Genomic DNA, 72,089 nt, shown 5'->3' with positions numbered 1-72,089 from the left:
GCCCGTGCTACTACGGATCAAATTTTTACTCTTCGCAAGTTCATCCAGATGTGTCGGGAGTACAACCCATCATATTTTTGTGGATTCCGGGGTAGCATGCAATTCAGTCGGGCGCGAACAGCTGTGGCAGGTGGTGCACGAGTGTGGTTTTCCGAACAAAGTGACGTGACTGAAATAGAACTGCACTGGAGTGAGTGATGTGTCGCGTGCATGTTTTGGTGGCATACTCTTTGCTCAACATGTTTTTATTGATTAATTTTTACAAATCCCTTCTCTTGTGTAGCATTTCTTAATCCCAGAATGCCGCCTTAAAAAGTATCGATAAATCTGATATCGATGCTTCACGAACGATATATCGACGGTATCGATAAATCGGCGGACTTGATATCGATATTCAATTATCGATACTTTTGATAATTTTGCCCAATCCTAATTTGTATACGTTCTGTCCTGAAGATGAGGGGATATCCCTCGAAACGTCGACTGTAAACGGAAAATAAATATTTTCGCACGTAACCCGTGACCGAAAGCCAACAAAAAATTTGAAATTGTTGAGCAAAGTACATATCTGATGATGGCCGCATAAAACGCAAACAGTAAGCCGAAACGTAATCAACAAAGTTTAATATTTTACCGAGGGAAATCAATTTGAACCCATGCACATAAAAGCGTGGTGACTAAAACCAAAACATTGTGGAATAAAGTATTTGGTTCGGCACGACCATAGATAAGTCAAATGATTCGGTACGACCATTGTTGAATGAAAGAATATGGATCGGTAACCCTTGATACTCGAGAGTAAATAAAGTGGTTTGGACGATCATTGTTCAAAAAAACGCTTTATTCTGTACTTCTGTAGTACTGTTACTGGTTTAAGCTATAAATGTATTTGTTTATTTTTTTGGCAGATAAAATGGTAGATTCATTTTACACAGATTTTTAAGGCTGCAGTGGATTCTTAAAAAACTGCCAATGTATTTAAGTGCCTTTTAATGACAAGCATGGAATTATTTTTTCCCTATGACCGCATTCAGTATGCCAACATGCAAATATATACGGGCCATCACTGATGTCAACGGAAACTGTGATATTGAAAAGAGAGGCTTTGCGCCCAATATGTTAAGTGAAAATTAACTAGAATTAGACGAACCTCGGCTGGAAAATTTAATAACATCGCCTCGGCAATTCCTCTTAAGCTTACCCAGCGAGTCGAATTATCCTCAATGCCGAAGGACCCGGAAACTTGTCTTTGTCAGTAAATTGTGTTCTTAATGGTATCGATTTAAACGAATTTCGAAATTGCTAAGGATTTAAGCGATGCAAGTGCTGGTAATTGCTCTAAACCATCTGGGCGATCAGTTACAAGGATTAGCAAGGATTAACCTTCATCACAAGCTCTGTCCCAGTTTCGTCAGGAAGACTTCAGGACTTCAGGACTTCGTTCGCTTGGGAAATTCCAGTTAAATGTATGACAAGCTCGGCTTTTATCCCCAAATAAATATAATAACTAGCAATTGTTAACAAACTGTTTTAAAGTTGTACATTATCTTTATGCTTTTGTATTTTTTAATCATTTTTATCTTGTGAGAAGAGGAAAGGTGTTGCGGTTGAATACTCCTGAAACAGAATATCGGTTATCCCATTGTATGTTCTGATATATCTAGCGCAATACATCATCTCGCCGGCGTTACATTGCGCTACCATCGCGATAAACAGTATGAACAGTTCGGTGCACCATCGTATCGGCAATCATCGGTATCGTCTAGATTCCGACCGCGTTCAACAACTTAACTGCTGAGCACAGTCAGTCGTTTGCAGTTGGTTAACAAGTAGACTTGGACGATTCTTTGGGACTGTAAAATTGACTTCGACACTATCGGTAACAACCGGCGTGACAGGATCTGGGAGTGCACACACTCCTCACACATCTTGGAAATAACGGAAAAGATTTCCTACAGAGCTACAATATCGAGTTTACGGGGTTCAGACTGAAAACAGACATTCAAGGCTAACAACTTGTCAGTGACAAGGCTTTGTCTTGTTGTTGCACTCAGCATCCGTACGAGTGCTTCTTTCCCTGTCGGTATACGACCTTAGTTTTATCCGGGGTTGGTTACCCGATCTCCGCTAAGGTTACTCGTATTCCGGCTGGTACAATGAGGAGGTAGGAACAGGAGTTGCTGGATAAGCAGCTAAGGACCACTGTGGGGTCTATTTGATACTTACGCGAGCATTTAAAATAAGTGAAATTAAATATATTTCCCAAAGCATGTATAGGAATTAGTGGTTGAAACTGAATTTCAATAATATGAATCATTTTCATCGTTTGAAAGTCACGCCCGAACCACAGCCACGGAAGTGACACAACACTGACCTTCCGGAGTGGCGCCCCGTTCCGAAGTTCTTAATGCGCTCAGCTAAACAAATAGCGAAACATTGTTTGACTTGTGCGACGTTTCGTTTCCCAGCCTCAGCCTGTGCCGTCGGTTTAACTTTCCCTATCGTACCCTACTGGTTTGGTTTGACTCCGGTAGTATGGCGAACCTACCAGCGAACCATCTCGACACTATATCCGTCTGGAGCAAATGCTACCCAGGAGGAAAACTTCGCTTTTCTTCTATCGTTCCAACCCTGTAACCATACACATGTATTTATTTGATCGGAAAATTGCATCGCTCGGCAAACATGCCATCAGGAGAAATTGCTTGTGACAGCAGAAGCCGCCAATTCAAATCTTCGTTTATTTTTTTCCTGCTGTTCGCAGCCGCACACGCTGCTGAAAGCACCACAAATTGACTCTATTTGTAAAGAAGAATATTCATTTGGTTGATATTTTTCCGTCAGGATTCCCTCCGAGTCATAAGTAAAAATCAATTACTTGCCACAAATCAGTTGAATAAACCCTGGGAACCTCTTCCAACCACAGCCAGAAACAACTTGTTTTTGTTTTATTTCTTCAGCAAAATAGCGGGATGCTCCGGTACTTCACGATGATGCCAGCGGCAGCTCAGAAACAATATATAAAATTATTTTGCACTGCTTATACAATGTTTTCATTCACTCCCGGCCGATGCTGACACTGGACATGTTTGCTACCAAGCAGGACCCCATCGAGAAAGAAATTGAATAAATTTCAATTAAAGTGGATTAATTTTCAGCGATTTTCCAACCGTTGCTCATCCGTTCGCTGTGGTAGCATCCCGGGGAGTTCGAGTGGAGTTTTCCCCCTTTTTTTTCGTTGAACGATACAGTTGTTTGCAGCGGGAGCCACAAAAAAGAGGACATTGATAAAGTTACTTGATGCAGTTGGCAAGTTTAAAACGGACCATGTCGCTTAGGGTTTTTGCTGTGTTTGAATAATTTGAAGCAGGTTTTGAGGCAAGTTGGTAGTTGGAATTTAGTTTATTCGCTTACCTGTTTGCATTTTTCGATCAAAAGTTCTAATCTATTTTATCCTATTAGCGGGATAATACTGCAGCCCAACATAGTTGAGAACTGAAATTGATTTCAATACTACCCTGCCCGCTGTAATCCTATCCTAGGGACGGCTGAACTAAATCCGCTGATCGCCATTGAATGATAATGGATATGTATTGGATGGGGGACCGTAACATTATCCCCTCCATTATACAGCACACTATTGTGCGCAAAACCTTCCGCTGTTTAACGTTTGTAAATAACCCTCCGTCTGAATGGATGTTAATCCTTAAGAGCGGCCACTTCATTTTCTCCTGCTACCGGTCATTTATCCGCAGTACGTTGTGACACGCGGCGCTTACACAGCAGGAAAGCCCCGAACCGACCGAGCAAAAGTTTAAGCAAAGGATATAAAAATAAATTAAAAAGAGATTTCACCCAAACTTTTTTTTCCGTTCAATTTAATTTTATAGCTCTGTTCACTTCGGCTCAGCGTGCGCCACTCACTGCAACCCGGTGGCAGTCGTCGAGCCGGTGTACCCGAGCGTAGTTTTATGGCGAGAGAAAAGCGATGATTTCCTCCTGCCTGGCATGTTCCGCAAACCCAGGGCGAGTTGCCGGTCGGAATCAACCGTAACTGTCGAGCGAAAGTGTTGTTTAATAAACATCAACAGGAAATAAATACAGAAAATCACATCGTCGCGTTGGACGAGAGTTGATATTCTCCAGCGATAAGTGAGAAATATATGTACCACCCCTTCCTTAGGTCGAAGTGAAAAGCTCCACCGGAACTGCTCCCCCTCACCAGAGTGGTCCGGATCCCGCTCGCAACCTGACCCCTGTTTGGTACGGTGCCCATACAATGTTGCCTTTACTTGATCTTGAAATGGATGCCTTTACTATGCTAATATGGCGTAGGTACAAGGATGAATGAGTTTCTCTGTTGGAACGTTTCGCTCCGAATTGTTTCGTCGAGGGCGAGTTAAGTATTTTGAAATTAAATTGTTGTTACAGATTAGATAAATAGCGACCTGATTCCAACAGCAGATTTACTGTTTGAGCGGGTTATTTAGGGTTGTGCTTAGAGGAAGGGTTTGTTGTGCTGCTGCCTGGGTTCTTTTGAGTGTTGATGTGTTTTAACAGCTATTTCGGCAATGATTTTATATTATGTGATTGCATTTGTAATTAACGTTGCCGTACTGTGAGATTTGAGTGCTTCCATATAAAATGATTTAGTTGTTTGTCTTTTATTTTGGACCTTCATACGCCATATACGAAATTAGCTTTGAATTGACAATATAAAATATGTGTTCATAATAGATTTCTTGACATTTTGATATTAATGTCACAACATTCTGACCAAGCGTTCAAGAGTTATCATCATCATATTTCGCCCTTGTAATAATATTTATTCTCATTGAACTACACCGAGCCAGACTTTTAAGAAAGAAAACTTAAAAACGTTATTATATTGTTAAAAGAAGTCCGTGGAATCGAATAGAGTTCATCCCATCAAATTCTCATTCTGTCACTTTTATTTATGTTTTCAGTGTCCCTTATACTCTGTTTTTCCTAACTCATTCCATTCATTCAATTGGGGAAACGCAAAGCTGCTCAAAAACGTGAGAAAGTCTTCTCATTTGACTGCGTGGGAGTCGATGTACATCTGTACGGAGGACCGTCCCCTGATGAATGAGGATGACGCTCTCATCACCTCACCGCTCTTTCAACTGACGAAGTTGAAACTGTAGTAAACAGCAGATTACTACTTTGTATCCAGTCGACCACCGCTCTGATGATGGGTAGCATCATACCCGAAACCGGTTAGCGGATAAGGTATTTATGTTTTTTGTAAGAACCATAAGTGTTGTGTCTAGTAATCGCGTCATTCCTTGTTCCTTGAGTCTCTATTCTTATAATCTCGCATTCCCAAGTAACAATGAAGGTTTTATTACATTCTTATAGTAGTATGAATGACTAATTTTGGTAAACAAAAACCATCATAAGCGCGTAATAAAACTTTCATTATTACTTGGGATTATCTCTTTTTTTAAATTCATTCTTTCATTCTATTTGAAGACAACTATCCCTGATTTTGCATTCATTCTCTATCTTTTTGTCATTATTTCTGTCATTCTATTAATCAGTTTGGTCATTTTATCTCTCTTGTTCCTATCTTTTCTTATTTTCTTACTTTCAACTTTTTTGTCCCTAAAAGTTATAAACTACAAACAAAATTTCCTAAAATTTCTTGTGACCGAGAAGCTACATCTTTCAGTTCTATTTCTCATTCAATGAACCTCTCTCTTTCCTTCACTGTCTACCATGCTGTCATTTTATGTGTCATTTTATTATGCAGTTTGCCATTCTCTCACTAGTGTCTTCTATTTTTATATTTTCAATTTATTCAATTCCTTTCACATCTTTTTATATAAGGTACCCCGGGGCAAGTGGAACCTAAAAAAATGCATAGTTAGTGTTTATTAGACTGTGTAATCTGTACCTATGATTATTTCGCAATTCCTTTAAGCACAGAAACCTTTCAGCGGTATCACTTCGAAGGTTTAATTACGAAAAAGCCCTACAAATTAACATGAAATGAAACTGGAGGACTGTTTTCAAAATCATTACGATAGGTCCCGCTTGCCTCATTTACCGGGGATCAACATTCAAATTTGATAAAAAAGCATAAAATAACAGGAAATTGTGTAAGTTAATATACAGCAACGATAAAGCATTGCAAGAATCAATCAAGGACAATGTTTTTACATATGGTTAATCCAAAAATGCCGTATGAAATGCAGACCACAACGGGAAGATACCTATAAAATGGATTTCTGTCTGTATGTCCGTATGGTCCTTATAGAATCAAAAACTACTGAACCGATCGGTGTGAAAATTTACATGTAGGGGTTTTTAGGGCCTGGGAAGCTTCTTATGATGGTGAGAGACCCCTCCTCCACTAATAGAGGGATCCCATACAAAAATCTATACATCAAAAAATGAATTTCTGTCTGTCTGTCCGTATGTTACTTATAGAATCGAAAACTACCGAACCGATCGGTGTGAAAATTTGCATATAGGGGTTTTCAGGGCCAGGGAAGGTTCTTATGATGGTTAGAGACTCCTTCCCCCACTAAGAGGGGGGGGGGGGTTCCCATACAAATCTATTCCTAAAAAAATGGATTTCTGTCTGTCTGTCCGTATGTTCCCTATAGAATCGAAAACTACTGAATCAGGCGGGGAATACTGGCGTAAAAATTTGCATGTAGAGATTTTTGGGGCCGAGAAAGGTTCTTATGATGGTTAGAGACCCCTCACCCCACTAAGAGGGGGGCTGCCATACAAGTGAAACACAAATTTCTGTCAGTCTGCCCGTATGTTCCTTATAGAATCTAAAACTACTGAACCGACCGGCGTGAAAATTTGCATAGAGGGATTTTTGGGGCCGGGGAAGGTAAGAGACCCCTCCCCAACTAAGACGGGGGCTACCATACAAATGAAACACAAATTTCTGCATAACTAGAAATCGAGCAAATGGAAACAAATGTGGCATGTGGGTATTTTTTTTATAGTGAATTGAAACCCTTAACCTCTCTAGGAAGGGAATTATGACCCCTCCCTCTTTCAAGAGGGGGGCTTCCATACAAATGAATTACAAATTTCCTGATAACTCGAGAACTAATCAATCAAATAGAACCAATTTTGGCATGTGGGGGTTTTTGAAGACAAGAAGCTTTTCTATGATGAATTAGGACCCCTTCCCTTTTTAAGGGGGGGGGGCTCCCATACAATTGAAACACAAATTTCCTCATAACTCTAGAACTAATCAAGCAAATGGAATCATATTTTGGCATATGGGTGTTTTTAGAGGCATTTTTTTTCTATGGTTAGTTGAGACTCCACCCCTCTTTAGGAGGGTAATTATGACCCCTCCCACCTGTAAGAGCGGGGGCTCCCATAACAATGAAATACAAATTTCTGCATAACTCGTGAACTAATCAAGCAAATGGAACCAAATTTGGCATGTTTTACCGAGGATTACAGAGGCATGAATTTATTTTATGATGGTTTGAGACCCCTCACCCCTGTGGTAGTGAGGGCGGACTCTCATACAAATGAAACAGAAATTTTTGCAAAACTTAAAAACTAATCGAATTCGAGAAATTTTAGACACTTCCATAAAGCATTAGTCAATAACAAGACCACCAGAAACTATCTATAGTAACTGTAGATGATTCATGGCAAGACGGCCGCGGGGCAAGACGGCCGCAGGCCGCGAGTGTTGTCAGCAACCTGCCGTCGGAATAGCCGGCCACTGCGGGGGGTAGCCCCCAGGATTTATGTACAGCACAGTTTCATTTTTGGCAATACGAAGTTTGTCGGGTCAGCTAGTAATTAATATAAAACTGATCGTGAAAAAGAAACACTTATCGTCACGAGGTATTCTTTGCCGATCCAGAGATACAGCGTTTTGAAACAAGCAACTTCTAATTTCTGATCCAAAGCCAAGTGCAAATATACTTTTTCATGAAGGTCTCTATGCAATGTAAAAATACTTTGCACTATTGCGGTAGCAAGTACACAGTATATGGTAAAAATTTTCTTAACAGTGTTGCCAAATTCCAAAATTTAAACTGAACTTTACTATATACTATATGCATGCTTTCACACTAGGGTAAAATATTTGTACATTGCATGGAGACTTGCTGCTTCATGAAAAAGTAATTTTGCACTTGGCTTTGGATCAGAAATTAGGAGTTGCTTGTTTCAAAACGCTGTATCTCTGGATCGGCAAGGAATACCTTGTGACGATAAATGATTTTTATGTAAAAAAATCTGGGGAATATGATAGGGTTGGAATTTTTATGAACAAATTGTCTTCATTTAGTTGAAATTTAGTTTTCAAATCGGTTTAAAAAATAGTTGGCAACACTGGTGCTAAAAATTACTATTTTTTCGAATTCCTTGGACTATTTTCTATGAAAATGTGAATGGAGTCTTTCTAGACTTAATATTTGCGGAGATATAAGCAAAAAAATAAGCGGATTTCAGCGCTTTCGCCGAATGCAACGGCACCTAGCTCTCTCTCTCTCTCTCTCTCTCTCTCTCTCTCTCTCTCTCTCTCTCTCTCTCTCTCTCTCTCTCTATCTATCTATCTATCTATCTATCTATCTATCTATCTATCTATCTATCTATCTATCTATCTATCTATCTATCTATCTATCTATCTATCTATCTATCTATCTATCTATCTATCTATCTATCTATCTATCTATCTATCTATCTATCTATCTATCTATCTATCTATCTATCTATCTATCTATCTATCTATCTATCTATCTATCTATCTATCTATCTATCTATCTATCTATCTATCTATCTATCTATCTATCTATCTATCTATCTATCTATCTATCTATCTATCTATCTATCTATCTATCTATCTATCTATCTATCTATCTATCTATCTATCTATCTATCTATCTATCTATCTATCTATCTATCTATCTATCTATCTATCTATCTATCTATCTATCTATCTATCTATCTATCTATCTATCTATCTATCTATCTATCTATCTATCTATCTATCTATCTATCTATCTATCTATCTATCTATCTATCTATCTATCTATCTATCTATCTATCTATCTATCTATCTATCTATCTATCTATCTATCTATCTATCTATCTATCTATCTATCTATCTATCTATCTATCTATCTATCTATCTATCTATCTATCTATCTATCTATCTATCTATCTATCTATCTATCTATCTATCTATCTATCTATCTATCTATCTATCTATCTATCTCTCCATCTATCTCTCCATCTATCTCTCCATCTATCTCTCCATCTATCTCTCCATCTATCTCTCCATCTATCTCTCCATCTATCTCTCCATCTATCTCTCCATCTATCTCTCCATCTATCTCTCCATCTATCTCTCCATCTATCTCTCCATCTATCTCTCCATCTATCTCTCCATCTATCTCTCCATCTATCTCTCCATCTATCTCTCCATCTATCTCTCCATCTATCTCTCCATCTATCTCTCCATCTATCTCTCCATCTATCTCTCCATCTATCTCTCCATCTATCTCTCCATCTATCTCTCCATCTATCTCTCCATCTATCTCTCCATCTATCTCTCCATCTATCTCTCCATCTATCTCTCCATCTATCTCTCCATCTATCTCTCCATCTATCTCTCCATCTATCTCTCCATCTATCTCTCCATCTATCTCTCCATCTATCTCTCCATCTATCTCTCCATCTATCTCTCCATCTATCTCTCCATCTATCTCTCCATCTATCTCTCCATCTATCTCTCCATCTATCTCTCCATCTATCTCTCCATCTATCTATCTATCCCAAGTAACAATCTGGGTTTTATTACACTCTTATGATGGCATTTAAGACTAAAATTAGTCTTGAAGACCACCATAAGAGCGCAATAAAACTCACATTGTTACTTGGGATCTCTCCATCTATCTATCTATCTCTCCCTCTTTCCCTCTTATTCTATCTCATGCTATCTTATTCTATTTCTCAATCTCTCTTATTCTATTTCTCAATCTCTCTTATTCTATTTCTATTTCTCATTGTACCGCTCATTCTTTTTTATTCTATCTCACATTCATTCTTATTCTATCTCTCATTCTTAGTTATTCTTTCTCTCAATTTCTTTTATTTTTTCTTATTTTTTGTCCCACAATGTCCTGCTTAAGCTGCAATTCATCGACGTGATTCTTCGTGTGCCGGTGCTCTCGCGTACTCTACAAGTCAGTATCTTATTCAACCGTTCGATCATAGAGAGTTACTTCACATCCACTTGAAAATCTGTCGCAATTACACTGATTCACAAATCTGGTTCCCTCAACGAGGCGAAGAATTATCGTGAGATTTCCATTCCTAACTGTCTGTCTGTCTGTCTGTTTGAAAGTATGGTGCACAATGACCACCAACACTGTAGGTCGGTGGTGTTGGTGTTGGTTATGTCGACATTCTAGCGGTCAAAAAGTTCAAAAGAATAGGGTTACCGGAATGGATAACACAATGGACGCTGTGTTATCTTATGGGATGCAGCTCATCATCAGTGAAGGTTTGCAGTGCCTGCTCTATCCCATTTTAGATTCAGTCCGGTGTACCTCGGGGCAGCGTCCTGGGGCCATTTCTATTCGTTTTATGCATTAACCATCTATGTTGAAAATTGAAGTCGACAAAATTACATCTTGGCGATTACATCTTGGCAGCAACCAGCATGAACGTTAGACAACTGTGAAGGATTTGGGAATTCTGATCGACAGCAAGCTAAGATTCGTAGAACACCATCTCTGCTGTAACGGGTCCTGAAAAGAAATGCGAAGTTTTTTGCAGATATCTACAGTTTGAAAACCCTGTTTCTAGACGCTGCGCGTGCGCAGTATTCTAGGGTACGGAGAGCAAGTGTGGGCACCATATCATATTAATTAATATAAATGACTAGCTGACCCGACAAACTTCGTATTGCCACAAATTAAACTGTGTTGTACATAAATCGTGAATCTCGGATGACCTATGTCACAACCTTGAGTTTTGCAAGTTTCTGGGGAGTTCATGGGTGTTTTAATATACAAATTTTCCTTACAGTAAAGTAGAAAACAACTCCCCGCATTGCTTAGCCTGATAAAATAAAGCGGATAGCATTTAAATATTCGCCATCATTACAAACCATTTCGCCGAATACCATTTTGCAGAACACCAATTCTCGGTTGACCATAACGCGGAAGTTTCGCAGACTACCATTTCGCGAAAAACCTTATGCGAGATGTACCATTTCATGGAAAATCTTTTCGTAAAAAGTACCATTTCGCAGGGGTGACACAACTGAAGGAAAGTAGTAGCGGTCAGTAGATCTAGGAAAATAAATAGACCTAGATAGAGGTGAACTCTACGGAGGGCTGCCCCCCACAGTGGCCGGCGCTTCCGACGGCAGGTCGCCGGCAACACTCACGGCCTCTGGCCGTCTCGCGCTGAATTATGTAATGCTACTATTTATAGTTTTTGGTGGTCTTGTTATTGATTAATGTTTTATGAAAGAGTCTACAATTTCTCGAGCTCGATTAGTTTTTGAGTTACGCAAAAATTTCTATTTTGTTTGTATGAGAGTTCTTATCCCTCTATCACAGTTGTGAAGGGTCTCAAACCATCATTAAAAAAATTACTGCCTCCAAAACCCCCCACATGCCAAATTTGGTTCCATTTGCTTGATTAGTTCTCGAGTTATGATGAAATTTGTATATCATTTGTATGGAAGCCCCCCCTCTTAAAAGGGAGAGGGGTCATTATTCCTCTCCTAAAGAGGGGAGGGGCTTCAATTCATTCATTTTTCAGAAAAAAAATTGCCTGCAAAAGCACCCACATGCTAAATTTGGTTCCATTTGCTTGATTAGTTCTCGAGTTATGAGGAAATTTGTATTTCATTTGTATAGGAGCCCCCCTCCTAAAAAGCTAAGGGGTCCTAATTCATCATAGAAAAAATTCATGCCTCCAAAAACACCCACATGCCAAATATGGTTCCATTTGATTAATTAGTTTTCGATTATTGAGGAAATTTGTATTTCATTTGTATAGGAGCCCCACTCCCAGAGTGGGGAGGGGTGTGAATTCACTATATAAAAAATTCTTGTCTCCATAAACACCAACATGTAAAATTTTGTTCCATTTGCTTGATTAGTTCTCGAGTTATGCAGAAATTTGTGTTTTATTTGTATGGAAGTCCCCCCCTCTTAGTGGGGGGAGGGGTCTCTAGCCATCATAAGAACCTTCCCTGGCCCCAATAACCCCCATATGCAAATTTTCACTCCGATCGGTTCAGTAGTTTTCGATCCTAAAAGGAACATAGGGACAGACAGACAGAAATCCATTTTTATAGGTATAGATAAATTAAAATCAAAAAAATTATTTCTCTCTAGTTCTCTTCTATTCTCACATTCTCTTCTCTCTCTCTTTCGCTCTCTCATTCTCTCTTCCTCATTCTCTTTTGCTATCTTTCTCATTCTCTCTTATTCTCTCTCTCATCCTCTCTTTCATTACGTCCCATTCTTTCTGTCAGTCACTCTGTATTTTTCACATTCACCCTCTTTCTCTCTCATGCACTCTCTTTTGTTCTCATCCACTCTCATTCTCTCTGTGTGTTTCATTCTCTCATTATCTCTATTTCTCCAGCAAAGTGCTTGCCCAACAAAAAATAACTTTATCGGTTTATTTACATTTTGGATCTCGACCATTTTCAATTGTTCGTAAAAATTTACGTACTGAGTACTGACCACGATAGAGTCATACAAAGAAAGGAATGAACAAATGAAATTTTTCACGTTGGTACACAACAACGGATAAAAACATAGCTTCATTGCTACGCCAACGTCAAAGAGAGCACAACAGTCAACAAGGCAAGGTCAGAACCTCGTTATTTTAGGACTTACTCATTAGGTTCTAGGCACAACTGAAGCCTTCATTCACGAAAAAGGTATGGAAAGTTCAGAAAAGCTTTGAAATCAACCCGAGAAAGGGTTTATTATGGTTCACTAAGGCATAAATGCGTCTTCACAAACAGAATTGTTATTATGATCATGAAAACGGCTTTTGAATTCCGAAAGCTCAATGACGATTGCAATTAGTTTATGAAATTCGTATGAAAATAATTACTCAAAATTGATGATGTGCTGTCAACATTATTATTCAGCAGTTTGCTTATCAAACCACTTGTTGTTTCCAATTGTCACACCTAATGATAACAAATCTCTCGTCCGTTGACGACAGCATACTTACCACACGAAAAATACTCCATTAAAAACCGAAACAAATGTACTTTCGGATTAGTGAATGACACTATCAAATGCATTTAATTTTTCAATTTATTATTAGTCCTATTTTATGTACAAAAATAATACAAAGATTGCATCTTCTATTCTATTTACAAAGTGTACAGCGTAAACAACTGGCGCAGAGTGTATTAAAAATGGTATAAAATCCGAGCGCATCAACCATCGCTTGCATCTCTATTACTAGTGTTTCTTTTTTCATATTTTCTTTTTCTTAAAATATTCTCCTCCATTATCTGGTCGTTCGTCTCGCAGTTAAATACTATGCAACATAATCTGCTCAAATGACTAGTGATTTCCTAAAATTGAACAAATCTACCTGCTTCGCTCTCTCTCTCTATCTATACACAAAACTTGTACAATCCTACATAATATGTTCATTTCTTTGCTTCGCTGGTTTTTCCCGCCCAATTGTTCCCTACCCTATGCACAGTCTTGTATTTCTATGGTCTCTCCCACTGTGGACACTGTTGTCGTTCGACCGGTCACCCGATCCGCACCGTTTTTCCTGTTTTTAATTTATTTATTAACAAATTTGTAACCTGCTATCATCGGCGGGCGTGTCCCTACAGCATCATCCCCGCTAACCTGACCGTGTTGATGAAGATCACAAACAGTGCCACCTTGGAGATGACCAGCCCGGAGCTGAGCATCAGCGCCCCGGATGAGCTGCGGATCGATTTGCTTCGGGCCGCTCCCTCGATCACATTGTTATTGTCGTCCTCCAGCAGGGTCCAGCTGGGTGCGTTCGTTTCCCGCTCCGTCACGAAACGGTTCACGCTGTTGAACCCACTGCCGCCGGTGCTGGCGGCCGATGCGCCACACGTCGGTGTTGGACGCCAAATACGCGTCAGATTCGGTGCGTACGCGTCCATGTTGTCCGTGCCCTGTGCGTTGAGAAAGATAGTAGAGTAAACACACGAAAAGGGATTAGTTTACTGGGTAACTGTTGAAAGTTGTCAGATGCTGGGTAGAGAATTGTCGCCCGCTTCGATGGGTAAAACCGAACGGAAATTTACTGCGGAAAGAGCTTGCCAAATGGGTTTGAAGCAAAACCTCAATATTTGCATGAAATTGATTTATAAAGTACTTTGGTAAACTATTCTACAATAAATAATCCGCTTTGAAAGACTTTCCACCGAGTGGGGAAGTAGTTAAAGGAACAAAAGCCAGCTGGAGAAGGAAAAGTTTTCCTTCCGAACGGAGGAACCCTTTGAAGAGGTGCGGGTTTAGTTTTCTGATTTTTGACGAGTTGAGAGAATTCGTTCCTTTTGTGCGCTGGCCGCTCTCCGACTTTTGCAAGGCGAGGGTAATTTGGGTCAAGATGTTCCCCGAACGAGCAAAGTTTGGCAATCTCTACCGCTATTAATTTATGCATGAAAATGTTAGTGAAACAGGATGAAAACTTACCGGAATGGGAGTGTTTCGTGCACTCCAGCACAGTGGTTTGAAGGCACCCTTCCGTATCACATACTGGAACGCGTTGAAGTTAACTCTCCAATCGTAGGAAAGCAACCGTTCCTCAAGGGTCATGCCGGCGATTTCCGGCGGTGAAGCTATCCGGATAGGGTTGGCTCCCGATGCCAGCTCGTTGATGCCGACGGCATGCAGAACCGTCGGTAGACTAGGAATCGAGTGGCAGGATGTGAGCTCCTTCTGACGCGGATAGTACAAGCTGAGAACCAGGCAGGTTTCATCACGGGATGTGTAACCTCCGAGTGCTATCGTTTTTCGAGAGGTACTATCGTAAGAACATTCCGCTATCAGACGGTCTCCGGGCAGTGCTTTGACTGCACTATGCAGTCGACGGAATTCCTGATAGTTGGAGTCAACGTTGAGATCGTGCGCAATCGGTGGCAGCTCCTCGCGGTACCGAACCTGACGCAGACGGATCTGTTTGCCCATGTGGCTGGTTTGCATCATCACAGCGAAAATGTTGATTCCCGGCCGGGGGAACGCTCGCTGGGTGCACTCCTCGATGCAGTGACCCTCGGATACGACCCGTTCCTGACCGGGCGGAATAATGTGGCGCCAGTTCGGTTGGATTCCCACCGAAAGGACTCCGGCGTCGTGCTTTCGTAGGATCGTCGTGTAGTACAGTCGCAGACCGGAATTGTCCATCCGGGGGCGCATGTCGATCGAGTTACTCTGGAAGCCCATGTAGTGCGTTTCCATCATGTAGAAACGAGCCTGATACGAGTCCAGTGGGTAACCGGCCTCCAGCGGGAAGGTGAAACCCTGCGTGTGGAAAAAAGAAAACGGTGTGTTATTCTGGGAGTTAACCAATTCAGTTTGTTCAAGTTGTTAAGTTGTCAGAATGTCAAGCTACAAAATTCGTTCGAAATAAAATATATTCTAATAATTTCCGTCGCTAAATTAAAGCAATTAAAGTTTGCTCGGGAAACGACATTCGTTCTGTGCTGCACGGGGCGAGCTACCCAAACGATTTCTTCTTGGAGCAGTACAGCAGAACGTGAAACTCATCATCCCGTGGAATCATATCAAATTAATCCAGTAGAATTTCTCATTCACCGCACACAAACGTCAACAAATGAATGTCTGCCCGGCCTGGGACAATAAAACTTGTCGAAACGTAACCACCCATACAATGCATAATGGGCATAAAGCAGTAAAATTATTATTCCAAAACAGTTCGGCACGGCCAAACACAAAACGGCGAGGCGAGGCGCGGTGAGCTCATCTTCTTCACCTCGCACCGACGCGGACGCCCATCCTCGAGAAGTGATTACCTTCCGTCGCTTCATCCTCCCCCGCGACCACGGACAGAATCCCTCGGTGCGTTGACGTGAAGCGACAAATGACAGATTGATGCCCGTTCCGCGAGCGACATGGCGAGCGCGCAGGGGAAAAAATCAGATTAAATAAAAGCATAATAATAAACAATTCATAACTGTGAAAAAGCGCTACCACTGAAAACAATGATAAAGCTTCGGAACGGCGTGCACATTTGCGCGCGCTGTTTGGAATGCTGAATAGGCAGGCAGCCGAACCGACAAACGAACAGAAAAAAATGGGACATTGTTCCTCGCACAAACCCGCACCAAGCGCGGAACATGAATCAGGTGACACGTGATTTGTCTTCCCCTACCATCCGTCCGTCCGTCCGTTTGTTCGTCCATCCGGTCGTCCGTTCAAACGTCTATTGCATAATGAGCTCAGTCGAGGTCGGTCCCGGTAGCAATAGAAGCAGCGGTAAACAAAACTTACCTCCGAGCCACGAGACCAGGCGGCCACAATCGAATTGCAGGTCAGCAGCTCCTTCTCGGACTTGATGCACGAGCGGCCATTCTCGCGGGACATGATCTCCAGCTCCGGCGTCGAGCCCTGGCATTCGTACAGTACGATGTGCTTCATGAATGGCAGATTCGAGCGAGATTCGATCACCGGTTCATACTGCGGGATGAAAAGGAGAAGAAAAGGAAATAAATGATCAGTCAGTGTGGTTCGTTGAAGTTCGTCGGAGATATTTGACCGTTGGTTGAGCGGTTGAGCGGTTGAATGAAAAGATGCAAAAACGGTGTTTTCGATGTTTTCTTTTTTGTTTTCGATAATACCGATGGACGGGGGAGAGAAAGGGACAGAGAGAGAGCCAGGGCAACACGATACTTTTTTAATTGTTGCGAGATTCGTGAGAATCGACTTAATTAATGGCGAAGCAGGGTGGTAAGGTTAACTGCGAAGATGGTTGTGAAGGGAAAAGGGGAAGTTTACCTGCTGAACCGAAAAACGTAATAACTGCGATTAACGTTTGTTTGTTTTCCGGGGTCAATATCAAAGTTTGTTGGGCAACGATGATTGCTTTTATTTAGGCTTTTATTTAGCTTTTATTTTTATTTTATTTAGGAGAAAACTTGGAGAAGTGATTGCATAAAAATAATCAATAAACATTTGGCTAATAACTATTGGCTTTTTACCTTGAAAAAGGTACTATTAAAGAATCGAAACGTTGGGAGAATTTCACATCTTTATTATGATTATTCTCCGAAGATTGCTCAGGAGAATATTAACAACTACAAATGAAATGCAGTCGTTGAAAAACACTCTTTCTAGTATAGCGTAATTTAATTTAATAGTTTAAATTATCCCCATCGTTTTAATCCTCGCAAATGACTATTCTCCAGGAGTGGGGTAAAGGAATAAATGATCCATATTGCTGTATCAGAGTGCTCGAGAAGATATTCACTGCAGCCCTAATATCAGTTCCACCCTTTAGTAGACTATTTTAGTCAATAATTGAAAGGGAGTCGAAGCCCAGAGAAATCAGACGTAAAAGCGTTGATAATAGCAAGTGGTTCAATAACCACGCTTCAAAATAAATGCATTGCAGGATACAGCGACGAAAAGCTTATCGATCATTGTACATAAACCGTTGACGTTCTGGTAGTATACAAACCAAAATGTCTGCTGGCTTCCGATGCCCTTGAAAGTGGCACAGTCATCGGAACTGGTCGAAACGATGCCTGTGATAACGATCAATTGGCTTCAAATGATGGTCACAATCGTCCTGTACACTAATAACCGGCAGCGAAGTCAAATCTTAAAGACGTTTATAGCTCAATGCTTTACTTTTTTTTGCTTGATCTTGCTTAAGCAAAATTCAAATAATTCCACTCTAATTTTTTCATCTTGATTATAGTGACTTTAACAGCTTTGGTGGTCATTCGTGATTTCTGCGAGGTGGCAATTTGAGCTCGGGTCCTCGGCGTGAATGCTAACCACTACACCAGAATTGACCCTAGTTCTAAATTAAGCGCACGGCATTAGTTCGCATATAGGAAAAGCTATTATCATTCAAAATCATTCATTCTTCTATGACGCTTGTCTGAAGCTACAAACGTAGTCCTACGTCAAAGATCCAATTGAAGGACTTTTTTATTCGTAATTTGTTACGAAACGTCTCACATCTTTCATTTACCGGTTAGTTTCACATCTTTGCCTTATCAATGCTCAATAGATGCTAATTAAGTGCCTTAAGGGGGCATATTTAGTACCTTTTATACTATATATCACTTCAAATACGTTTTTCTCCAAAACACAAAAGTCGAATGAATTTCCATTTTTTGCATTCTACACATTGCATTTTAGACAAATATTAACTGATTGCCCAATCTTACTTCCCAAGCAACAATGAGAATTTTATTGTACTCTTATGGCGGTCTTCATATCCAATTTTGGTCTTGAATACCGTCATAAGAGTGTAATAAAACCCAAATTGTTACTTGGGTTGTATATCTGTTATTGTAACGAAATGTGTCATAATGCAAGAAACAAAACGCTTTTTCTTCAATTGAAAGGGTCTACCATTTGTTAATTCCCTCTCCTGTTATCCCCCAGCCACTTGTAAATCTATGTCTTTTCGATAATCCCTAAAAATCGACACGAAGCCTTTTTTACCGCGCCTCCCATATAATGCCATAAAGCATGTGTACCAAGTTGGCTGTTGGCTTTTTGCCAGTCAACTCCCCCTCCTGTCACCTAGCTAATAATGGGAGCGAAACGAAGTTTTTTCATGTATCCCACCCCCTCTTTTCCTCCAATCACTTACACAACTGCAATCGTTCTGAATGCAAGAGAAACGCAACCCGTTTCACTTTTTGGGACCTCCCTACTTGTTATGGACCACTTTTCTTTTATCAACTACCTTTCTCCCGCTGCGCTGATTCTTTCACGTCAAAAAGCATGTGCACCAAGTTTGATGAAGAACCGCTTGGTCATTTTGGAGTTAAGGCGGAACAACATACATTCACACTCACGTTCCTTACCCCCCCCCCCCCCCTTTATGTCCCTCTCGGTCAGCTCCCCCGTCTATCAAGTAGGCAATTATGCATCTATTTGCTCTCTGAAAATCCATATAATAGGTAGAAAAACAAAGGCTTTTGTCATATACTCCTCTTCGGGAAACTATTTTTGGTGCATTTCACGGTGGCTTTTCTCAGCCTTATTCATTAAGACACTTCTGTCGGATGAATTTTATCAATAAATAACAATAACAATCGACGTTGTCAGGCAAAACTTGCCAGACATTTCTTAAAAAAGTCCCCCCCCCCCCAATCGGTCAAATTGATCACTAGATTTTTGCTAGATTTTCGACAAAATCTATTGGTAACCCTGGTTGTTGTACAGATTAGCCGGCTGCAAATGAAGGTCACAAGGAGGGCACGCAATGTTTGACGTAGCTTCGGAAGGACTTAACCTTTCCAAGATAGATTAGTGCTTCCATATTGGTTACCGTAATGGGCGTTGCTTGCTAAGACGACTGCTCGATCTAACGCTTTGACTTTTGCATCCGTTTCTTTCTCTAACGCTTTGACTTTTGCATTTCAGTTGCTTTACTAAAAAAATATTACGAAACTTTGAAGCAATTTTTATCTTTAATCTTTATTTACAACAACAACTATTTCCTTGTAACTGGATGGAGTCTCACATATTCCAGACGTTCAAAAAAGGTGATAAACGTAATGTGGAGTGGGAATTTGCTTCTTGTACACCTTCTCGAAAGTTCTAGAGGCTATCGTCTACAATCGTCTAATGTTCAGTACAAGAAACTACTACTTCTTTCAACCGCACAGCATTGATTTTGCCTTGAAAGGTCCATAACTATCAATTTATTAGAATTCACCTCTTTTTACTAGCACAACATTGACCGGAGTCTCCAGTTTGACGTTGTATATGAAGCTAGGAACGTCACTATCTAGCAGGTTAAGTAACAATTCTGGAGTCCACCAGGGCAGTATCTTGGGACCTCTACTATTTTCGTTGTATACCAATGATATCACAAAGTTATTACCTCTTGGCACACGATTGTTGGATGCCGATGTTGGAGGTATATATCCTACCAGCTTATTCCGACTAGCCTAGCGATTATTGCTTTATACTCCAAGCATTAATTGAATTATTCGTTGATTGTTAATGTCGCAAATATATAAGATATTAAGCATTTCTAAATGCACTGCCGTGTGATTTCACCGCAAAAAAACAGCCTTTATTGTTTGATTATCGAATTGATGGAACATCCTTTTCATGCAAGAAGTTGTTGGACCTTGGTGTTAGTGTTATACTGTCATTTAGACAGGTAAATGACAATAGGTAAAGAATTTATATGATTCTGTAACTCTGCAGACCAGGCTTGCTGATTATCGCGAAAGCGCTTTACTCTCTTTGTTAGTTATTCTCCAGAGAGTTGCACGACCTGTGAAAAAAAGCTTCTCAGATCAGCTTCGATCAGCTTTGCGGTTGAAGCTATTCGGCATATTTCGCTTTTTCATGTTCTTCGTTCTTCTCTGAATTATCGCCTGCATGGCAGGCAACAAGTATTGCTCACTCATGAACTACGGGTTAATGCGATTCACAAAGCAGTCTTCAGCTAAAGAAGCATTCAATAGTGAGCGATATCATCTACATTCTTCATGAAGAATATTTTTTGGTTCTTCCTCGCGAATGAATGAATGATTTTAGGAAACAAGGGAAACCAGTTATTCATGTCGAATGGCAAAATTCGTTGTGATGGTAAACAGAATCAGAAGATTTGTTGCATTGCGGCTAGATAAACCTAAAACTTTTCCTCTTAATTCAAACCGGCGTTAAGTCAAACCGAACCTAGTAACAAAACTTTGATTTCGAGAAAAACGCGTTCAAAGTTTGCTGCTCTGTATGGTTTATAGCTATGAATCGTTCGAAATCTTCTCATAACTCTGGCTGTTTGCAACATTTATGTAGTCTGATTAGTGTAATGTAGCTTAGAAATTTCTTGATCGTTTGCTGTCATTAACTCATTTTATTAAATGTTGCGACTTGGGCCGGTCGAAGTCAAAGTCCAAGTTTGCTACTACTGTGTAGTTTAAAGGTTTCAATCGTTCGAAATCATTTCGTATCTTTGGCTGTTTAAAACATTTATGTATTCTGATTAGAGTGAATTGTCGCTTTGGAAATTCTTAACCGTGTGTTGTCAATAATTTAAATTATTTAAATTTTGCGACTTGGTCCGGTCTGATTTGAGGGGGTGAGAAGGAAAAGGGTGTAAGTGACAAAATTGGAAAAATCGAGATAATGGTAGGAAAGGATACTTTGAGTAAGGTTTTATGCATGCCAGAAAATTCACGTCAAAATTTTACCGTTTAATGACTTTTTTAAAAACATGAAAAAAACGAGCAAAATAAAAGTTGGTTTTCGTTTGGAAGGAAAGGGGTGTAAGTGCACTATCTGAGCAATTCTAACTCAACTAACAAAACGGTTTGTCTCGAATATTTTTTAATGAAATGAAAGTTTGCTGATATGTTAGATGCCACACAAGGATTCATTTTCTACGAAACTTAATTATTTTCGTCAAGAGTAACTTTTCAAAAGGGCGTATTTATAAATGGGATTTTTTTAAATATCGTATCTCGGAAACCACTTCTTTGTTAAAAATGACGTCAACGGAAAAGTTATAGGAAATTAAGTATATTTTCGGAAAAAATACACTGAAAGAAAAAACTTTTCAAAATCAAGACAAAAATCATTAAACTTGAATTATCAAAACATGTCCCCTCAGATTTATCTCATTTTTATTAAAGATAGCTTAAAACATGTTCTAAAATGTCTTTCGATTTTTTTTTAAATCTGATAAATTTTTCAAAAATATCCAAATTTTTGTAAAACCAGAACAAAATCGAATGCTACGCATTATCATGTTATGTCATTTTAACTTTTTTTTAGGCCCAGCCGTTCTCAAGTTATGCCACTGTTTGTATTTTATGAAGTTTTTGTCCTTCCGACGTGAGGCAACTGAAGGGGGAGGGGGGGGGGGGGGCAATGTGATTTTTTTAATCAAGTAAAACAATTTTACATACTATCGGCCAGGCTGCTATTACTCAAACTATTTTCCCGAAGAAAGTAATATTTTACCATGATATATAAAGTATACAAATATACGCTAGAGCCGACGGATGAGAAAATTCTGAGCTTCTAGCACGAATTCGAACAATGGAATTTCCGAAATCCATTCAAAAAAAATTTCCCTCGGTTTTGTCTTTTTTCGTATATTTTTGCATAGAAAATAATAACGTACATATCATAAGCAAGAATAGATTCGGTTTTCATGTTTAAACCTTAAATAAAAATTCTTAAAATCCATGTTTTTTTTGCTCGATTAAAAAATTCACTTTGTTTTTTTTCGCCCCCCCCCCCCTTCAGTGGCCGAACACCGGAAGGACAAAAACTTTATAAAATATGTATTTGTAATGGCCTAATTCAAGAATGTGCTAGGTGCAATAGTGATATTTCTCTTCCTGGGGTGCGTAAACATTTCTTAGCGTCACCCAGTTAATTTATTTTATCAACACCTTTATTAATTTTAAATATATTCGTATGGTTAGGAAAATATATCACATAGATGATCATTTTTTCAGTCCTCTATGAATATATGTAAAATATCAGAAACTACGGAAACAATATGAAATTGAATGAGATAAATAATTGTTTGTCCAGTGCAAGTCTTTGTTGATTGCAAGAACGCAAAATTTGTTTGAAATTTGTATAGGAAAACTAGTTCTTGCTATTTTAATTCTACGAGTAACTATTTCTATAAACCAGCTACAGATCAAACCGATTTTGGCACGTTTCACGGATTATTTTTGACACGACCGTATTCGAAAATCAGTTTTATTCTTTTTTAAAAACAAAACTGACATCTCAGAATATTTCTTCGAGGCAATTCTGAAGGCTTAGCGGACAATTCCCGGTTCGGTTTGGCGAATTCTGCGCGAAGTTACAAGCACACGTACATACACCACAAATACACACATACTCATATACATACATGCAAGCACACATACATACATCAATACATAAAATCGACACTTGATAGATGTTTTGGTTATCCTCGTTTTGACGGTTTTATATACGTTCCTAAGTATTCAAGTTTAAATATAGTTTATTTTCGTTTGATAGGTTTAAACAGAACAGTTTTCAAATAACGTTTGCTTATATACTTATATAAAATTCAATAGTGATCTTTCATTTGTCACCAAGATCATCCAAATCTGTCTATCGACTCTGAGAAAAGTGAGTGCAAAACGTTCTTAAGTACACACATACGTACACTCGCAAAGAAGTCAAACGAGAAATCAGGTTGCTGAAGACCAATAAAGCCGCTGGGAAGGATCGCCTACCGGCAGAGCTTTATAAACATGGCGGAGAAACGCTAGCAAAGGCTCTACACTGGGTTATTTCGAGGATTTGGGAGGAGGAAAAGCTACCGGAGGAATGGATGGAAGGAGTGGTTTGTCCCATCTACAAAAAGGGTGATCGGCTAGACTGCTGCAACTATCGCGGTATTACGCTGATAAATGCCGCCTACAAGGTACTCTCCCAGATCCTGCTACGCCGGCTGTCACCGATAGCACAAGGTTTCGTAGGGAATTATCAGGCGGGTTTCATGGGGGCTCGCGCAACTACGGACCAAATTTTTACTATCCGACAGATCTTGCAGAAATGTCGGGAGTACAACGTGCCCACGCATCACATCTTTATTGATTTCAAAGCAGCATACGATACAGTCGATCGAGACAAGCTATGGCAGATAATGCACGAATACGGTTTTCCGGACAAACTGACGCGACTGATCAGAGCTACATTGGATCGAGTGATGTGTTTCGTACGCATCTCTGGGACACTCTCGAGTCCCTTCGAGACGCGACGAGGGTTGAGACAAGGTGACGGTCTATCCTGCATGCTGTTCAACATCGCTCTTGAGGGGGTGATCCGACGAGCGGGCATCGAAACGAGAGGCACGATTTTTACCAAGAGTAGCCAACTTCTAGGCTTTGCAGATGACTTCGATATCATTGCCAGGAACTTTGCGACGGCGGAGGCAATCTACGCCAGACTGAAAGCGGAGTCTAGGAGAATTGGGCTAAAAATAAATGCGTCGAAGACCAAATACATGAAAGGAAGAGGCTCAAAGGAAACAAATGTGCGCCTCCCACGGACGGTAACCGTTGACGGCGACGAACTAGAAGTGGTAGAAGAGTTCGTGTATTTGGGATCGCTGGTGACCGCGGACAACAACACTAGTAAGGAGATCCAGCGGCGCATCCAAGCGGGAAATCGGGCCTACTTTGCCCTTCGTAAAACGCTACGATCAGGAAGCATACGCCGCCGCACGAAGCTGACAATGTACAAAACCATTATTAGACCGGTAGTTCTTTATGGACTTGAAGCCGTGACGCTGCTTACGGAGGACATACGCGCCCTTGCCGTGTTTGAGCGGAAAGTGCTGCGGACGATATTTGGCGGAGTACAAACTGAAAGCGGAGAGTGGCGGAGGCGTATGAATCACGAGCTACAGGCACTGCTTGGGGAGACTCCCATCGTACATCTAGCGAAAGTTAGCAGGCTACGGTGGGCCGGACACGTCGTAAGGATGCCGGACGACTGTGCGACGAAAATAGTCCTCTTCAACAACCCCACCGGCACCAGGAACAGGGGGGCCCAACGTGCACGATGGCTCGACCAGGTCGAGAGCGATTTGCGACTTCTGAGACGACTAGGAAATTGGCGACGAGTGGCCCAAGACCGAGTTGAATGGAGACGAGTGCTTGAAACAGCACGAGCCACCCCGGCTCTATGCTGCTGAAGAAGAAGAAGAAGACGTACACTCGCGCATACGTACACTCACACATACATACATACACACTATTTTCTAAGGTTTCCAAAAATAAAATACGGAAACAGTTTGCTTTTACATTTTATCCGTTATCTGCATCCAACTAAACTAAGCTATTAATCATCGCCTCGGTGATAAATTTTTGTTCGCTTCTTCATGAAGATCGAAGCATTCGAAGAAGAGTGAAGAATATCATGTACGCTTCGCACCGCAAACGGACCGAAGGCGAAGAATAGAAAGCGCAAAGATAAAACACAAATGTTCGGCCTATGTATTATTCTCTCGCAAGTCACATCGCTGCAAGCTTTGTAGTGTTATTATTATCTTCATTCTGGAGCAGTGAGGCGTTATTGAATCTTCGAATGCGTTCCTGCTTGAAGACTAAAAATAGGCGTTATGATGCGATTATCAGCAAGCCTGCTGCAGACCCTCTATTGTTCGCTAGTACGCATAAGTCTGTAGTCTCCCGAGAGCTTACCACCACCTTAGGGTAAACGTGAGTATGAACGTATGTTTCACCATAACTCCGGAATGTATAGATCGGTTTCCACCAAACTTGGTACTCATACTCATTTTACTTAATATAGTGATGGTAGTCTCTAAAAGGGCAGGGGAGGCTCACATTGGTAAAAAAAAGTTGCGTTTCTCTTGCATTTGGACCGAGAACAATTCTACCAGCGACTGTGTGACAAGAGTGAGGAAGAAATGGAAAGAGAAAAGGAAACCACTAGGGGGGAAGTTCAAAAGAGGACAAAATGCTTGAAGGACCAAAGGGAAAGCTTAGTGCCTCATCTATATGTATGTCCCGCCATAACTCTGGAACGCCTGGACCGTTTTCAATCAAACTGGGGGAGACCCAGCCAACATTTTTGTTAAATAACAGCTTAACAAGCGCTTCTTACCCGGTAATTGGCTATACAATAATTAAATAAACTACTATTCAACAAGAATGTGTGTTGGGGTACCTGTTCCTTGAAATGGAGGGATGATGATAGAGGGATTGATTAAACGAGGGGCGGTGAGGTCACAATAAGAAGAATTTCCGGAGAAAAAACAAACAAATTTATAGGCGGCTGTTAGACAGCATGGGTAGCTGACAAGTAGGGGAGGAACGTCCAAATGAGAAAAAAAGCTTTCTTTCTAGCATCATGAAAGTTTCCGGAACGAAAATCTATGGTTGGATGACAGAAGAGAAGTGGTCTCTTGCACGAAACTTGACAATTGACATATAGATGGTTTGAAATAATGGTATCAGCACAGGGAGGTTGATAAAAGGGGGATTTTCAGTTCGATCGGGAGGTGTCTGAAAAATAGAGATGGCCATTGATCAGTGATAGACCAATGATAACAAGGGTTTTATTTCTCTTCTCTATAGAGAACAAAAGAAGGGAATTGTTTAACACAAGCAACAATTTGATGGCTTTTATGACCGAAATCGGTCATCAAAACCGCAATAAGAGTGCAATAAAACTCCATTTTTTGCCTGGGAAGAGATTGCGAGGCAAAGGTGTCCCGAGTAATCTAATAAAAAGCTAGCAGAACAATATTTAAAAGCAGCGTTTGTAAATAAGCATTCAATTATTAAGTCTACTTTTACAAAACACCCTTGGAATTAGTACACATATAACTGTTTCAACTATTTTCTACCAGTTTGAAGCCGATTATAAATATCGAAACAATTTGATTTTTATAACCAGCAGAACACTAGTGATTGTTTGTCTTGCATTTCTTTTTGCTAGGCTTATCAGAAAGCTTTTAATACGGCACTAAATGATTTTTATTTGCCATTCTCTGTGTCGCAAATGATAGTTTTTAATGTTGTACTGTTAAATTAATCTTAAAACAATAGTACATGTTTCCTCTCCAGGAATTATAAAACAATAGGTATATGTATTTGTCAGGGAATTTATTTAGCACATAGTGACCATCAACTGTTATAACAGTAAACCAATTGTTCTGTTAATTTTATTCTTCCAGCAGAGGAAACAACATTCAATACTTCGTATTTGAACAGATAGATTAAACTTTAGAAAGAGTCTATCACTGTAAATTAACTATCCAATGATCATCGTACGTAAATCTCTACTAAAGAAGCCGTTTATTTTTTTCCTAGTTGAAGTAACTTATGATGTTCGAACCCCATTTCATTTGATTAATAGTGAATAAACCTGTCTTAGTTTCATTCATTCGAAGCCCTACTAATAAAAAGAAGCTGGTAAATCATTCTGTCGAAATACTATTTGATCTCTCGCCTACAACGCACTTCAGATCCAACGATCAATTAAACACTATTTTACGGTAACTCCCACAGCTGGTGATGCTCCGACAACGGCACTGACCGTAAACCATAATGCTTGATCGTAAAACTTTACGATTGTCTGTGCTTTAAACCCCATTAGCCAATTACGAGCATCTTCCGGAAAATAAACGAAGCTGTACCGCCCTAACTACTGCGGCTGCTGACTCGAAGAGGCGAGCAGAGTAGCTGAATTGTTTGATTTCAAACCGACAACGCTCCCTATCCCTATTCCAACCCGAAACTAGCAAATAAAAACCAAAGCCAAAGACAAAGAACCTCTCGCTTCAAACCCCCGCCTATAACACTCCACCAGGTCTGATTTAAATAAATAAAATCGCTTTTATTAGCTGACAGGCTGGCCCTCCCGCACCCCCATCCGCCGCCGTTTCATCTTTTCATCATCGCATTGTGGCGGTACAAACACTTCCGCAAATGTACCGCACTGAGCCAGACTCCACTGTTCCACACACAAGTACACTCACCCGTATCATGTGCTGCTTCCGCACGAACTGGTCCAGCTTGAACATCTTGCACCAGCGCAGGTTGTCGTCGCCCATCGGTATCTCGACGTCCTGGTTCCGCAGCTCCAGGATGCGGGTTCGCGAGTCCAGCTCGATCGGAACCTGGTTAACGCGCTGGGTGAGGAAAATCGGCACCGAATCCTTGAAGGCCTCGTTCGGATCCGGCAGCGTTCCGATGGCCTGGGCGCCGTTCTTCGGGTCCCGGTTGTGGTACATGTAGATGATGCGGATGGTGTCGTTCTAAAAGGGGATGAAAAGAGAAAAAACAAAGGAAAAAATGAGAAATTGAACACTTTGTCGTCGTGGTAGTCGTCATCAGCAGAAATAACACCGTTCATCCGCTGCCATCGTCAGCGATAGCGACGACGCCGACCGACGGTGTGGTGGATGGCAATGCCTGCATACATTATCTACGATCTACTGCGACTAGGTCTGTTCCGGAGTCTGGCACTTATTCCTTTCCAATTATCAGTTTATTCAAATGTAAATTTATTTAAATCTCTTCTACGAAGCGGAGTGGCACACTACTATCGCTCGTTGCCGTCGTACAACTAGACTATAAATGGTATATGATAGACAAGCCATCATTCTTCCGGAGCGCCAGGCTGCTCAATGAAGCAGTTGTTCGACATTGCTTTCCGGCTTTTGGATTAGGCAGGGTGGTCCACGCGAAAAAAGCGACCGCCCGGAAACGAACACAGCCGGAACCGGCTGAGTCACCCTACTGTCACAGTGACCTGCATGAGCTCCCGAAACTTTTTCCCCGATTTACATCATTTCTCCAGAACGGAATTCATCTTTCGTTTTGCAGTGCTCAGTATTTGCGCTGCGGAGATTTATAAAACCTCCCGGTGGTGCTGCCCGTCCCGGTTCGTTCACGGCCGGAAAACGCCCGGCATCACCGACAGAGGAAATCGCTCACGAAACTCCACGAGCGCGCGCCTCTGGAGGCTTCCGCCAGCTGGTTAGCCCGGTCGGTTGGCAGGCCGGCTGGCTGGCTGGCTGACTGGCTCGTTATAAGCGTTTTATAATTTAAATTTGCATTCATAACAGCGCAATTTTGAAATTTGCATAAATTCATCACTGCCTGCGTGCTCCCGGCCGGGGCCGGGGCTGCTGGCCTCAATTGCTGGACGGGCCGAAGCTGGCCGAGTCGAAGCGAGTCGGCGGCCATTGCGGGCCCTTGCAAGACAAGTTTTTAGTGAACCAGCCAGCCATCCATCCGGGAGAAGCAAGCAAGCCGGCCGGGAAGAGATTTAATAACCGGGGTCAGTCCTCCTGATAGCCGAGGTAAGTAACTTTCGAGAGTAGTACTGCGCTACGCGCGGAATAATGGTTTTTTTCCCACTGTTTCGAGTAGCGAATTGCTTGGGATTGCATTATAGCCAAACCATTGATCTGATTTGCTAAATCATAGGTTTAAAGGCATACTGACGAAATTACTGAAAACATTTAAATTTATTTAACTCTTCCAAGACGGGGGTTGAAAAAAATTTAGTCAGAAAGGTTTAATTTTGAAAATGCGTTCCCATTATAGGTATACGCAGATCACACTTAAAGTTCTTCTATGTTTGATTGATTTTATTATAGATTATGCCCAGTTATTGCTCAGATAGTGAACAGACATTGCCCAGATATCGCCCTAACATTGTCCAAGCATGGTCCAAACATTGCTCAGCTATTGATCAGACATTAGTTACATATTGTACAGATATTACAGAAATGGCTAAAACATTGCCCAGACATTATCTGCATTCAAATATTACTCAGACGTTGCACAGAAATTGTTCAGATATTGGTCAGACATTGGTCAAATATTACTCAGATATTGCACAGACATTGCTCAGACACCTCTCAGGTATTGCACAAACATTGCTCAAATATTACCCATACTTTGTTCGGACATTTTTCAAATATTGATCAGGCATTGCGCAGACATTACTCATGCGTTGTTTACACTTTGTTTAGACTATGCTCAGGTTTTGCTCAGGCATTGCTCAAATATTGATAAAACTTTGATCAGACATTACTCAGAAATGCATAGATATTGCTCAGACATTGTTCCGTCATTGCACAGGACATTTATCAGGCAATACCTAAACTTTGTTCACACTGTGCTCAAACATTGCCCATACTCTCTAAAGACTGTGCTCACATTTTGCATAGAAAATTCTCAAACATTAATCAGGCATTGCACAAAAATTACTCAGACATCAATCAAGCTTTGTTCAAACTGTGCTCAGAAATTGCTCAGGCGCTGCTCAAACATTGATCAGGTGTTGCTCACACATTACACACACATTATGTTCCTGAGACATCACTCATGCTTTGTCTAGACTTTACTCAACCATAGTTCAGACATTACTCAGACAATGCTCAGGTATTGCCCAGCTATTTCTCATACTTTGTCCAGACTGCGCTCAAACATGAGACATTGAGACATTGCTCAAATAATATCCATACTATGTACAGACTGTGCTCAGACGTTACTGAGACATTGCTTAGACATTGATCAGGCATTGCTTAGACATTACACAGACATTCCTCAGATATTGCTCAGACATCAAGCATGCTTTGATCAGACTTTGGTTAGACCCATACTTTTTTGAGACTACACTCAAATAGAACTCAGACATTATCATTGTTCAGACATTACTCAGATAAACATTGCTATAGCATTGATCAAGCATTGTTCAGCTATTACTCAGAAATTGCTCAGACATTTCTCAGACATTGTACGGACATTGCTAAGACGTTATACATATTTTGTTCAGACTGTGCACAGACTTTGTTAAGACACTACTCGAGCATTGATCAAACATTACTTAGACATTGCATAGACTTTGGGACGATTCAAATATGACGTCCACCAAATTTCTGCTTTTTTAGACCCCCCCCCTCCCCCTGCTGTCCGATTGTGTCACAAAACTCAACCTCCCCCCCCCCCCCCCTTTGGACGTCACACAAACCTAAAATAGAAATAAAATAGCTTAATCTTTTGAGAAGTAGTGTAAGATTAAAAAATCATAGAAAATAACAGTCGCGTATTTTCTCGAAAAAAAGAAATTTAAATTTTCTTGATTTTTCCGGATAAACTGATTTTAAAGTTATCTTTTTAACGAAATTATCAAAAGATTCCACGTTTTGCTAACTTTCTCCATCCAGAGAGTAGACTTTTACTGATTTTTTTACAGATTTTTTTTATCGAATTGCTGTATGTAAATTTATTACAGTAGACTCTCGGAAAAGTTAATCGATTGGGGAATCGGTCGATTAACTTTTCTGAACTATTAACTTTTCTGAGTAGTCCTAAAAGTCATTGAAAATGATGAACACAAAAGCTAAAAGTGCATTCCGGGACATAGGATACATATTTTTATGTACCTGGAAGTTGTAATAGAAAGAAATATGTAGCAATATCTTTATGAAATAATACTTAGTTCCATAGTTTTTTATAAAATAATACCTTTCACTAAGTTTAAAACAGTCGGTTACACTAGTTTACTTTTGTTTTTTCGTAGTCTACGTTTTGATTAAAAATAAGCGTTCGCACTAATTTTTAGTTCCTTGCTGTTCCTTCTTTTGCATTTAAAATTCAATCTGAGTTTCCGCTCTTCCAGTATATTTCCAAAAATCCTGAAGTAACTATATGCCCTATATGTCCTATATGTGCTATATGTCCGATACAAGAGTTTAATTTAATCCCAGTTATGATGCGACTCTGTATGAAACTGTGGAAAGGTGACAATAAGTCGAAAAATAAGAAATAAAGATAGAAGGTAAACACACGTGTGTGAAGAAACGCTTGGACAACCAATAAATTCAAACTCTCAGAAAAGTTAAGGCAAAAATTAACTTTTTAGAGCGTTGCATGAGAGCTGATATACGCTTAACTTTTCTGAACAATTAACTTTTCAGAGAGTTAACTTTTCTGAGAGTCTACTGTAGTAAAAAATATTTTAATAGGCACGATTTATGAATTGCGAACAAAGGCTCTAACAAGCTTCAATTGCAAATCGTCACAAATCAATGAAGAAATGAAGTTTTGGTGTCAACTGAAGAGCACCACTCCGCTTTAAAACAGCTTCAATCTGCATCGGCGAGGCAGGTTTCACTACATCGTGACGATAGCTTTTAAAGTTTATTTTGTACTTGCCTATCAAATATTTAGTAAAAGGCTAGAAACTTTGATTGCAAATGAACTGAAAATGATTTACATATATCCTTTAATGTAACGCATGGTATAATTAATCTAGCGTAACATACGCAAATCGTGCCCGACTTTCGGCGCCGTCAGCTGAAACAATTACCAGCTTGAAAGATTTTGTTCAACAAATTGAACAAGTCGCTTTTTGAGTAAAGAGAAGGTAGGAGAGATTCAGCTTCATTTATTTGTCTCGACGATGTCGGGTCCTCTTGCGATCTTCTGAAGTAAAATAAGTTCGAAAATCGAAATAAATCGATGAGTTTTTGTAGCCTTTTTCTGGGAATAAATTTTCTTCGACGGATGTCACATTTGCCTAGACCCCCTCCCCCCCTCTGTCACAACCTGTCACAAAATTGACACCCCCCTCCCTCCCATAAGCAATGAACGTCATTATTGAATGATCCCTTTACTCAGATATTGCCCACCCATTACTCATACTTTGCTCAAACATCAGTCTGATACTGTACAGACATTGTACAGACATCGTTCAGATAATATCCATACTTTGTTCATACTGTGCTCAGACTTTGCTGAGACATTGCTCAAACATTGATCAAGCAAGGCTTAGACAGTACGCAGGCATTGCCCAGACACTGTTCAGATATTGCTCAAACATTGTTCAGACTGTGCTCAGACTTTGTTTAGACATCACTCAGTCTTTGCCTAGGCATTACTTAGACGTTGCTGAAACGTTACCCACACTTTGTTTAGACTGTGCTCAGGTAGAATAAAACAGTTTGCTTTGCTTTTCCCGTGTAAATCTTTTGGGAGAGTTTGCTCTAACCGTTTTATTCATACGGCCTATTGACTAATGCCTGGTCAACTCAGACATTACCTAGATATTACTCTGACATTACCCGCACATTTCTCAGATATTGTTCAAACATTATCCATACTTTGTTCAGACTGTCCCTAAACATTAATCAGTTATTGAATAGACATTGTTCAGACCATATCCATACCTTGTTCAGACTGTGCTCAAACTTTGCTGAGACATTGCCCAAACATTGATTAGGCATTGCTTAGACCTAACACAGACATTGCTCAAATATTGCCCAGACATTACTCAAACTTTGCTCAAACATAACTAAGACATTACACAGACATTGTCCAAACATTACTCAAACATTTCCCAAACATTGCTAAGACATTTCCTAGACATTGCTTAGATATTGCTCAGATATTATTCGGGCTCAGATATTGCGCAGGTTTTACTCAGACGTTGCTGAAACATTGATCAGAAATCGCTCTTACATTGCATAGACATCAGATTTTGCTCAAATATAACTCAAACTTTACACAAACATTGCTCAGACATTACTCAGACATTACCCATACTTTGTTAAGATTGTGCTTAGACTTTGCTTAGACATTTCTCAAACATTGATCAGGCAGGGCGCCACGCAATATTCAGAAATTGCGTAGACATTGCTGAGACATTGTTCAGATATTGCACAAACATGGTCCATACTTTGTGCAGTCTGTGCTCAACTCACTTAGACTCAACCATTGAACAAACATTGCTCAAACACTATACAACCCCTTGCACAGGTATTGCTCAGACATCACTCATACTTTGTTCATTGTTTGCACAAACAATGTTCAGACATTGCTCAAACATTATTCAGCCATTGCACAAACATTAATCAGACATTACCCAGACAGTGCTCTGATATTGCTGAAATATTTCTAGTACATTACTTAAATATTGCTCAGATATTATTCGAGCTCAGATAGTACGCAAATTTTGTTCAGACATTGTTCAATCATCGATAAAATATTGTTCAAACATTACTCAGATATTTCCCAGACATTAAGCATCTATGGCTCGAGCAGCACGTTTCTCCCTCTTATGGAAGATTTATGCCTTACTCAGACATTACTTTGACATTACCCACACATTGCTCAGATAATCCTCATACACTACCCAAACAGTTCCCATACTCTGTTCAGACTTTGCTCAAACATTACTCAGACATTGCTCAGATCTAATTCAAACATTACTCAGGCATAAACGAACAAAATTTGGAGAAATTTTGTTCACTTTTATTACTCACAGATATAGATATTTTGGTGACGATTTGTTACCTTCATCACTGTGGCAAGTTAAGGACTTTATAACTGTTCTGATTACTCGGACATTGCTCAATTTGTCCAATCTATTTAAAAAGTGCGATTCGTGTCAATTGGTCTGTAATATTTGTCCCTCCAAGCCTCGGAACGATTTTACGTTTTTCGACCCACTTCTAAGCTATTGTTATAGTATAACAAAGTAAATCTTCTTCATACAGCTTACTTAAACTTCTTAGAACTTTTAACTTTTCATTTTCCCGTCATTGTTTCGTTAACGATTCAATAAAGCTAAGTAAAACAGAGGCCTTGGAACAAATTTAATAAAGAAATTGGTGTAAGGCTAATGAACAAATTACCCAGCTAACACTAACTCGTATATCAATGTACGAAAACTATCGTAAATATCACTTAACAAACTCGAAATCGTAACTAAAGCAGGATAAAGTGGGATCAAGTTGATTTTCTGTCGTATATAATAATAATGACTGACATACATACGATTTTCAGCTCAAAATCGTAGAGTAGTACGGAGCGACTCGCGCTTAATCGGATATTATCGTATATAAATACTTATATAGTCGTAACGCTCAAAATTATTCGTAATCACGTATATCGTCTCCAAAGTAGTACGGATATGCCAATTTTGCGCATGAAATACGATTTATTCAGCACGTATATCTGTACGTAATGCTGATTTTTACCTTTTTTATACATATGAAAATGCTAGCTGGGTAAAGTCTGTAATTTCTGGTTCACAATCACAAGCTACAAATGACATAGCCAAAGTTGTGCCAACGATTAAGTCTAAATCACAAACTAAATTCATGTTCAAGTTGCCCAAGTTGCTCAACTTCAAGTTCCTAGCCCAAGTTCAACCCCAAACCCTGGTGCTGCCCAAGTTCAAGTCCAAATCCAAGCCTTGTTGGGCCCAACCCTAGTTCAGGTTTAAGAACAGATCAAGTTTAAGAACAGATTCAAGCCCAAGCTCAAGCCCATGCCCAGCCCTAGTCCAAGTACAAATCCGACCCCAAACCTAATCTTAGTCTCAAAAGACCCACACCCAAGTCCAAGTCCAAAGCCAAATTTAAGGCTAAGCCTAATCCTAATCCCAAAAATCCGATGCATAAGCCCATGTCCAAGATCAAATCTCAGAAGATCCCAAGTGTAAACCCAAGTTCAACTTCGAATTCAAGACCAAGTTTAAGCCTAGAACCAAAAGGTTGAGGCTTAAACCCAAATCCAAGTCGAAAGCCATGGCATCCATGTTGCATGTCACGTTATATGCCATTTAAACCATTGTTTTAGTTCCGAGCGTTTACAATTGCTTTTGCATGATTTATTACTGCTTCCTACATATTTATTAAAATTTAGTTGCATAGTTTTTTCAACTATGTTTGTTTTATTTTCTGTTTTGTTCGTCTAAAAAATCATTTTATTTAATATTTCAAACAGTGTACTTTGATCAGGTTTTACGTAACTGCTGATCCTTCTTTTGCAATCTTATTTATTTTTTTTGCTGATTTGTTTTTTTCAGACATTTAAGGTTTAAACTTGCTTGTTACATTTATATTTTTTACTGTACTACTTTTCTTCTACTCATGCGTGTTTTATTTTATTCTCACCCCTATTCTGTATTTCGAAGAGAATCTTTATTACGTTCAACTTGTTTCGAACGAGATGTTTTGCCCATTTGATTGTGCTGGCGGAAATTTCGTTCGAAAGAACTTTCGTTCGAAATACCAATTCGTTCGAAATACAGAATAGCGGTGTCTATCTTCCGTTTTTTTCCATAGTTTGTATCGTAAAAATACTGCTTTCACAATTAGCTTAGCTTAGCTTAGACTGATTGCACATATCAATGGTTGCACTCAGTGATTGACCCGAACCAGTGAAATTGCACAATGAATCAAGTGAATGAGGTTGGGAGTGACCGATCATCCTCACTGTGCAAAATTCAGTGACTCGATATATATAGGGTCAATAACTGCGCCGGCCACGTCCTTGCAATCAGATGGGATTGGGGAAGGAGTGTTAGTGTAATCTTTGCTGTTTTTGGGACCGTGTTAACCTCTGCATCCCTGCAAAGATTACAGGAAGGAGTTGTGATTTGTTAGTAAGGCAGGTTTCGTTGGATCGGGATTCACCTTGATAAGTGATATGATCGTTATTCTTTAAATTTATTTATTTTTTTAAGTGGTTAGGAGAATTATTACATATTTAAATATTTTCAAGTCGACAGTCAAGATAAGCCTGTTTAAGATATTTTAGTTTTTGTTTTAGTTTTACGAACAGATTTATACCAGAGAACATTTTTTTAGCTTTGCCTGGAAATAGTGTAAACAACAGGCGGATAATTGTTGGATCAAGGTAACGAGTAAAATGTGTTATCATTATTGGCAGCAAACTAAACTCAAACCGGCGGTCGTAGGGAGTTTTGCTATAGGTATCCGAGATTATGATGTTTCTGTAAATAGCAATTTTTTTGAGTACTGATCCGCGTCTTTTAAACGTATATTGTCAATATGTATGAAAAAGATTGACGATCGGGTATCTTAAACTTGAAGCAGCACAAAAGAAAAAGAATGTTGGTTATCGATTATTTGCTAATCAGTTCACTCCAAATACTTTGCGAATAAATGAGTATACTAAATGACTGGTCAAGTCGGTCAGCCTATCAATTGATCAACTTGAAAATTGAGCATCACTATGTCTAGCTCAACCGCTGCGTATATTCATGTATCGCAATCATACTCCTAAACCATTAAATAATGAATATGTTGGATGATTATATTCCATTCTGCGTCAATCATAAACAAAAAGGTACCGTCATCCGGGGATACTTGCAACACCGGGGTTACTTGCAACACTTTGGCGCATCGCGCTTTTGACAGCTCTAACGCATTTGTTTGTTAACATAACCATTTGTACCCAATGCCATTTTAAACAAGGGTTGTTTGCCTATTGTTTAGTTAAGTTTAATCCATTACATCATTGTTTTGCTTGTTTTTATACGATTGAAAAGTAATTTCACTTTCAGAGTAGGAAAAATGGATGTGCAAAGTTGCGTCAGTTCATTGACATGGAATTATTTTTTATTATTTGGTTCCTGTACACAATAAGTGCATCATATAAGCTAACAAATAGCAACTTTGAGCTTTGTTTAGATTTTGAACTTGGAGAAGAAACGATGAATTCGTGTTGTTACTTCCAATATGGTGCGGCTTGTAAAAATGAAAATTATCGTGATAGACAGTATGTGCAATGTCAGTTTGCATCTGTACGATATTATTTTGTCTACCACCATCTCCAGAAAAATTAAAATTGTGAAAAATTCCACGTGCCTTGAAACGGCAATTTGGAGTTCGCCGACATGCTGCATTTTCACCGAATATCTTTAAAAAGCGATAGACGAAACTGGGAAACAAAAAACGCCTCCAGTATCTCTTGTTTTACTACAAATACATTCAAAATATCTCAAAATAGTCATTCGCGGTTTGAAATCAGATATAAAATCATAAGAAACGCAAAATCAGAAAAGTGTTGCAAGTAACCCCGTTTACTGGGTAACTTGCAACACCCCTATTTTCGGTTCATTCTACAGGCTCATTTAGTTTATATTTTTTCTCATAATCATAAATCAAAAGTACTCCCCACTATACAAGTTTTGGCTACTTACACTTGGACCTAAACGGTATACTTCAAAAGTTATACTAAATCAAAGTTCAAAAGTGTTGCAAGTATCCCCGGATGACGGTATCTGTCTTCATCAGCCCGGTGTGCGGTGTCACCAATACACTCTCACATACGATTTGACAGTACCCCCATACTGATGGGCCCCTCGGTGCTGGGCCCCAAACAACAATGGCCGCTCCATGAAATTTCTATGAAGTGATTTCCCGCCCAGTGCTTTTGACGTTTACATTTGAGTCATAGAAAAATGGCGATGTGCCGTGGGGTCGGTCTTCATAAACCAAAAACCACCGTAATTTTGAAAATACCATCGCCAACACGTCAAATTGTCATTATCATACAAAATCAACGGGTAAACAACAGGCTCACTGTACACTCCCTCTGGTATGGATCATTAAATGCAATGATCTAATGCAAATAGTAAAGAAAACCTGAATTCCAATTCCGATACGTCCTAGTGGCTACTGGCAACCCACCACCAATACAGAGGCGAGTCCAAAATGCAAACATCTCCTGAAAACGAATAACGCAACAGCGAGACTAAAAAACCATTACCTGTCCTGTCTTGTAAAAAACATACCTGACAGAGCCCTTATAGACCCACTTAAGAAAAAAAAGAGAAACATTTTGCAAAAGCTCGCTTTGCCAGGATTACGATGTTGCTCTGTTGCCACTAAGGCTGTGAACCATTTCGCGAAACTCCCAACTTTTTGGTTAAAATTTGACAGTTCGAAGATTTTCCGAAAATAACCCTGCTCGGGAGCATGGTTAGTTTTAACCAAGTTCTGAGAGCCAATGAGATATGCACAGGTGAGGAAGAGAGCTTCGACAAGTTTCACTGATTTTTCGTTAGATTTTTTTTACATTGGTATGGATGCTTATCGCATTATAAATATGTTCAAACAACCCGGGTTGCAATGAGATGAATTTTATCTATCAAATAAAAGCAAATGAACATCAAAAATTCCTCCGATTTTAACTCGGACAGAAAAACCAATATTTTCATCCTCACCTTATATGCTCTCATTGAGCAAAAAAACTATCAATCCGTCAAATATGAAATGGTTCACATTCTGAACTAATTTTAACCACTCAAGGAGAAATAACCATCGAACTGTCAAATTTTAACCAAAAAGCCAAAAATTTCGCGAAATGGTTCACAGCCTTAAAGTTTGTACCTAGATTCGCGACTGCGAAGTTGCTAATATTTGTTTGGTTTCTATGTGAGAAAAAAGAAGAGGGAAGCATTTTTGCTTTTGTCATCATTCACACAATGACAGTTCGGCATGGGACCCCGTATAAGTGCGAACAGGCCTAATAATCCTCTTCAGCTTCGTAGTCGCGATTTGAGTTTGAGTTAAACCAAAGCAAGGTCAGGGATCTGTTATAGTGCAAAAGACCGAAACAACTCATACGCCACATGGGAAGTTCAAGAGAGTAAAAGAGATCGTGGTACTAATCCATCGCGAATTTTCTCGTACAGTGCGCAGAGTGCGCATCGCAAATCATATCAGAAACCGTGATGCCACTTTTTGCGAATAACAGATTTGATCGAATTTGAATCATTAAATTGTTATATTAGCGCTATTGGTAATTTTGATAAATTATTGTCAATTGCAAGGAAAACTGCACCATCCAAAGCGCGATATCGCTCATAAAAGTGCTATTTTGCATTAAACCGTTTCGGTATCTTCGGCGCACTTTTTCGTTATCTTCCAAGCAATAAGTGCGCCGAAGAGACCGAAACGATTTAAGCTAAAATAGCACTTTTATGAGTGATATCGCACTTTGGACGGCACAATTTTTCTTGCAATTGACAATATATAGCCGGTAATTGGTATCACTTTGAGATTATGTTATGTTAGATGGAATTCCCAATAACCGAAAGCATGCCATAATGCGTTCTATAAAAGACGACCTGAGTCGATTAATAGCATGTTTCCCTCCCCTACCAGCTGGAACAAAATGTATTTTTTATTAAAAATGTATAACTTATCTCGCAATAGATGACCAAAGAAAGATGAATTTTCGTTGCTTTCTCTTCTCCTTCTTATCCTTGTTTTGGTTATATCAGGAGAGAAACAAATGAGCTGGTAGTTCCCACAGATAGCAGTAACGTATGTCCTATCTTGCTCACACCCACAACGTATCGCCTCGCATTGATACGGAAATAGCGTCTGGATCTTGCAAACTTTCACTTTCAATTATCATGACAAGAAGCACTTTATGGGTGTTTAATCCATGTTATCCACCCGCGTATCACATAGATTTCACTATTCCTACAAACTGCACTGCCATATTCTGCGACAAACCACTCGAAATTATAAAAATACTGCAGCACACACAAACCGGGCATCTGCCGTTGACCGTGCTGCCAGTTCTCCGTAAAAATACTGCTTTCACAATTTAAAACAAACTATTTTGACCTGTGTGAAACTCTCAACTTTTAAATGGAATTTCACTTAGAGGCAGAACATTTCTAACTCAGATATGCCTGTTCAAGCAACACTAATCTGAAGATCTTTACAAAACGCATGCATATTATTAGCACACTAATCCAAAGAACAAAATTGTTAATTAAGAAGTGAGTTATGTTACCCCCAAAACTGTCCACAAATCTAATTGTGAGCGACCATCTTTGGGGTCTGCACATCACTCACTGCCCAGTGCTGCCGTGTCATAACGTAATTGCGGCCACAATCTAAAACTTCACAACCCCAAAACGGGGTTTCCTCCCTCGGAAACGAAACGAAACAACCGAAACTTACCGTGATGGGCACATCCTGGTTGGTATCGCAGGTATCCAGCTTGCGCCGGAACCGAAGCACCGTATGGGTGGCGTTCTCGTAGCCCAGCAGCAGGATGTAATCCTGCGAGGGATCCACATGCGGTTCGCCATTGCTGTTCATCTTGAAGTGGCGGTCCTGTAGAGATAGAGAGGGAGAAAAAGAGATAGAGAAACGTTAGACACAATCGTAACCGTAACTACAACAGTCAGTGCTGCAGTGCCAAGCAAAGGCCGCGACATGCTCGATTACGGGGGGCAGAACCGCCGCTTTCCGAGACTGGACAATTAGGAATAAATTATGGACTTTTTGCTCGGGCTCGGCACAGCAATGATGGTTGTTGGTAGGTAGCATCATATTAGAAAGGTGTAAAGGCGGAGCGCTTTGCTAATTAATTCACATAAAAACACACACACATAGACGCACTCACGTACGTCGCGTTTTGACCGGTGGGCGTCGGCAATCAGCAACCGAGAGATCAGCAGCACAAGATAGGAACACGAACTGCCTCTTTTAGAGTGGCTCCTAGTCCTGTAGCTTCCGAACTAGTCCACGCTGGCTGGAGTGGGAGGGTTTGCGTTTACATTTTTTCGTTGTTGGAGCAAGATTTTAATTATATGCGTAGACATGCAGCTTCTACAACAGCCGAGAGGATAGCAACGTGTTCTAAATGCGTAAACCGCTTTGAGTTGTTCCCCCGAAATTGGATACTTTCCGATCGAAAAGTTGTTTTTGATGGTTTCCAGTGAACATAAATCGATCAGTTTATCGATCGTGTCTTAATTAGACAGTCGATTTTATAGTCGTTGCCGCCTCATTGAGCGATGCAATTTCGATTGAATTCCAGATACTTTGTTGCTTGCTTGCTTGTCGATTCTTTACAGCAGCACCTGGATCGGGATTGGGAGTAGTCACGAGCCAACAAAAATTATGTACATAATTAAAAGTTTCGTTTTTACCGAAGGGCAGTAAATTAGGATGTTTAATTCGTCGTGAACCGTTCGAACGGCTACGTGGGGGTGACAGTAAAGCATGACAATAATTAGCCCGCTGAGTATGTCGAAGGCGGTAACGGTTAATAATGTTTGTGGCAGAATGCCCTGAACCCTTCACAGGGTCGTAAAGTCGAATGATTAATGAATGGAAAGACGTGTTTCTCTCGTGTCGGGAACTCGTCTAGACCGTAAGACACCACGGGGAATGAACCGGAATTTTTGTCCAGTCGATAATAAAATCGAACTGCGAAACTAACGAAACCAGCCAAAAGAGCAGCTAACAAGGTGGTTCCCGTACTGCCGGACATGTTTTGCAAGCACTGCTGCCCCGTAAATCGAACCGGGTAAGCTTATTATCGGACGGAAGTTGATTTCAATCAAGTCGATTGTTTTTTTTTATCTTCTTTATTTTTTCCCATATCGCCATGCTTGGAGTTTTGTTTTACGATGCAGCCCCCTAGAAATATGAGCCACGCGTTCGGAAGATTCAATGATTGAAACTAATCCCCTTCCAGGGACTGGTTGGCCACGGCGGTAGCGGCGGCGACGACGACGACGACGACGACACCGTGAACGCTGACGACCAATTCCCCAGGCTTTCGGTGACAGGAAGGTGGAGAGCCATAAAATAGATTGATTTTCCTCAGACTACCGATTGACTGGTGATTCTTCTTCGGTGACCACCGAAAACTCATCGGCTGTCTGGCAAGAGCTCACTCAATTTTCAGTAGCAACAAACGGTACAGATTGTTTGTGCTTCCAGCTAATCTCACTCCACAGTCATCTTTTGTCGGACAGTTGCCGCGTGGGAAGGAGCCGGATTTAGGTCAGACAAACAGCTCGGAACTTGGCTGTTCCTGAGATTGCACAGTCTCGTACGTGTGTCTGTGTGTGTGTGATATGTACACATGGAAGATGATGGACGATGTCCATTACGTGACCAGTGCACAGCAGTAGCATTGGCAAACAGGACTATCGCCAGCCGGAATCAACGTGAGGACAGCGACACAATGGGGAGCGATAGTCATAAATTGAACTTTTTGCCCTCCAAGGCATTTCGGGCACGGCTGCGGCGCCTTCAATGATGTTTACAGCTAATAATCAAACATTAAATTAAGGTTTGAGTTAGAGAACGGTCCAGTTCACGTAAGTGAAGTACTTTCACACTCTACACCACATCCGGGCGGACGAAAATCTGGCTGCGATGGTCACCGAAGCGCGGACAGGCGCGGGTAAAGACAAACCGTAATTAGGTTCATGTATTGTTAAAATTGCCTCTCACCTGGAATACAATGCCTCAAGCAGCCGTGAGGAGATGAAAAATTGGTATTACTGTTTGGCTTACATTCGAGGGGTCCAACGAAGTCAAGCATCATTCAAAAAAATGTTATCTAATTAAATTTCTCATGAAATGCGTTGTTAGCGACCCGCCAATGAATGTGCCACTCATAAACATGTAGTTTCGAAAATTTGAACGAACCATCGTGCAGCCCGCAGTTTTTCCTGCGCCCAAAGTGAGTGTGTAAAATTAATCACCCTGCCCGCAACCGGGTGGCTCTTGAACGACGGGACCGCGCCGCAGATTAGTCCCGAGTGCCGCTCATTGCACCTTGTGTCGGATCGCCGGTATGAGCACAACTTAAGCAAAAGCTTCATGAGGATAATGATAATGACCGTGCTCTTGTGCGGCGGCCAAAGTTTGCCGATTAATCTTACCGAGCCCGGCCTGTGCGCTGCTCATCTGTTGTTGCCCTTTTTCGCGCGAAGGAGCCAGGCTGCGTTGTGACTGATCCCGAAAAATGTGTATCACGACCCTCGCGTTTCGCGGGACAAACCAAAACTGACAGTTGGCTCTTATTATCCCTCGAGTACTTTACACCGGCAAACTTCCGGCTTTCCCATCAGAGAGCGGCCGACAGCAGCGGATCCCAAAAACACCATCGGTTTTTGGTCGGTCGGTGGTTTGAGGGGGAAAAATTATACGTTATCTTCGTCCGTCATTAGACCGGCTCGCTGGATAATCGAGGTGACATTCTTTGCCGATGACACCGAAGAACGAACGGCATCAACAAGAACTGATCTGTCGCCCCAAATGCTATACATTCTACAAAAATAAGGGATTTGCTGACGAAGAAACCGAGACACGAAAGCTATTTAAAGAATTTCCGAGCTTAATTACATTTTAATCCTTTTTCCCAGTGTGTCAGGCTGCGGGCACCACTGAACTTTTCGACTGTCCGACTATCTGATTCCTCGTTGAAAGCAACCGAAAGACGGTCGTCGTCCGCCCGTGTATGCTTAGCGGTCACAAAAGAGAAAGGAACATATTTTATCCGGAAAACGAGAACGTGGTTTGAGCGTTACGTTATTGGCGGTTGAACGGCATTGAATGACCCTAATTCAATTCGGTTCTGTTTTTTGCTGCCCATATTCTCGCACACGAAAAAGACGATTTGGTGAAAATAACTTTACAGCTTCGTCGGTTGCATTACAGCACATTCGGGAATTAAATCCTGCGGCTTTTTATTCGTTAATGGAGTTGAAAGCTGCTTACGGGACCGACGGCGGTCAACCTATCGGGGCCTGAAATGTTCTTCTGGACAGCTACTGGCCAAACACGGCTGGATCTTTTCTCACGCACGTGAGAAACTGTTATCCCTTAGGGCTTTAAAAGAGACATTTTCGTAAAGTACTCGCAAGCTAGTTCAACACTCTGAAATTTAAAAGGTGTCCGGCAGAATAACATTGAGCGTAAACAAAAAAAAAGATCCCGTTAAAATGATTGTTTCCTTGAACTTCCTGGTCCAGTTTGCTCGGAAATTGTGACAATGCTATCAAAACGTAAACTAAAAAAAATATTGTAAAATTTGCACGATAATTGAGAATCAATTCATAGCATCGAATTTTCACCAACCCGAAAAAAATCTGTTTTACCTGTACCTACTGTTTCTCTGAGCGTTTCAGCATTCAACAGACACGATGAAAAAATTTAGCAAGTCGGGACACTTTCCAGGGCGCTTCGTCGTCCGGAATAAGTCATCCTAATCCAGGGTGACCCACAAAATATATTCAAACTAATCTACCCCCATATCCCGTGTTATCAGACTGTTATTGTTTTTTTTAGCACAACTTATCTGTTGCAAGCTGATACTCAGAGTCTATCTAATGAATAATCTGGAATAAAAGTCCGGAAATCCGGAATCAAATCGATACGAAAGCTCCTCTGTATATAACCAGTATATATTTTCCAACACTGTCAACCTCCAGTTTCTACAGTTTTATTGGGCTTTCGTTTGTCGCGAAGAAAAACCATTTTAAATTGATGTAGCAATACTCTACCACTAATCGCATGACAGTCCCATTTTATATGGAGTTTCCTACATAAATAGGACTGTTGTGCGAGTAGCGGCAGTAACTGTCCAGTAACAATTTTAGTTCTATTGCATTCTTATAATGGCATTTATAATCAATTTTGATCATAGAAACGGTTATAAGACTTTAACAAAACTCTCACTATTATTAGGATGCAATTATCAGAAAAAGCAAAGTGTGGATGCCACATTACGTTTTCAGAACTTAACCTTCTATTTTTATTCAATAGATTTTGCAGCCAACTGTTTAGAATACAGAACAATTGCAGGGTGCTGAGTGCTACAATCCTGTTAACTCTAACAGTTGCTCCCAGCCGAACACGCAATAACTGGATTGTTAGACCAGTGTTGAATCCCCAGGCCAAAAGGGAAGTTATTGAGCTTATAAACCACCAAATTTTTTTTCCGAAATTTGAGCATTTGAGCATTTGATGAAACTTCTGGACGTACTTAGCGATACCGACAATCCCAGGTTGGGGTACAGTGACACATGTGGCATTAAATTCTCTTTAAAATTTAATGTTAAACAAAAGAATTTCTCATGCTAAAAGCCGAGAGTCCGGAGTTTTGAATTGGATACCCTCATGTTTTTGCACAGTAAGCGAATTAATTACGTAAAAATATATCCAGCTCTAAGTCCAATTTTATGTCTAATTTCTAGCAAATGGGACAATTTTATGTTTGATTTCAAGTTCAATTAAACTTTAATTTGATTTCACTTTCAAGTAAAATTTTAAGTCCAATTACATCATCAATTTAAGCCACAAATTTAAGTCCAACATTGTGGTCACTTTCAAAGTCGATTTCAAGTTCAATTTTTAATCTTAAATTTTAAATTCAAATTCAACTTCAATCTCAAGTACAATTTCATGTTCAATTTTAAATTGAATTTCGAATAAAATTTGATGTCTAGTTGCTTGTGGTCGATTTCAAGCCTCATTTGACTCCAATTTCAAATAAAATGTCAAGTCCAATTACAGCTTTGATTTCAACTCCGTTTTCAGATCCATTTTTATGGCCAGATTTCTTTTCCGATTTCAAGTCCAATGTTATATCCAATTTTAAGAGCAATTAAGTCTAATTTGATTCCGATTTCAAGGAACTTCAGCAACGATTTCAACTCTATTTTCAACTCCAATTTCATGAGCAATTTTATGTCTAATTTCAAGTAAAATTTAATGTACGATTTGACCAATTAAAGTCAAATTTGATAAATTTGAGTAAAACTTTGAGTCCAATTTCAGCAGAAATTTCTTTTCCTAATTCATGTTCGATTTCAAGTCCAATTTCATCTCCAATTCAACATCCGAATTTAGGTCCACTGCACTGTTATGATCACTTGCGCGTCCGATTTTAAGTTCAATTTAAAGTCTAATAAAATTCCAATTCCAATTTCAACAATTTCAATCCACCTTTAAATCCCATTTCAGGTTTAATTTAACTCTAATTTCAAGTGAAATTTAGAAGTTACAGATTACAGGTTCGACTTCAAGTTTAATTGCAACCAATTTCATGTTCTATTACAACCCTGGTTTCATGTCTGGTTTCGTGTCTGATTTCAAGCCCAATTTGACTTCAATTTCAAAGAAAATTTTAAGACCATTTGAAGCTCTGGTTTATACTCAGTTTCCTAGTACAATTTCTTGTCTGATTACAAGACAAATTTAAGTCTAATTTAGCTCTAAACTCAAGTACCGTGAACGTACCATATTCTGCGCAGTTAAGACATTTTTAAGATTCTTCCGCTATTCTAAGTATTCTAGATTTAAATTAACAACGTGGATAGCCTCAATGTGTAGTGCTACGGTCTATAATATCTGGTAAAATATATGGGAATCATAAGACGACCAACAATTGAGTATATTTTTCGTTTTCTAAATTTATCCACGGTGCCTAATTCTGCGCACTTTCTTGCCCATGTTCCTAATTCTGCGCATGTTTGCTCCTAATTCTGCGCACCCAAAAAGTGAAAATAAATTCTCCTGCCATGCTGTTTATGTCTTTATACGCTGAAAGCACATCAAAAAATCCGACATTAGCCATTACCATAATGAAATCCTTCTTGTGCTGTCCGGGTGGCGAAGGAATATTATTATCATTTTGATTGCCTCATTTTAAATATTTTATTCTCGATAACGTGAAGGGCGAATTGATTCGGGTTTTCTGCATACTGACCATTACACTGTAAACTAATACTAAAAGCTGTGTTTTCACGTAGAAACCAATTCCCCACTCTCTGACAGCCCCATGAGGTTGGACAAAAAGGAAAAAAATAGAAGACATGGTTTCATGAATTGGCGCTCGTAGGTTCGGGCCCCGAGACACAGCACAGGATGCCAATCAATGCAAGTTAAAAATTCTTCTTGAATTTTCATACCCCTATACCTCAGCCATTTGGGTGAGGTTGCGTATTCTTTCGCGATTTCTTCGTAGGCTACATTACTACGCAAAATTTGGAACATGAATAAAAAATCTGTGCCTAAATCTGCGCATTATTGCATCGCATTTTTCTAAGGAAAGCAATGCATGCAATCACTCTTTTTGTCTAAAACATGACTAAAACTAATTACTCTTTCTAATTATGCTGGGTAATTTGATCATTGCAAAGAACTTAGATCGTAAATTTGTTACTTTTCTAGAAGGACAATCTTAGCGTTGGTGCTAATGACGATGTTTTCTGTCATATAAAATACTTTCAGTTTCTCGTTAAATTATTTCGCTCTCAAATATTATGGCCCGTTTGTGAATAATGGCGTAATATTCAACAGACATTTATAAAAAAATAACGAAATGATCATAGTTATGCACAATGTTAAAAAATACTTATATAAAGAAAAATGCGCAGAATTAGGAGCGGTCACGGTAAAATTTTGATGCAATTTCAGCTCCAACTTCAACACCGAGTCTGCTATCATATTTAATTTGAATTCAAATTTTATGTCCAATTGAAGTCTGAAAAAATACATTGATGGAATACAATAATGCCTTCTTCATTTCTTATTTTCAAAAAAAAAGCTTTAGGTTCCTTGAGAATAAAAGAAATGTCGTTTACATACGATACAAAATAAAAAGAAGACATCCCAAATGAAAGCCTTGAGGGACCCCCTCCCCCCTTAAAAGTGACTTGGATTCCAGTTCTTTGCGTTAAATTTAACTATCTGTTGGCGATTAGTTAGTTTTATACGGTCCAAGCCATTTCAGTAACCCTGGTCCTATTCCAATTTTTTTGAAATTTAAAAAGCAGCGTTGGTATTTCAATGCGATCAAATGCCTTGCGTAAGGTCGGATAACGTAAAATTATAAGCACAATTTCAAGTTCGGCTTCATGTTTAACTTAAAGTACAATTTCATGTCTAATTTTAAGTGCAACTTCAAGCCCAATTTTATGTCCGATTTCAAGTCCAACTTCAGGTTTAATTTAGTTCGATTTCATTTGAAAATTTTCCCTTACAGTTCAGTAATGTCAATTAAAACTTCAAGTCAAGTTCAAGTAAAATTCCATATCAAACTGAAATTCCAAAAAAGTCCAATTACAGCTTCGATTTTAAATCCGTTTTCAAGGCCAATTTCATGACCAATTCTATATCCGATTTCAAGACCAGCTTAAGTCTAATCTGATGCTAAATTCAAAATAAAAAATTTCAAGTAAAATTTCAGGTTCAACTTCAGGTCCAATTGTATGTATAATTTCAAGCTGGGCTGCTGGGTTTTTATGCCGCTTTGAGTAACATGTTGCTCTAGGCGGCTTTTCCCAGCCAAATCAAATCTTCATTAAGACAGTTTGTCGGATGAAGCAAATAAATAAATAATAAATAATAATAATAATGTCCAATTCTATGTCTAATTTCATTCCAATTTCAAGTTAAACCATAAATTCAATTGTAGCTCCGGTTTCATATCCAACTTCAAGTCTAATTTGAATCCAATACCAATCCAATTTTAAGTTCAGTTCTACGTCCAATTCAAAGTCTGTCTATTTTGGAAAGGTTTTGCATGGAAAATAATAACGTATATATCAAAAGCAAGAATGGATTTGGGTTTCACGATTAAACTTCAATCAAAAATTCTTAAAAATATTATTTTGTATGCGTAATTAAAAAAATCTCTTTGTTTGTTTTTCGCCCCACCCCATTCATTTGTCTAGCATAGGAAGGAAAAAAACTTTAAAAAATATTTGTAATGACCTTAATGAAGTATATGAGACATGGCAATGGTCCTAAATTACTTCCCTGGAGAACTCCAGGCTGGTATAAAAAACGGTACGTTTCAGCAATTTACAAGCAAAAACAATTCAGCAAAAACCATTTACAAGTCTGTCAAAAAACTTACATCATTAGTTAAGATATGATGCATTGATATACAATGCATTCGAAGTTTATCTATCAGGAGATTTAATTTAATTTGATTTAAAATCACACGTTCATCGAACCTTTATGTGCTAAATGCAATAATCAATCAACCCAGCCAGCTGCTGCTGAACCAATAAAATTTGAGAATTTGTTATAATTGGCCTACATCATCGACGTATACGTGTGCTGCTGCTGAGCACTATATTTTAGTACCACCGACAAAACGCATCCTCCCGTAGTGTCCGTAATGAGTCAGCGCAGTGTGCAGTGCAGCGCCGGTCAGAGCGTTTTATGTTCCGTTAGAAAACCACTCCCTCCAGAGCCGGAGCCCGGCCAGGTGCCCTTAATTAGTGTGCTGCAAAATCGCACATTCGCGTGAAATTATGCGCGAACATTAACCGCACACTCGACTGTCGACGCTCGACGGCCGGCGTGGCGCGGCGCAGCCGGACGCGCTCTTCAGTGTCAGTTCAGTCTGAAGATGCCGTAAAACTTCAAGAAGGTATTAAAAATAAACTTACAAATCGCTTTCCCATTAAAGCTTGTGACTTTTTTTTGCGCTGCGTCCGCGTCCACAGTCGCACAGTGGTAAACCATTTCCGATTTAATATTCACCGTTTTCCATTCCCGGCCGGTCCTCGGTTGTCTCGACCGGGTCCAGAGGCCAGGTGACCGTGAAATTCCATGCTGACTTTTTATGTGCTCGTCTCCCTTTGTCAGTGTGTAATGGTAAGGCCTGCATTTATGATTATGAAGCTTTTCTGTCCGGCACTCTCTTTATCCGCAGCAGCAGCAGCAGTAGAACCGGTAGCCGGCGAAAAGTTACGTGCCGCTTTTATGGGGTGCTTTTTTCCGTATTTATTTTTGCGAACCACAGCGGCGGACTGAGTCCTCGCTCTCTCGGAATGCTTCCTTTTCTGCTTCTTCTGCTTTTTTTTCATTCTTCTTCTTTGACGGTTAATGGGGGCAGCTTTGGAGTGCAACAGCGCAGCGCCTGCCTTCCATTTTCAACGCGATAAGCAGCCGGCCTTCCTGCCCGGCCCAGGCATCCGAAAACTAATGAAAAAATGAACCTGCTTCAATCCACTCAGTGGTATGTTGCAGTCTTTCTTAATTGTTTTAGTGGAACTTTTGTTCCTCATGTCTATCGGATCAAACCTTTTTGTGTTTGAGAATACTAGCTTTTTCCTTCGGAAAAAGGCCAAACCGATGCGATGTCGATGCGATTCTAGTGCGCCCGGTCCGGCCTGTGCCACCAAAGCGGATTAAGTTTGCGTTTTCGCTTTTATAAGTCCATTTCCGCACCGTGAAACTGAGAAATTGTTAAATTCCTATTTAAAATAATAATGTTAATGGCAATCATAACCGTCGAGGGGCGATGATGCTAATCATGGCAGCAGCAATTCTGCTGCGCCCGCCTGGCCAACCGGCCGGAATGCCGATATAGGTTAAGCAAAGAGTTGGGATTTGCATTTATTTTCGAATGCTTTTGCATAAACGGACTCAGCACTGGCTGGCTGGCTGGCAAACAGAGCGTCCGAGATATAGGCGTGCTTGTGGTAAATTAATTAAAGCCTTTCGAGGAGCTGTCGGATCATGCCGCAAAGTAATGTCTATCAAGTTGATCCGACAGACCGGCCGGTTTTACACGGAGAACATGGAAAACCTTGTGTTCTCTGCCAGAAAAAGAGTGTACACCGAAACAGGGTAGGATGTAATCCTGTGTAGCTGACGATGGAATCACTGGTTTCGTTTTTTTTTATTTTGCTTGCCACAGAAAATCTCCTCCGGATGTAGTACAATTTCCGCTCAGGCCGGGCCGGTGGCCGGCACGGGTTAGAGACGCGAAGGAAAAATGATTTTTTTTTCCTACAGAACCTGGCCTCAGCTCTTTAGCAGAGCAAAAAGCTTCTCGTATTTTCATGTAAATTCTGCTGAGACAGTTATCCTCCGATGCACTGAAGCACGGGATGTAACCGTTTGAGAGATTAAAATATATTAAATTTCTACCAAACACTTGGCGAGCTGTGTGTGACCAGGTGCTTCTGCAAAATGGAAAACTCCCACTGGATGGGAAGAATTAGTGGCTATATGCAGCGTAGAATTTTTTGCTAGGTCACTAAAGAGTACATTTTTGATCGTAATTTTATTGAGTAAAAGTTCTAGGATAAAATGATGTAATAATTTAACAAAAATTCAGTCTAAAATTAACGTTATAAATTCCCACGCTGAATATCCTCCCCTCCGCTCGGAACACATATTATAAAACAATTTAATATCACACACCTAGCTATTCCGAAAATGGGTAAACAAATCTTGAAGCTCGCACTTGGCAGCACCTGCATCGAGCTTCTCACTCAGGGAGAATGCCAGTAACCGCAAGCCATCATCGTAGAGGACCATGCTGCCGGGACTACCGCCGTTTCCGAGCTCTGGGAGCCAATCCAATCCAGAGCGTTTTTTTTTTCTTCTTCTTTTCGTCCTAAACGTTTACCAACCAACATGGACCAGAAGCAAAAAAAAAATGAAACGAGATTCCATGCTATCACTAACCAACCAGCATCCAACACATGCACACCTGTGCTGCGCTGTGCTGTGCAGTGAGTTTCTCCTTCTCCTGCTGTAGGTACGACCGGATCCGGATCAGACGAGCGGGACTACTACAATCTTCATTGTAAATTCGTCTGCTCTGCTGGCTGCATTGGCAATTCAGAAGCACCAACTGTGCTGGCAGCTCCAGTTAGACACCCGGCATCAAGCTCTAGAGCTTGAAGGTATTATCCAGAAATGAAAAAGGACTCATATCTCGAGCGCAGACGGTACTTTCCCTCACCCTTTCTCCGTACTCTGGCAAGCAAGTTTTCCCTGCCACACGTTCAGTCTCTCTCTCACCTCCTGATGCGCGAGGTTTGGTGTGATAGATGCCTGTGTGCAGTGTATGCAAATTGTGGCCAACCTTCCTGTTTTGGCTTCTTCCGCCTCTGCTCTCGTCGTCGTCGTCGTCGTCGTCGTCGTTGGAGTGTGAATGTGCGTCCGGCCGCGCGCTCTGGTTTGACTTTTATGACGGTACTCGGCGATTGTTGATGATCCATGAGCTGAGCTGGACGCCCTCCGGCGAGAACAAAAGCAGTCCGTCGTCCCAGTCGCAGTCGCAGTCGCAGTTCTTTCCTTTCTCCGTTTGGTGCTTGGTCAAAAATTGGAGGGTGGAAATTTGATTTCTGCTACTTTTTCCCATTTTCACCACCAGCCCGGTTGAGCACTGAGCCATTCACGTGTCGATGTCAATTTGCAATCTGTTTCTGGCCAAGCACGGAGTGATGCTGACCGTACAATTGTTTGCAAAGGAAACGAAATGATAACAGTCGTGTTCCTTACTGTTTTAGTGCTTGCTCTGCGTACCTGAATTCAAGTGAATTTTCCAGACTCAATTCACTGCTAACAGGAACAAATGCCTTCTCGAAAGTCGTCAGTTGGCAGATGAGCAAATACGGAATCAATTCGGAACATTTCTATCAAATTATGACTAGCCTGTGTTTGCCAAAAGGTTAGATGGATTACGGAAAAATTGGTTTTCCACTTCGGACAAAGGCAATTCCCCAGCCGCACACGGAACTTGTTGCTCAAGTAATTTCCACTTTGAGTAGGTTTTCCAATTGAATTCCGGTACTTGGTAAATCTTCCGGAAAAGTATCGGTTTTTCGACGTCTGTCGCACTCAATCTAAATGCAAATACCACCGGTTTGGTTGACGTCTCGAGCGGAAACAACAACGATGATGATGATGGCTGCTGGGTTGGGTTGGGGGTGGAGCGGTGGTTGCGACAAAGTTGCCTAACCACAGATATCATTGTCCTTGAAGTTTTTCCGCCGTCGTCCTCCCGGGGGGCTACGGCGTGCGGCACCGAGATCATTTAATTGCTCTCCTACAAATGGCGTCCCCTCCACAGTCAAGGGCACTCAAGGAGTCCTCGCGAGAACAATCTCGGTTCGGGGATAAAGGAAATGGAAATTCACTTCTTTTACGACCTGTTCTTATTAAAAATTCCGCCGTGCGAAACATCTTCCAAAACCCAAACCAAGGGAAGGGACATGGGACCGAGCACGGAGGCACACAGCTGCCGGCAGCAAGCCGTTATGGCTCGAAGCTTTACGGGACGATCGGACGAACGGATGGGCGGTTGCCGGTCGTCCCGAAAGGCTTAGCCTGTGACAGTTGGAACGCGCTTCGGGTACGATTTTCATAAATATTTGAAGACGCTGCTTTCTAACTTTTATTTCCGCTCCCGCTGCTGTTTCCATTTTGTTTACTCTCCCCGCCTCCCTTGGCGCCCATTTTGGCGGTTCCCAGAAAGCAGGTGAAATGCTGCCGGTTGTTGTTTTTTCCACTGATTTCCCCTGAACCGGCAAAGATGGAACAAGTACGGGCATGTTTGTTTGAGATTTTTGAAGAAAATTGACAGTTGACAGTTGACAGGATTGACAGAAGCAAAAGTGTCAGCACTATGTTTTTTAAACAAAAGCTCTATCACTTTGTCGTCCCGCAGGAAAAACCATCCCATTGCTCATCAAAAAAGTGCCCCCAACCATGGGTGAGCAGCAAAAATCGCAAAGAAAAACAAAAGAATTTGCCACGACGAAGACGGCAAATCAGAACACCAGCCAGCAAGCAGCAGCGAGCGGGTGGCAGAACAAGTTATGCAAATTATGATTCGTGCACTTCTCGGGTGTTGTGTTTCTTTTGCTCGGTTTGTTTGCCAACCTTACACTTTGTCTTTCTCGGTGTGTTGTACGTACGTACACGTAGCCTGTGGTCTGACTCCTCCCCTATTTGAATTGGCGCAAACCTCCCTCCCCCCCTCCTTTCCTGGGGAGGAGGAAAGAAGCATCAAGTAACAAGCTTGTTAGCTATGTTTGACTGATTTTTGCTGCCAAAGCTGTGTGCCGTTTTAGAAAAATTTATCATAATTGATTTCTCTCGTGAGCCAACCTCCTACAACCGTGAATCCTTTTGTTTCGTTGTTTTTTCCCTACGTGTGGACTGATTCCGTTACAACGGCACGACGAAAAAAAAACGCTGATGACGACGACAGACTCGTTGCTCGTCACAATCAATCCACCGGAGGTCCCTTTGGGTTTAAATTGAATCGAATCGACCCGAATTCAAGTCAATTGATGTTTACGGATTCGGGCCGAATTGCCACCACCATCATGTGTGTCCGTCCGTGGGTTTGCGTCGTTTACTGGAGCGTGAGCAAGCTTGATTGCCGCAATCATGATTTTTATTAGCAACGATTTAACTTGAGGCTGCTCGCTCGGTCGTTCGAGCGCGGGGGAAAACACTTTGTATTTGTTCGGTTTCCGAAATGTTCTACGCGCTCAAACTGGGCCAGTTGAAAAAAAAATTGTCTTAGATAAGCACTCTGTCCGTTGTTGGTTACATTAATTCTCCGCCGGCGTGGTTCTAATTCGGGCCCGTAGTTCGGGTTCAGTTAGAGCGAACGGCATCAGTGATAAAAAAGGGTGCAAAACAGAAGCACCCAGACCAAGCGAAGCCAGTTCTGTCTGGACCATCTGTCTTGGTATTGCGACCGGACTGCCGAACGGCGTAAGTGATGTGGAAGGCAAAATCAGTTAGTCGATTGGATCCAATTGAGAGTGATTTCGCGGTTCAGGTCGATCAATTTAGGTTAGGAACAGACGCTAACGGAGTTCAGGATCAGCTGTGCTTTGCATTCAATTTTCGCTCTGGTAAGAGTCATTCTTCGAGACAGACACCGGCAGACAGGTAAACACAGTTTCTGTGCTCCGTTCGGGTGTACATAAATTAGAGCTGCAATCTGATTCCTTTCTGGCCACAACACAAGCAACCGAGAGGATGGGTAACGCAAATAATCCCCCGAAACGAGGGATGGTTTTCGAAAGACGCTGTCTCGCAAGTTCGTTTTCCTTCCTAATGAAGGGACTAAGGAATGAGTCCGAGGGATCAACTCGAAGTGTGGGATTTCAGTCAGGATTTCAATTAGGAAATGGATACATTTGTCGAAAGTTTATGGAACCATGCTCAGTCGAGGTTTTCCTGTTGTGGGGTGCTTAATTGAATTCTGGCTTCGGATTTAAATCCTAATTAATTGTAGTAAAGATCACAAGGCATACACCTAATAAAATTTGTGTGAGCAAACTCAACCCAACGCAACTGCCTGGTCGGAATGGCTGGCGCTCTGCTTCTTATGCTGGAAATAAGTTTTCCCTCCCATTCACTCCCACCACGGCAGGGACAGGACGGAAAAGAACAATAACAGTAGCAATAATAATTTGCCACTCGCTGACATGCACACAGTGCGCTCCTTCTGAAAGACAACAAAGGCGACGAAGTTTGCAGACTCGCCGCCGAAAAAGTTCTTCTTGCAGCGTGTTTTGGCGAGAAAACTCTCGTGTTCTTATGATTTCTCATTTGTTGACTGTGTGGCGGCACGGCACGAATGGGGTTGGAAGCATAATAATCACAAGCCCGAGGAGTCGCGCGATGTGTCGCACAGATGGGTCCATTTGCCCGCGTCGTTGTTGGGTTACTAGCTTTAGCTGCCATTGCTCCGGGAGGTAAATGCGCTTTTGCGCTAGAGCAAGCCAGGATATTTACGAACCTCTTCGAGGTCGAAGCAAAGAAGCACGGAGAAGCCGCGGAGGTTAATGTTCTTGTTTTGAAGATGACGCTGTTTGCCAATTCGTTCCAGTTGGCGGAGAAAGATGATGATGATGATTATCGTCGCCATCATCATCATCATCAGCATAATCATTTGACTGCTGGTAGTAATTGTTTCGCGTCGCACATGTGTGCAAAGCTTTCTGGTAATTTTTATTAATTACGCAGTTTCCGGACTTGCTCTCTGTACCGTTCGTACTCGCGCGGAGCCGTTTTGTGCCAGTGGTGAGCCGAAGCTAGCGCCACAGTGTGCCATATGCACAGCATTGGAAGCATGATTGAGCTTGTTGGCTAAAGTGGGAAGTAAGTCGCGATAACGCGCTTTATCTGCCTTTCAATGCGAGCCTGCAGCGAGTAGTTGCGAGAAAAAACAATCTGTTGCGGAAACAACTCAGCATGAGATTTGATCAAATTTATGTAAATTGACAATGAACCACTTGACTCCCCTCAACGCGGCTGAAACCAGTTTAAGACCTTCACTTTCCACACCAAACCTGCACAGGTTGTGAAGTCTCGTTAGATGAAAACAAAAAAAAAACGGAACTCATTACGACCACCACAAATGCGTTTACTATCACTTCCTGCTGCTGCTGCTGGCTGCTGACGGCTGCTGCTATCTCAGTCTAATGCCGCCACATTAATCTGACTCCGGTAATTGTACGACCGCTCTTCTTTCACATTCGTTTTTGTTTCTATTTTTTCTCTGTGTTCCAACCAAGTCGGAGTGGCTAGTTGCGTGAAATCCGTAGGTACACTGAGCAGCAGCAGCGTTCCATACCGACCGACCGACCGACCGACCTTCAGTTCAGTCAGCCGCGCAGTAGCGTGGCTACCATAAAAAAGCAGCATTAAAATTAAATGGATAAATTGAAAAATTGTAGAAGAGAAAATGAATAACGATGGGCAATCTCAGTCAGCAGGGTGGGCAAGGTGGCTAGCTGTGGGCGCGCAACTTTTGCGTACCACCTCCCCGCCCGGTGCGGTGTGCGGTGGGGGTCATTCGTCAGTGCCCCCCGGACTGAAGTGCTTTTTCCTACTTGTGTTTTGATATACTTTACCTACGTAGGATTTCAATTAAAATAATTTTATTATTTAGCCCATTGATGTGTGTGCTGCTTTTTACATGAACATGCATTAGGGAGCCAGAGCAAAAAAAGGCGTTTTAATTGTTGCAGTAGTGCCTAGTGCCAGGTGCGGTTGTGTAAGGTAGTTGAATTTGAATGATGAGATTACTCTCTTGATACCCATATAAACAAGAAGACACGAGAGAAGAAGAAAACCCTCTCCAATTAATTTGAAACTTTGAAACATATGGTGGCTGCCACAAAAAAAGTTACTTGGTTTATAAATAATTTAATAACCTACTCAGAATTTGTACATTATCGTGATTGAAATAATAATTATGATGGAACTAGAATAATGGCTACATATTAAGGGCCCTAGCTCATACAATAGTGAACTGGTTCTTAAACAACTCGTTTACTGGCATACCACCGTTTGAAACTGTTGATATCACCGTCAGTTTAAGAATCATAATCATAAGTCAGTATCATAAAACAAGCGTCATTAAAGAGTATAAGGCATAGTAACGGTCATAAGTTACTACCTTGTGGAACTCCTAATCGATTGCAAAAACTGTACGATTCAGTAGAGCCTAGCCTTACTGAGAGTTTTCGATTTATTAGGAAACTCTTGAGCCAACAGACAAAAACTCAAATCAAAAACTCCTAGGCGATTCAGTTTTCGAACTGCAGAATAGAAGACAATTTGGTGGTGTAATGCTATTCTGATACCTACACACTCTCGAACGCCCAACCAGAGCCGGCGTTTAGGCTGGCAAATCTGTGCAGTCACACAGAGGCTCGCGCTTGAGGGGTTCCCGCACGATGCTGACTAAAGAAAAATGTTTAAAAAGTTCTAGAGGACAATCCCTGGCTGTGTACAACACAATTGGCTGTTCAGAAGTATCTGCTTAGTTTCCATTGATTCCTTTTCTCTTTCATTTAAAGGCAGACTGTAAAGTGTTTAAAAAAGTCGATGAAATTAGGCCTCGCTGCTTTGGAATGAATCGTTCCATAATGTATCAAACGGCTCAGCTTGCACGTTGATTGTTAATGGATGCTTCGACCAAATGGGCACTTAACTCTCCAGATGGTATTCTATCCATTTGTTTTTACAGAAAATGGACGATGTTGTAATGTCCGAGCTCATCAACCTCTTTTGAACCGGTTACGATTTGGGACATATCCCGAAGAATTTGCGGAAAGTTGGTGTTCATACCTAAGGGCGATAAAAAAGAGAAGAGCATGAATAAAGCTCTCAGACTAATAAGTCTAACTTAAACACTTCTTAAGTTGAAGGACAAAATCACAGACATCCGCAACGAGTTTTGTAAGAGCTCTCAGTTGCATGGAAATCAGGATACATACCAACACGGTAAATTTACGGAAATCCCACTGCACGGTGTAGTGACGTTAATTGAGAAATCAGTCAAATATCAGGAAACGGCACTTTGTGCTTTTCTTGATATTGAAGGAGCTTTCGATTACACGCCCTTCGTTTGAATGAATACGGCTCTCTTTCAAAACGGAATCCACCACACTACAACGAGTTAGATTCAAGCCATGCTTTCGAGCAGAGAAATCACAACATCACTGGGAAATACGTCGGATACGATTTTGGTGATCAAAGGATGTCCACAACGAGTTCCCCTCCCCCCTTACTTTGGATACTGGTTGCCGACGCACTCCTTTACAAGATATCGCATCTTGATAATGAGACTATTGCTTAGGACGTCGACGTTGCTTATCGTCAGAGGAAAGTTTGACGCAGTACTGTCAAGTTGTTTGTTAGGAGCTCTGAACACCGCCATGTTATAATGCTTACAAGACGGGCTTAATATAAGCCCCACAAAAAGAGTGGTAATATCATTCACTAGGTAAAGCAAACATACTAATATTTCTCGTATACTGATTGGTGTCAGGACAAGCTTCAATAATGAAGTCAAACTCCTCGGAATAATTCTGGTTAAAAAGTTAACTGAGCTGCCAGCCTAGATTATGCTGATAAGAAAGCCTCCCGTTGAAATCAAATACAGGGTTGTAGACTAAACAGTTAAACAGTTTATCAACCGAAATCCCCGTAGCTAAAAAACTGCTCAACTCAACTCGTAGTGAACTACGCACAATCACAGGACTCCTAACTGGACACTGTACGCATCTTCTCTGCAATTACGGTGCTCTTACTTTATGTAGATATAACTTCTTCGGAATTGATTTTATTAACCATGTAGTACCGAATCGGGGCACAAGATTACAGCTATCTGACTCAACAACAACTCAACAAACAATGGGTATGGTCAGACTGTCTGTCACAGTGACCTTTTTGCTCTTGTGGCATACAAAAAAGCTTCTCTGCTTGGTCTGCACTGGGTCTCGCGCGTTGTAACACCAGCTTTGCCTCGTAGCGTCTTTCTGCATAGCCAGCTCGTGAGCGGCCAGCTGTTCGTGCGAAACAATACATGGTGTACGAACAGGGTTGGTAAATGTACTGGTTAGTGACATAAATTTGAAGACATTGCCATGTCACTTGTACAGAAGCATCGAAAACAAATGCTAGAACAACGAAAACATTTTTTGTTCTTCGTGTTGTCGCTCTTCGGCATGGTAGAGAATTTGCTACCACTCGTACGACACTCTTTTGGGATGCTCTTTTGCTATTGCACACGTAAGCACAACATACAGCTTTCCCTCAAGCAACGGGGGTTTGAATAGGAACGTTCCCAATAAGGACGCCTTCGAATAATTTCACTCAGGCGGTTAATTTTCCATTTCTATTGATGATACCTACTGGTAAAAATATAAATTTAATGCCTGAGAAAAGTAAAATTACACTGACATGTATAGTTTAGTGCTATGTACCATAACTAAAATTGAAAACGAACTCTACTGTATCTATTCTTAGCAGATCCTAAAAGTAGTGATCAACCGAAAAAGCTTTTCCATACTATTCCAAATATAACTGTAAGCATAAAAGCGGCGAATGCATGTCATTTCTATGACATTTTGTGTGACTGATCATCGCACGTAAGAAAATTTTTGCTGCGAGAGGTACCCAGCTAGCACCAACTCGTATATCAATGTACGAAAACTATCATAAATATCTCCTAACAAACTCGAAATCGTAACTAAAGCTGGATAAAGTGGGATCAAGTTGATTTTCTGTCGTATATAATGATAATGACTGACATACATACGATTTTCAGCACAAAATCGTTTAGTAGTACGGAGCGATTCGCGCTTAATCGGATATTATCGTATATAAATACTTATATAGTTGTAACGCACAAAATTCTTCGTAATCACGTATATCGCCTCCAAAATAGTACGGATATGCCAATTTTGCGCATGAAATACGATTTATTTAGCTTGTATATCTGTACGTAATGCAGATTTTTACCTTTTTTATACATATGAAAATGCTAGCTGGGTAGACACTGTCGATACAGAGACGGAGTACGGAGCGATGGTACGGGTTGAGAGTTTGACATGGCATTGCATGCTGGTAAATGTATAGAAAAAGTGTCAATCGTTTCAATCCCTGTGATACGAATTCACACAGAAAACTTGCAATGTGAATTTAAACAAACGATACTTTTGACGGCCTTCGTCAAACAAGATTCAAATAACCAACTGGCTCTTAGATCAGTACAGTAATTCTCAGTTGTTACTATTTGAAAAGGACCAGGGAAGTTTGGTTTTGGGTCAATACTTATCAAAAAATCATAAAAGGAAGTCAGGGCAAATGAAAAATTGACAAATTTCCAGTTTTAAACACATTATTCATGTCTAATCGCAAAAGAATCTTAAATATTAGGTTTAAACTAATATTGTTTGTGGTTGAAAATTTGAACTCTGCAGTCTATTGATCATTTAACTTAATGTACTAAAGTGATCGTGGCTATGTATATTCTGATAAAAGGGGTGGGGGTGTCCAAGTAATACACTTCCATAACTTTTAGTTACTGCAACCTCTTTATAACCAGAAATAGTCACACATAAGTTTCTACAACAAAATGTGACTAAAATATACTACTAGGGCCATCCCAAATACGGGGGAAAGGTCCTAATAAGTAAACGGTGCGTTTCTCTTGCATTTGAGCGGGTAGCAATTATACAAGCGGTTAGGAGATAAGAAGGGGGTGGTGCCCATAAGTGGGTAGGTCAAAATTAAGAAACAGACTATGTTTCTCTTTCTTTGGAGAGGTATAAGTAGCTATGGGACAGAACGTGTGGAGTGAGCTAACCAGAGGAGAAGTACGTCGAAATGGGAAAAAAGTTTTGTTTATTCGTTTTTTTTACCATTTTGTCATAACTCCAGAACGCCTGTACAGTTCTTCGACAAACTTGGCATATATGTTCGTTAACATACGGGAATAGGCACAGGGATGTTGACAAAAGGCAGGGGTGAGAAACCAAATAAAGAAGAGGTTTGTTTATCTTGCCAATTTTCGTATTGATAATAGGTGTATACAAATAGCTGAGAGACAAGAAGCATCTACATTGACGAAAAAGGATTTTGGTTTTTGTATTATGGAAAATTCCTTTTTGATAACAGATGTGCAAACGGCTGAGAGACAAAGGGACCACAAGTAAAATCAAGCACTCAGTTAGTGGACAACTAAAATGAAATCTTTAAGTTTCATTTAATTTTGCAGATACCATGTTCTAGTGGAACATGCGAAATTATTTTTTTGTCAAATGTATAAATTGAAGACTGAATTTTTGATGACTGAAAGCAATGTTTTATTTCTATAAATATATTCAAAATGTTGCACTTCTTGCAAGCAAACGAATTCTGAGTCTAAAGTCGTTTAAGGCTGATAGTGAATTGAATCGAATTTGCAAAAACGTGTTCAGAAAAGAAATCCATTCCATTGACCAAAAAAATTGTCATTTGAACGGCCCAAAGTCTGATGAATATTGCGGGTGAGGTAAAACTTCTCATCCACTGTCTTTTTGATAAAATATTTTTATTCGGTGTTCAAACATTAGACCGAATATTTTTTCTGGAAAATTTGCGATGATTTTTATAGACCAACTTCGTGTGTTTTTTTAGTCTTGACCCTGAAATGCGATCAAGCATATATATTAATATTTTTTGAAACGGTGGTTCTATAATTGTTGAGGGGACTATAGAAAAAGTAATGAAATTTTTTTTTGGAATGGAGCGGAGAGGCTCGCTGGTACTCATGTACCTTTGAACCATAGAGGCACTGGACGCTTTCTGCCAATAGTTGCTTCAAACGAATCAAAGGTGAAGCTCCTTGAGGATTAGAAACCAGAGAAAAAATAAAAAAATGAGTAAAGAAAAGACCATTTAATCAAGCACAAGTAGAGTTATTTGGCGTTTTTTTTTTCAGACATCTACTCGTAATTTGCTGACTACAACATAATATTTTAGCCCTTTTAGTACCAAAATTATGAGGACAGAGGAAAAAAGTCACCAAAAGTCTACTAAATACTAGAAATTAAGAAGAATGTTATTTTCTACTTTGCACATTTTGGCAATTCTTAAAACATTTTTATGGACTGAATTCACGGAAACGACGTGCTTTTAGTCATTCGAATGCGATTATTCAAAGGTAAACCACACAATGAAAATTAAACGCAACTCAGAAATTTGTGAACTCATACAGTTTTTTTATATGTTTGTTGCTCACTAATGCAAATTCCATCAATTTTGATGTTTGTCCATATCTACCGACATCCTCACTCTTGTCAACTTCTCCGTTTGGGATCATCAAACCTAGACTTGCTCGAGCTTATCTATTCCGGTGCACAGCCCTCCTCCCGATTCTAATCGTAAATATCGAACCTAGCCGAAACTGCCACTGCTGCTGCCGTTTCTCGCCTGATTTACAACGGCAAATATCGAAAATTTACAGCCGCTCGTTCGAGAAAACGAAACATGCAAATTCCTCCGAAACGCACAACAAACACTCGCTCGCTCGCTCGCTCGCACGCCCGGATCGTCCACATTTACCGGGAAAAACGTACGGACTGCCAAAACCCGGCCGCCCCGAACCCGTAGCTGTAGGTATCGGAATCGTAAAGAAAACGAGCCCGAAAAAGTGCACATTATTGCAAAAGCACTGACTGGCCCTCCAAACAAACATTAAGCCGAAAAATATAGATTTATGATCGGTGCCCTGAAGTTTGCCCAGGAAACCGATAAACAGTCGAAGAAGCATTAATTTGGTAGGAGGTATTTTCGGTTTTTCGACTGACTCGGCCCGGCCCGGCCCGGTCTACCTGGCCTGACTAGGGTCCTCTTCGCGTGCGACCACCATCAAGGCAACAAACGAAACATTAAAAAATGCGACCCTTGCGCGCCGCAGGTAAAGTTTTTATCGTCGATGGCTGTGTCTCTGTTCGGCTGCTGGCTGCTACGCAGCGAAAAAGACCTTGAAACTGAATGCAAATTCTTCTGCCGCTAATTTGTTTGATTTATTACTGACCAATAAAAAGCGCGCAGCTTTTGCAGGGCCCGACCGACCCCACTGCAGTCTGTGGTGGGGGGACTGCTGCGCAGTCTAATGACAGCTTTTTTCTCGTGTTTCGATAATTGCTAGGTTATGGATCGGACAGGCCAACCGGCATCAGTTTGATTGAAGTTCTATCGAATATTTTTTTACCTTTGTTATACTATATAACAAAGGTTTAGAAATTGGTCGAAAAACGCGAAATAGAACCAAGGCCCGAAGGGCCAAGTGTCATATACCAATCGATAGGGTTCGACGAATTGAGCAATGTCTGTATGTATGTGTGTGTGTGTGTATGTATGTGTGTGCAGCTCATTTTCAATCGCCTGTTTCTCGGAGATGGCTGAACCGATTCAACCGCTATTACTTTTGTTTGAAAGGTATTTATGCCTAGTATATCACTATTTAGTTGTTTCACGGTACGACTTTTCGTTTAAAAGTTATAAGCAAAAATGTGAAAACTACGTGACACGGTTTTTTCCGAAACTACACAACCAATTTTAATGATCTTAGTACCAAATGAAAGCTCTTGCTATCGCTAAACTTTTTACCAAGTTTCATTGAAAACCAATATGCAGTTTAAAAGTTACACTTAAAAAACCAGTTTTCACAAGGTCCAAATGATCGCCTGTTTCTCAGAGATGTCCAAACCGATTTATGCGCTATTAGTTTCATTTGAAAGGTAATATAGCCGGATAGATCACTATTGAATGGTTTTTTGATTGGAATTTTAGTTTGAAAGTTATGAGCAACTGTATACACCACACCAAAATTAACTGTAATATATAATGATTTTAACCAAGTTAATTTCCCTAATTTCAACTATTTTAATGTCAAACGAGAGGTTTTGACACTTCAAATATATATGCAAAATTTCATAAGAATTGCTTTTCCGACCAAAAGATATTAACCCTCGAACACTCGCGCCAACATTTGTAACACGGTTATTCGCGCGCACAATAGCCCAAAACCAAAGAAAACGTGCGCACTAGAGTTTTGACTAGGAAAACTTGGTTTTAAGTTTATCGAACCTTTGGAAGAGTTTCTTGAAATTGAAAGCTCTATCGTATGGTGGAATTTGATTTTTGATTAATCCCCCTAAAAGTGAAACAAAAAAATTATTTTCCTACAGTTTCAATATAACACATTGATGTGTTCTGCAAAGTTTTAGAGCATATTATTACAAGAAATTTTGTTAAAGACAGTAACCTTCTATCTCTTCAATGAAGAGATCTTATTTATTGTATATGAATTTGAAAAATCAGTTTTTCTATTTTAGCTCTTTTTGTAATTGTTGTATGACTTTTTCATGTATTACAAAGTTGTATAAATAATAAAAATACACAACTTTGCTGAACATAGTATATCTCTATGTTTCCTTGTTTACGAACTGTAGAACTTTGATCATAAAAAATACCCTGATTTTGACCCCGAATCACTCGACTACCAACAGACGGATACATTTTAAACATTTTACATTTGCTGGTAGTTTTGCTGCACACAGACACCATTTTTCCATATGAAGAAACGAAAGAAAATTCCAGTTGGGGCCAACTGCGGTACACCTCACATGCTACTTGCTTCGTTTCTGTGATGTCGGTTTATGCTAATCTATTTTCCTAACAATTTAAAGTAATAATGCATTGAATAATTCTGACATTTTGCTCATAACAAGTTTATTGAAGAATATACGTTAGTATATACGTAATATACGATTTGTAACTATATAACAATATGGTATTCAAAAACCTACATATGGTGTACAAAATACAACAACGTGAGTAACCGAAGGTTCATAAAAATTGATGAAATTTATTCAAGAAAACTTTATTGTTGTGAATCAAATAGAATGGCGTTACAGGAAATTATGCTTAGTTTAAAAACCTATTAACTAGATCTTTACTACGCAATGTATATGTTAAAGAATAATATTTCATCTTACAACTTACTTTTACTTGCACTTACCCTCATTAGTAACAACTTACTCAGCAATTTCATGAGAAAAGAAACTATCAAAATTTATAAGTGCTTCTATTTGTTTCAAATTTTGTAAACTTATTCAATTTCCAAAAATTTCATGTAAACCAAACGTGTCGATTTCTATCTCAAATCGCAAGTAAGACGGTATAACAAAGGTTCCTTTCACCACTAGGTGGATTAAATCAGGTTTTTTCGTTGTTGTTTTGCTTTCAGCAATCGACCAGCCACCGGAAAAACCGATCCTAGCGAATTGAATCAATTGGCAATTACATGCGGACCGAAAAGCTGCTGGCTGGCTGGAATACCCCACAACCGGACGAGACGATGGAACACAAAATTGCTCGATGTAATCGTCCGAAATTGATTGATGTTAGTCCCACTCCGTAGGAGGAGTAAACAAACAAATCCGCCTTTTCGGTCAATCTTTCGTCAAATTAAATCAAGAACCGGAAGATTCGTTTGGCTCCCGGCCGGTGCCAGTGCCGGTGCCGGTGGTGCAGGTCACCAATCCGAGTTTCGTTCTTCACCACCATCCATTACAGCTCGACTGCCGTCGAGAGCAAACCAAAATCAGCAAAAGTAAATAAAACTTTTTCGCTACCTACAACTGGCTGCGAGCAGTGCGACGGAAAAGCATCAAACTTTCGGAATTCTAAACTTTTCCCGGCAATCAGGAAAAGTTTGCGTAATGTTCGCCCGGTGTTCCTGTGTTTTACAACGAGGAACCGGGGAACAGTTTCGGTTGTTCCGGCAGTTGTTTGAATTTTCTATTATAACCGGGAGAATCGTGCAACTGCACGTTGCACTTGTTGTGTGCGTCGTCACCCGATTTGATTTCGTCGGGATGACAAGTGGTTGACGTTTCTAGTTCAGAAGTTTTTAAATATGCAGTGAACGTATCACCCTCGACGGACGGATGGCTAATTAAGTTTCCGGAAGTTTGGGAGAAATACCACGAAATCACATTGTGAATGATTCAATGCCGCCATTCATGAATGTTAGATTTTTGATCCGCGAACAAAAGAGGATGAATGGTTGGATTTATTAAATCTTCATCCTCTCCAGCCTCTCGGGTGGAAGCTGAACCTTGTTTGCACTAGCAGAAACAAACAAACATAGACGAATAAAATCGAGTTTTACACGATGTCTAACAATTTCCCTCAAACCTCAAGTCGATCGATCACACACGGCAGACAACCCCGCACCACTCGGCGGGAGCGGCTTTCAATTTGCCATATCTCTGGTATGTTCTTTACAAGTGTTGATTTTTCCTCTGGCCACGGCCAACCCGTGTTTTCCTCAGTCGTTCGTTCCGTCCGTACCGCTCGACGCCGATATTAGCCAGAACAATTTCGAAAGAATCGAACCAGCTTGAAACAAAGCGACGTGTTTGGATTTCAGAATGTGTGGGCGCGGATACCAGCCGTCCCGCGGCGATGCATCCTCTCTCCAGCCATGCTAATTTGTTCCATGTACAGTACGACACACACGGGCGCGACAAGAATCGCTACATAAATTTTCTCATGTTGTACCTGAACCGCCGACGTATGGCAACTTGCCGCTGTGCTGGCTGGCTGTGTCGAGCGCGACAACGAACGAACGGAACGTTCGTCGGATGTTTTGATTATCGACATTTTTTCCTGTCCATCATCTCCGGTACCAGCCCCGCTTTGCCGTCCCCGTCGTCCACCCCGTTATCATCCAAACTGACAGAGAACTTAAGCCACGTCAGCCAGAGGGCCGGAATTTACGCCCACTAATTACTGGTGCCAAGTTATACCTACAGTCGAAGTCTTTTCCAATCAAACAAGAGAAAAATCGACAGGCGAAAGAAAACTCGCAGAAAAAGTGCTTATCGCAAACATCCAATCAACCATCAGCAACAAAAAAAAAGATGAGAAGAAAAACACAAAGTAGCAGAGCAAATATTGGAACTGGGCTTGTTCGGTCCCTTTCGAGTATCACGGACAAACAAGGAATCTAAGTTATCTTCAATCCCAAATCTGTGGTCTATTCAGATCGAACAAAGAAATTGCTTCTTCGGAAGATTTTCTCGCAATGAATGCAAACAACACCAGCGACGGGGTTTCGCAAAGAACCGCAATAATTAAACTCGATGGGCCCAAAATCGGCACCCACAAGCGGGCGATACTATCTTGATGACCCAGACGAGAACCTGGATCCGGGCCGAGCCGAACCGAACCGAGCCGAGAGTGCAAGACGCTGCATTATGCTCAATCATAAGTTTTTTTTTGTGAATTAATTAATTATTTTTTCCGCCTCATTTGCGACAGGGCAAAGCGGGAACTATGCCAAGATTTGCGTTTTTCTCGTTATTCTCGCTACCGTCGGTCGTCGTCGCTGTCGCCATCATCATCCTCGCGCCCGCGGGAGGAGGGTGCATAAGAAAAATGTTCAGCCACATTGCACGCGCTGTTTCTGGAGCGTAATAATTAGTGTTCGCGTTTTGCGAAATACCAGCTCAAGTGGGTATGAGAAATGACTTCGAACCAGTTCGGATTTCTGGTTGGCTTCCAAAATGTCTCTCGGCTTTTTCGAGTGAAGTGGAATTCGACCGCGGTGCGGTGCTTTAAAATACTTTATCGAGATTCAACACGCGGCGGCGGTGATGCTGGTGGTTTGTTGCAGCAGTCACGCATTCGTGTTTTTCTGTTTTTGGTGGGTGAAATTTATAAATTAGTTTTAACTAAACAAAACAAAAAATCGATTTTGAACCAGCTGCCCAGCAAAGTGGCTTTAAATCCGGTTCGATAGTAATCTTCACGTTTGCATCACTCTGCCAACCCTCATCGTTTTCGACTGACACCCTTTTTTTTGTTTAGAGTCACTGCCAATCTCATCAGTTCGGGCAGCTTTCTCGAACCGATAATTATCTCTGCCCCAACGAAAAGCGAAACCCGTCTATTTGAAGCCGACCTCTGTCCGAGCATCCCAAGTCACGCGAACGAACGTTGATGACGCGCACGCACTTACCTGGAAATGAACCTGCCCGTTATCGACCCAACCGATCACGATATCGGCACCGTAGATCGAACCGTCCGTTGAAAAGCCCAGACCCACGTAGCCGAGGGTCCGCGCCTGCACCTCGAACGTAATGTCCTGATTGTTGATGCTCCACAGCAGCCGATAGTTTTCGTCCAAATCGACCGCATGGTCCCAGTGAGCGCCGCTGGCGGCCGGAATTAGGCTAATGAGCGCCACTAGCAGCGGCAGCACCAACCACGGGTTCACTTTGGTTGAATGCATTTTGCGCACAGAAAAAAAACTTGCAGGGAAAACAGTGCACCAATTTTTTTTTTGTTAAAACTTTCCGTTTTCACACTTGGTTTTCGAACAGAAAACACTTTAACATCGGCCGGCTTTTATCGAACTTCACTCATTCTTTTGAGAGGGGAGCTCTCACACTGCACACTCCTGGCACCTGGTGGAAGAAAATTGAAAAGAAAATTATTAGTATTGATTATAATATGGTTGAAAAATATTTAAAGCTGTAGAACTATTAGTCATCCCACAATAATCAACAAGAAAAATATCTACAATCAAGTTTTACAACACCCGATTTTTATATTTTCCAAAGCATAAATATTTCCTATATTCTTGTTAACGAAGATAATTTCACCTGGGAAAGTTTTCGCATCATCCTAATTACAGTTTCATCCCTATTATCCCTTCTAACCCCACGCCTGTTAACTGCGCGTGTGTTGTGAGGGGAAGGAAATCCGTTTTTCAACGAACGACGTTCGTCGTCGTCGCAAGATTTTAAAAAGCCGGTACCGATGACGGCCTCGATCATCGTTGTCGTCGTCGTCGTCGTCGTCGTCTTCGTCATCGTCTCCATCATCATCCACTGCCGGAAAGCAGTATGTACTGCTGCTTTCTCATTGCGCCCAACTAAAACACACAAGTGGAAAGCAAACTTTTCCTGCCAACTTTTCGCTTCGACGAGGATAACATGGAAAACTTTTTCCAACCAGCAGCACCAACCACCCGCCTTCCGGCAGTTCCAGCCCTTCGCACACATCTTTAGCTCTCGAAAAGATTGCATAAAATCTTTACCCCTTTTTTCCTGGTGATGGTCGGCGGAAGGCAGGGTGGGGGATCGACGAGTGTGACATCAGTCTCGAGCCGGGACCGGGGAAACTCAACGCGCGTGAATCAAAACAAAAAAAAAGAAAAAGAAAGCAGATGAGTACATGCGGGATTTTCGAAGTAACTTTCCTCCCGCAGCTTCTGGCTTCGGGAAGCAGGAAATTTGCTGCTGCGGCTCGTAAAAGTCGAAAAATTTGTGCCCCTCGGGGTGGGTCCTACCAAGCTCCCGACGCCGACGCTCCGTTCCCGCCGAACTTTTCGAAGTCGTACACCGAAAACGATGGCACTCCACTCGGTTCGCTCGCTCGGAGACAACAAACGTGTGTAAAACACAAGGATGTGGATTTAATGGAGCCGAATTAGGCAAGATTGCGCATTGGATTAAAAAGTTTGCGTTAAATTCATTTTGCTGTCCCGGGTGCCCCATTACGCTGCGGCGGCGGGGTGGTACTGGTACGGATGCTACACGCTACTACCTACGGTGGGTTCAGCGTGCACCACGCCACCTATCGGGGAAAAGAATCACCGATGGAAAATAGATTAGCGAAATTCCAGCCATAAATTTCGGTGCCAGTAATTGCTTCTTGGAGAAAATGGCAGCCGTCGTGTGCTTGTGTGCACTCGAATTGCTCAGATTCCTTCGGTTATTAGATTTCAGTTATCGGAGGCAGGCACGGAAGCGATTCCGTTGGTTGCTCTTTCGGGAACTAAAGTTCCCGGCTAGGGACGCGTTTTTTTCTGAGTGTCATATCGTGAACAATGATGCTCGCTTAAAATCATCAGGTGCAGCCAGCGATATCGAATTTCCACAGGAGTTTCCACTCGCGGTAAATTACGAACCTTCGTTCCAATCCCCACCGGAGGGCGATCCGTTCGCAAAACGTTCCCCATTTAGAAGCAGAATTTGCAATGCTAATCCTCCCGCTCTAATAATACTTCTGTCGTGTCGGTCCTCGGTGCAAGCCGCCTCCGGGTTTCCATCTGCTCCATATTCACCGACATAGATGGCAGCAGGTGATGAAGGTGGATTCGCATTCCACCAGGGAAGCCCAATATGTGCGTACACCTATATGGGGTTTGATGCGTGAAAGGGAGGTGTAAATATGCGATAATTTAGATTTTCGCAGACTTCGCCGGTGTTCGTCCTATTAACGGTGAAATATTTTCGCCCACGCAAGTCGGCACACAGCACAGAGGAGGAAAAACGATGTTCTCAGGAAAAATATTGATTACAAGCCCCCGACCGGTTGCCGGTGGGGCCCGGACCCGGCACAGGGCAATAAAACTGAACGATAAGGGTTCGCCGGTTCTGCCGGAGCCTGGAGGAAAGCTGAACGAACAATGACGGTGCCATACGACGGATAAGTGCTCAGGTACGCAGCGATTCGTGCCGATCACGCCTCTCCGGCCCCCGCCCTCAACCGCCGTGTGGCAGCGATGGATGGCACAGTAGCAGTCAGTAGGTAGGTGGAAACCACTTAAGTAGATCTCGGAACGATTCGCACCGTTAAAACGGTAACGAAATGCCTCTTTTTCGCCGGAAAATCCTTTAGTCTGTCGATGAGATCCCTCGACGTAGCAGCGGAATGGGAAAGTTGACAAAGGCACCCAAAAGTTTGCTGTTTGAGTTACTTCAATGCACAAACGAATGAAGAGTAAAGCATCACAGTTTTAAAATTAAATTTGATTAAAAATTGAAGAAAGAAGATTGTTTTATGAAAGAAAGCGCATTTAACCACTTAACCTTTGTGTGTACAAGAAGTAAATTGATGGAATATTACACGAAAGTTGCGTGGGCATTCGAGGATGCGATAGCTGGTTTGCCTTTCGCAGCTGGAAACATTTGGAATTTGGTATCCGGTATTATTTCGTTCGGATGTATGGCGGCGTCCGCAAAAATCATATCCTTGTCGGAAAAAATACCAGATTGAGGAAATATTGTTATGAAAAACCTCATATTGATATCACTGCCCCAAAATCTAACTAAAAATATCAAAATATAGTAAGTGAATATATTTTTGGAGAGAACAATAGGCACGTGCAGAATTTCATCCGGAAATAGAAGATGAAACTAATTTTACCTTTTGCCTTCTGTCTGCTGCTTTCTGCTTTCCACGTTCTACCTTCTGTCTTCTGCTTTCTGCCTTCTGTTTTCTGCCTTCTACTTTCTGCCTGCTACCTTCTGGATTCTGCTTTCAGCTTTCTGCCTTCTGGCTTCTGTCTTCTGCTCTCTGCCTTCTACCTTCTGCATTCTGCCTTCTGCCTACTACTTTCTGCCTTCTGCTTTCTACTTTACGCCTCTGCCTTCTAACATCCGCCTCCTGCCTTCTACTTTCTGCCTTTTTCTGCCTATATCTGATACTGATTTGATCTGATTAGATCATATTTTTAATAGATATCATAATCATATAGATATAATTTTTAATAGATATCATATTTCTAATACATTTACCGTTTGAATGATAGAATTAGGAGAATAAAACAAAACTAGATATTAGACTATCTAATATAG

At 40.8% G+C, this 72,089-nt stretch overlaps 1 protein-coding gene across 1 annotated transcript; it reads right to left on the bottom strand.

Moving 5' to 3' along the window:
* Positions 1 to 13,712: 13,712 nt before the first annotated feature.
* Positions 13,713 to 68,734, bottom strand: LOC128735338 (MOXD1 homolog 2-like). The gene is made up of 7 exons (XM_053829827.1): positions 68,462 to 68,734; positions 40,513 to 40,668; positions 27,736 to 28,014; positions 16,518 to 16,703; positions 14,700 to 15,527; positions 13,878 to 14,176; positions 13,713 to 13,797 (listed from the first exon to the last, which is right to left on the bottom strand). The coding sequence occupies exons 1-7, from the start codon at positions 68,732 to 68,734 to the stop codon at positions 13,713 to 13,715; spliced, it is 2,106 nt and encodes a 701-aa protein (XP_053685802.1).
* Between the last annotated feature and the right edge of the window lie 3,355 nt (positions 68,735 to 72,089).

The sequence above is a fragment of the Sabethes cyaneus genome, chromosome 2, assembly GCF_943734655.1.
Source record: "Sabethes cyaneus chromosome 2, idSabCyanKW18_F2, whole genome shotgun sequence".
Classification (NCBI taxonomy): Eukaryota; Metazoa; Arthropoda; class Insecta; order Diptera; family Culicidae; genus Sabethes; species Sabethes cyaneus.
Note: the sequence above shows the minus strand (reverse complement) of the source record. Positions and strands in the feature narration are given on the sequence as shown.

Coding starts and splice junctions, on each gene's coding strand:
- LOC128735338 (XM_053829827.1), bottom strand. CDS start 68,734: ATGCATTCAACCAAAGTGAACCCGTGGTTGGTGCTGCCGCTGCTAGTG. Junction 16,704..27,735: donor GGAAGCAGCACATGATACGG/GTGAGTGTACTT, acceptor TTCATCCCGCAG/TATGAACCGGTGATCGAATC. Junction 14,177..14,699: donor CACGAAACACTCCCATTCCG/GTAAGTTTTCAT, acceptor CTCAACGCACAG/GGCACGGACAACATGGACGC.